Genomic DNA, 72,089 nt, shown 5'->3' on the forward strand with positions numbered 1-72,089 from the left:
TTGGAATAATTTTCCAGGACTATGTGTGATTTTCCAGGACATTTGACTTTTTCTCCCATTTTCCAGGTATTTTCCAGTACTGGAGAACTGGTCAACTGTTTTCCAGGTTTTCCAGGACGCGTGGGAACCCTGGAGTTGGGAAGAGGAATAGAGTAGAATAAGAGAGAGAGAGAGAGAGAGAGAGAGAGAGAGAGAGAGAGAGAGAGAGAGAGAGAGAGAGAGAGAGAGAGAGATGATAGTGATGATAGTGATGATAGTGATGATAGTGATGATAGTGATGAGATGAATAGTCGTAGTAGCTGTTGCCGCTGGAGTCCTGCATGTCTGTGGAAGCTGGAGTCTGTAACGTCCACAGCAGCAGGCCGTCTACGGTGGCGACCCAGAGGAACCTACGAGACAAGGGAGCTCAGGGACTCCAGAAAGGTCTATGGTTAGTAACTTTAATGGGACAGGGAGAGTTAAAGTAAGTGATGGGGGGATGGGGGTGAGATAGAATCCCAGTGTGTCAGTGCGCCAGTTCCTCCCGCAGTCTAAGCCTATAGCAGCATAACTAAGAGCCGGTCAAAGCCTGAGCCAGCTCTAACTATAAGCTTTATAAAAAAGGAAAGTTTGAAGCCTAACCTTCAAAGAAGAGAGGATGTCTTCCTCCTGGACCCTGACTGGTGGAAGATTTTTGTCCTCCCCAAACGTAAATCTTGTAACATTGGGGCCAAACTTTGAATCAATTTTGGAACACAAATTGCACCCACGTGAGAAATAATAAATCATAAACGTTTGTCTTTTGGTGGATTTGGGATAAATTGCCAAAAAAAAGAAGAACACAGATTTCCTCACACTGTTGGTTTTTATTAAAATATAACTTCATAGCCACAAAATCACATAAACACTCACCAAATGTGTCACTTGTTTTGATTCCCTAGATGTTTGCACAGACAGCAGACATAACATCCTGTAGGAGTGAAAGCGTGGTGACAGTGAGCACAGTGAGAAACTAAATGCCTTTAAAGTCTTCATGTGGCAGTGTCGACACGGAACGACCGAACGCTCTGATGACAGAACAAAAAGAAAGACGATGCAACGTGTAAATAAAGCTTCTGTTTTTTCACACTGACATGTAGGGGATGATTTTTGAAATAAGACACATTAATTAGACATTAACTTTGTTTTCAAGGCAACCTCAGACTACTATTTAAATAACTGTGCTGGTTTACCAACAGGTATCACCAGCTCCTAAGTACTTTAAAAGGCTGGACGATGGACCGATTAATCAAAGAGAGAGTTTGACATTCTGAAGAGTATTACTGACAAGACTCACATGAGATGATCAATACTACTCACTGTCTGAAAAAAGTGGAACTACAGCCAGCTGGAGCCAGCATGAGACAGGTCACAAGTTTAAAATCTGCCTGAAGCTGAGTTATCACTACATCAATAGATTTCTTCTTGATGTGCACATACAGGAATTTCAACATCATACTGTAGGCCTACCATTGAGGAAAACAATCAGCATCAACTAAAGTGTTGAGTTTTCCCATGGACATGTGGGCAGAGAGTGAAACTGAGACAACAACAAGAGGAAGTGCAACTGGCGTCAACTTTTTCATGTGTGCAGGGCTTTGACAATAAACATTGTTTGAACTGTGAAATCACTAACTTCACTTCAGTTTGGTAACCACTACTACCTATGAGCAGATGAAAGCATTGTGATGTTAACAAATTAAAACATTTGATTTGTTTGAATATAGAAATGTAAAATCAGGGCTGTCACCATTGATCCCAATGCATTACAATGTTTTTTAATGGGTATCTTTTTGTCCCTTTTTGCACACCGTCTTCCTGCTTCCTGTTGCAGCTGTGATGGAAAATAACACCAACACCACTGTGCTATTAAATGACACATTTCACTTGAAATCTCCCAAAGGGGTCAGACAACAAGTCCAAAGTGAGGTGCACTTTGTGTCTAACACAAGCTGCAACCTCCAGCCGTGAGAATTGAAGCCAATGCAGAAGTGTTAAAAACTGCAGTTCCTCGAGTTTCCGCTTGAGGCTGGCTCTGGAAGTACCGGAAACCACATACACACCAATTAAAAAAAGCCGATCTTTACAGCAGAAATAAACATGTAGTTGTTGGCTAGGAGGCTCAAAGTCCGCCTCTCAGACGTTAGGTTGAGTTCAGCATTTCCACTATGGCTCCCGCTGACGATTGGCTTCAAAACAGCGCTTCAGAAACAGATGGGTGACGTCATGACAAATGGGATTAACAACGGTATGACAGCCCCAGTAAAAACTTAAACCTGGATTAAAATGTACATTTCATTACGCAGGGAGACTTATTTGTATCTATCACTGTCTTCTTCAGTCTTATTCTCTCCCCGTTGTTTTTAAATGTCTGCAGACACTTGACCTGCTCATGCAGTCTCGGCCTCTTATGGCTAGCCTTGACAATAATCCCGTCATGGTTCAGGTACTTGATCTTTTAAGGTACATTATCATCCTTGTAGGGACATACAGTATGTGGTGAGCCATGTGATACTATTGGTGGTCTTATGCTTGCAGGTTGAATTCATGTGTGTTTGTGTCATTATAATGCCAGTGGGATGGTTTCCAGTTCCAGGTCAGTATCAATCTTCTATTGTAAGTCTTGTCAACACAGTAAAGAAAAGAAAAGAAAGTAAGTAAAGGGATTTTACCAACCTAAATGTTGTCATCAAACTTTTAATAAACATCTCCACTTTCACATATCTACTTTGAGAACTTAAGCTAACACATTGAACACACAGATGCAGTAATGGGTTTGAAAAGTAGCTGTTATTACATTCATTGTTATCGATGTAAATGTGGCGGTGACTAACGATGAAGAAACTCTGGTCAATCGTCCAGCCCCACAGATGAAGACACACTGATGCGCTGGTAAAACACAACCTTAGCTGTGGTCTAGTTCTCACAGTATCACAGTTTACACATAGATCGCATACAGTAAGACAGAGTGACATAAACTGTGAGTCAGATATCAATATTTCATCCCCTTCTAGTGTAAAAAGTACTGTGTAACAGTGTCACAATAAAAGCTTTTAGCAAAGCACTATTAAAACACTGAAATACCTCAAATAAGAAATCAAATACTGACGAGACAGGCTGGTTTCACAAAGCCTCAAGTTTCAGTGTGTATGAGGTTTCTTTTTTTTTACCAAAAATAGATCATACTAGTTGTAGCAAACAGCAGACGTATGTGACTTCATGAGTGCATTAACACACATCTGTGTACTGCTCTGCTATTGAGATGTTGATCTTTGAGACATTCAGAACAAGAACAGCAAGGTAAGAGAGATAGCCAGTGTGCTTCAGTTTATGCTGTTAACATTTTTTTTTTATCCAGAAGTTTAGTTATTTAATGTCTCACTTGAAACTGAAATTATGAATTATTGGGATATGACTGTAAGCTTGTAAATGTTGAATTAAATCTAAGTGTTACTCTGTGTTTGGACAAATTCATGTTCTTCTCTTATGGTGCAACTGCATTTAAAGCTAATGAACGGATGGTATAAGGTGCAAATTCACAGACAGCGGCACAAAATAAAGTCAGCCCAAGTTTACAATGGTTTAACTTGAGCTAAAGGCTGAGATGCATCATATTTTTTTCAGAATCTGTGAAGGTACTGAGAAGGATGAGAACTGAATCCAGAGAATCCATCCATACATTTGTGCAAATGTACGTCAGAACACATGACAACGAGGTTTTATGGTTCTGAAACAAAGAGTAAGGCTTTGACAACCCTTCATTAATAAAGGTACTTTAAGTATCACGTAGTGAGAGATCTGCAGCTACAAAGTTAATGTCGAACATACATGTAGGATGAAATGTGACAGACAATAAAACGTGGATCTCCTGCATCAGTTTTCTGTTTGCTTTAAGTGACAGCACAAACAAATACAACAGTGCAACATTTTCTGTCTCAGTTTTGTGACTGCTGTAGAAATAGTGAAGAGGTGTTGACACAGAGCTTTGGCACACAATCTTTTAAGTGTTGGACCTTTGAACAATATTTAGTAAGATGTAGAATCTAAAACAATCACTCTAATTATTCATATTATTCATATATTGATTAAAAGTGCTGTGTCAATCAAAGTGTCCACTTACTGCATCTGCGACATAAAGCACTACATCGTCTGCATATTGGAAATTCTGGAGTTTTGAGTTCTTGTGATGGATCATTGAGATTAAGTCAGATTTATGGTAACTTTGCAGAACTTAAATACATTACATTAATCTGTTTGGCATTTTGGAGACTTGTTTGTATAATAGAGTAGATAAAGTTTGGAGGAAGAAGAACAGCATGACACAAATTTGTGCTCTTCTGTAGCTCAACCAGAGGGTATGTACATAAAGTGAAGCTTTTCCATACTTCAAATAAAAATGTTGATATTATAGAAAGCATGTTTATTCACTTTCTTTTTGAAGAGTTAGATGTCAGGTGTGTTACTGAATATGTTTTTCAGCACATGTGGCTAACTTAGCTTAGCATACAAAAATGGAAACGGAGAAAACAGATTAAAACCGGCATCACTTTTTATTTCTCTTTTTTGTAGGGATAAAATGTAGATTTTTGTTATGTTAAAAACCTTGGTTATCTAAGAGTAAGAGGTTCCCCTATTTTTTTTTTCCCATACTGAGCTAGGTTGGTTGTGCTCACTATGTTTAGCTACATACTTACTATGCAGCTTTTAAACTGGTACTGATGAAACAGTTATTTCCCAATACAGTGAACAGTTTCTTTAAGTTTGAACAGGAGTTTGTGTCATTAATCAGTTAGTCCTAAGGTGGCCCTTCATCTTACTGCTCCTCTTCCTACTTAAAATGAGACACGTTTACTGTGCTGCCTTCAAAACACCAGTTATCAGATTCTGTTTGCTTTTGTTTTTGTACCTCAAAAATGAAACAGCAGAGAATGAGATTAAATAAATCTGAAAGTACATTTCATGAATAAATAGAGATTCAAGTTTTTCATGAGATAACATTCCCCTGTGTGTAGCAGGTATATAACCTGATTTCTCATGAACAGAAAATCTGTCCCATTCATTCTTATTATAAATAAATAATAAAATAAATGATGTTTCAAAACACAAAATACTACAGGTTGCTGAACTTCTTTAACAGCCTCCAGTTGTACTGCATAGAACAGCCCACTCACACATGGTCTGCTATAAGTTTGTTCTATCAATATGTTTAAAGAAATAAAGTCAAAGCAATCTTTCTGTCTTGTTGCAAAGGTATAAAGTTGCTACATTTGCTCTGATGAAACCAAAGAGATGAAGTGAAGGACGAGTCGAGCTCAGAGTCAGCCAACTCATGGTAATAATGCAGGAAGACTGACAGACAGAGTGATGAAGAGGAATGGTAACAAAATAAAGGTTAACACGCTGAAAACTCAAACTTCAACGTCAATATTGTAATGTATTTTGCCCTCAGGTAAAATAGTCAGATTAGCTGGATGTGTTCAAGCAGAAAACCCTTCACCCAGGTGTGTAAATGGTCAGGTGTGCTGTCTCTCCATCCCAGTAAAGAATTTGAAGCTGTGATGGATTCCTCTGTTTGAACTCGCCGAGTGATAACAATCAGAAAATGCTTTACTGTCCGATCAAAGGCATCTCTGGGCAAACGTAACAAAACCGGTGCAATGAGACGGTGACTGGCAGAGAGTTCAGTGATGAAGGAGGAAACTCAGAGACCCAGACTCTGAGCCAGAGAGACGCCGCGGAAGCAGAGGGCGAGGAAGCCCGTGCCCAGCAGGTCCCCCAGGGCGGTCAGGTAGGGGATGGAGAAGTTGTCGGGGTCCAGACTCCGTCTCCACATGGATCGGATGATGATGTCAGCAACATAAAGCAGGATGGACACCTGGAGGGAGAGAAATCTTAATTAATAGCCCAAAGAGAAAAAAAACTCTGTTATTTAAAGAAATGCTGTTTAAACAACATGCTGTTTTGAAGAAACAGACCTTTTAAAACATTTGACACAGCTCCAAACTAAATGACTTTAAACGGTTATTTAAAGAGAAAAAGTTATGTAATGAAATCAGTTTTTTTACAGTAAAGTCTACAGATGACTCTGATTACGTTTAGGACAATTTGCCATGCTGTTCACTGAAAATTTTGGATGTTCCAAGGAAAATTCTGCAACATCTGACATTTCGAGAGCAGAAGACCACAAGAGCTGCATGATGAGAGCTTCAAATGCTGAAAGAATTTGACCCTGGGCTAAGCTGTGTAAGATAATTACGAGCAGATAAACCTGATTGAGACAGCCCCACCTTGGGTTTAATGTTTGCCCTTTTATGTGCTTGAGAAGGTAGCCACGCCCTGATGCATAGCCAGGTTTAGCGTCTAGTTTAATCTGATTGGATCATATACTAACTGAACATGTCTATGCATTGCAAACAACTTTAATCTGTTGAGTGTGACCATAAAATCACACAGAAAATGTTAACTGGGGTAATTTATCTTTAAAGGATAAGAGTTGTTTCTTCTAAACTTGCATTATTGGACTTTTTTTCAGGACTGTAGACTGTATCTAAAGACAGACGACATGACAGCTTCCCAAAAGTGAAGCCAAAACATGTGCTTCCCACTACCAACTAGCATAAAAATCTAAATATACTTTTAATTCATTTTTCTAAAAGAGGGTTTCTGTCTGTGTAGAGCAGGGCGATATTGAATAAATAATGTTATTGTAATCACGGTAACATTTTGAATGTCAGTGGATATCGATATCACGATAAATAGCAAACCATGATTTCATTTAAAATCAATGTCAGATTTTTGAAAGTTTAAGAAACTAGACAGTTTGTTCGCTTGTATCTGGATTTAGTTTTCTGATAAACTTCTTGAATCCCTCATTTTTGACAGTGCTAACAGGAAGCAGGTATTTTGTGTAAGATGAGATTTTGGTGAAGTTTTAGTTTGTAGATTCTTATTTTTCTCAGGTTGAGGTAATTTGCATAATTTGATTTAAATTTACAACAAAGATGTATCAAATTGTGTATCATTTTATAGATTATTGTTTTGAGTTGTGCACTCCCCTTTAAGATTACTACGGGTTACGGGCAGAGTGATGTTGTTTCCCACAGTGTAGTGAATGCATCACGATTTATCGCAATGGTCATGCTGGACATTAAATATGTTCACAGCAGAAGTTATCTCCCTTCTCTTCTTGTACCCACATCCTGAAAGCATTTTTAATAAAGTGTATTAAGTTAAAAGTCAATGCAGAGTCGACACAGTGTCAGACTAACAACTCTGCTTTGAGTTTGTAGTTTTTGAGTTTTCTCCAGTGTCGCTGTCGCTCGTTTCACCTTTTTACATTCCGCTCCAAACATCTTTCACCCGCCTACCTCTCATCCTGCGACATGATTGGCTGTTCAATTCTGTTTTCTTCTTCGGTCTAACATTGGGTGGCAACTAGCATTTAAAGCACATTAGCGCTCCCTCCCTTTCTAGTGGTTGGGGGATGTAATTACAGGTTTAAATATATCACATTTTTATCGAACATTTGTTATATTTATAATGAAAAAAATTATATCATGATAATTATCATTATCACAGCCCTATGTTCGTGCCGTTTTTTTCTTATCAATTTCTGTCAAAATCTTTGTTTTCCTGAGAAGTGTATTAGTTGAGTTTCCCCCTGCTGGCCATTCAAAAAATGCATGTTTAAGGCGTCTACATACCAGCTTTACTCTGAAACCAGGAGCTTCACCCATGGTTTTGAAGAAAATATTGTGGACATGATGGGTGGTGTTGATCATTACTTTAGTGAATTTAATAAAACAGTATGCTCCACTGCACAGCTGCATCACTTCAGCTGCTCCTCCTCGCTCTCAGTCAGTTTGTTTTTCTGTCTCCCACTGTGATCTGATGTCTTATGAGTCAGGCGATCTCAACAGCAGCTTCCCATGAGTCCTAGAGGCCTTTAAGTTATCTTAAGGACAACATCAGCTTTTCTGGACACAGCGGGACATTCAATTTAATTTGACCCCTCAAAGCTTATAAAGATTATCACTGGCTTCATGCACAACATCTAATTTAGTGCAATCATACAAACAATACCGTCAAACTTTGTTTAACAAGTTTCAGGTTTTGACTAAGTCCTAACAGCTGGTTTGTTGATGAGGTCAGCGAGGTGAGGCGTGGCATGACTGTGGTGTGCTCTAGTTCAGCCGTGGAACAAATCTGAATCTCAGTGAGCTGCTGAAACACCAACACCTGGCACCTGATCATTTCACAGTTTGGTAACAGGTGGCAGGTTCGACTGCACACTCATAACCCTCTGATGATTCTGTGTCAACAGACTGAATCAGTGTCATGTGAAACATCGGAGCCATCTGAGGGCCGGTGAGTTCATGAGAAACTAGCCGGAGTTTTCTCTCTCACGGTTTACCTGGAACACAGCAGCAAACAGGTAGCAGACGGTGAACGCTACAGAGATAGGTGCCTCATCTCCCTGCAGCAGAGAGATGGCGTAGAGGAAGACCATGTGACCAGGGACAACCAGCATCAGGAGGACCCGGGCTGACTTGGAGTTCACCCCTTAGAGAAACAGAGAGGAGGGACATTCATTCAATAAATAAATACTGTCGTACCTTAAGTCTCTAAAGTAGTAAGGGAGGTAGAGCCTTCAGTTATCAGGCCCCTCTCCTTTGGAATCATCTCCCAGTCAGGATCCGGGAGGCAGACACCCTCTCTACTTTTAAATAATAGGCTTCAAACTTTCCTTTGTGACTAGCTTATAATTCGAGCTGGCTCAAGCTTGGACCAGCGCTTAGTTATGCTGCTGTAGACTTAGACTGCTGGGGGAACTGACACACAGGGATCCTTTCTCACCCCTTTCCCCAAACCCACCCCCCCAAAACTTACTTTAACTCTCCCTGTCCCATTGAAAGTTACTAACCATAGACCTTTCTGGAGTCCCTGAGCTCCCTTGCCTCGTAGGTTCCTCTGAGTCGCTGCCAAGGACTTCCTGTTGTTGTGGACGTGCCAGATTCCAGTAGCAACAGCTACTACTATCCATATTATCACTATGATTGCTCTCTCTCTCATATTCTCCTCTATCGCTCTTTCCAGCTCCGACTCCATCTCAGCAGATGTGTGTCTAGCATGAGTCTGGTCCTGCTGGAGGTTTCTGCCTGTTAAAGGAAGTTTGTCCTTGCAGCTGTAACTTACTAAATGCTGCAAAGTGCTCTACTCATGGTGGATTAAGATGAGATCAGACTGAGTCCTGTCTGTAAGAAAGGACTGGATCTTATCCTATCTTGGTGTTGGGTCTTTGTTAATAATTTAACATAGAGTACGGTCTAGACCTGCTCTGTTTGTAAAAGCGTCTTGAGATAACGTTTGTTGTGCTTTGGCGCTGTATGAATAAAGATTGATTGATTGATTGATATAGCTGCCATAAGCCAGTGGAGGATAGAATGTGCCTCTTTGTAGAAAACATGACTAAAACAGTTAAGTAAGAGGCTGGGTACTAAACTTTTTATTTGAAATCAAGACTACAGTCTCAGCCTGATTCAGCTCCGTTAGCTATATATTGCAATTTTCTTCACTTCTTCACAAATAAAGATTGATTGATTGATTTTTGCTTCTTTGGGGAGTTGTTGGTAAGTGAAGTGGCTTCACAGAGGGTATCATGATAGGACTTTCCACTGGTCACGTCAGCAGTGATTGTTGTGCCAAGCATGCTGGAGTGCTTATATCAAGAAGGACATGGCTTTTTAAATTACTCATATTATCCAGCCCGCATTCATGACACAAAGCCTTTATACAAACTAAACTATGGGGCAAACTTTGCGAGTGCCTTATTGTTTGTATTTTTAAATCTTGAGACAGAGCAGCTGGAAGTTGCAAGTGATCATGCACTCCCTCACAGATGATGGCGATGTAAACATGCAGGATGTATTACCTGAGGAGAAGAAGGTGACACAGGGATTGGGCCAGAACTGCCTCATCTTGTAGGGAAGCACTCCTGGGATGCTCCAGAAGTGCAGGTATGTGGAGATCCTGCTGGCTTGAATGGCCACCAAGTTCCCTCCGACTCCTACAGAGGAGGGAAAAGAGGACAGACTAAAGTATGTTAGTATTTCAAAGATGGCAGAGCAACAATTTAAATCTACTTCATGGTAGTGATCAACAACAAAACTTGCGCTCAAGGATATATCAGACCTTCCTTAAAAGGGGATTTTCAAAGCTTCTATTGATTTTCTAACTTCATTATCAACTAAAACAGAGCGTTCCTTCTGTCGAGGGAGAGTAAACAAGTTTAAAATCAGTTACACTTCATCTTTTCATCGCCTGCACACAAATTAATGACACAAGCTTGGCTCAGCCGATTGCACAGCCAGGGGTTTACAGAGAGCAGAGCCCATATTAACAAGCCTCAGAGGCCAAAGAACAGCTGAAATCTGGCCGCTGGAGTCAAAACACAAACATGAGCAACACTCGATATATCACAGAGAGACAAAAGAGACACATGCGTATGGAAAGAAAATGAACCGTATGCAGCCATATGGTTCCAGCAGTGAAATGTGACTCTGGTTGTGCAGAAACCATTATGTCCCTGTTCTGATGGGCAACATTTTGGGCCTGACTTTGTGTCAAGATGTTGGATCAGCTTGAGAAGTCATTTACATCTTTTGAGATCAGTCCCAGATGTGTCCCGCTTGAGAGCAAATCAGCTCACCAGGGTTAACCATGAGGGAGAGCAGATAAGACTTGATTCTCTCATTCTTAGTTTGAGACGTTTTTTATTCACTCCTTTAAAGCTGCATTTCGCCTGAGTGCAAAACAACTTTTTCCAGATCTAGCCGGTCCATTTTAATTAAGGCGTTGACAGGGAAATGTGCCTAATTCGGTTACATCAAACACCTTTCCAAGAATGTACCCAAAACAACGGCACATATGTTCTTTTCAAAGATGGGAAACACTTGGGGGAACTTTTGGTAAAATATAATAGTGGTTTATATGCAAACCAGGGAGGGAAATTGGAAATTCAAACCAGATTTGTGAATTTGGAATTGAACAGTGTTGCAAAGAGAGAGAGAAAAGAGAGATTGAGACACAGCAGGAAGATGGCAGAGAGTAAATTAGAAACAGTGACAGTGAGACTTGATGGTTATTAGAGGCTGCTGTCAGCTGTGCCAGGACACTGGGTGTGTACCATTAGTGGTTTATATTGACTCCTCTCCTATACTCAGAGGATCCCTGCATGCATCGCCTCCCAGCCAAACCACTTATTCTGGAGCTGCTTCTCTTTTGCCTCCACTTCCCTGTGTCTCCAGGCATTTTTCATCATCCACAGCAGCTTTATGAGGAGAAAATCAGTTCTTAATGCGAAGAGAGTAACTACAGACCTCTCTTCATTGTTTGGTGCTCTGATGTCTGCAGCTCATTGGGCTTTCCTCTTGGAGAGAAGAGCGGCAAGCTAATCCAAAAAGTCAAATTAAGCTGCAAATGGGTTTGTTGACAAAACTAATGTGCACTGAGTCGTGTTGTTTTCTCTCTTCTCTCTCCATCTCTCCTCATATCCATCTCTCCGTTTCTTTCCGGGTCTGAATTATTAACAGCAATATGATCCCTCTTCTCTTGCATAAGATTATAATCTTCATGACGCCTGGTCTGCATATGAAGAAAACGTGACTTCTTGGTCCGAAAGCAAAGCCGATGAGGATGTCTCTTCTACCTGCATTCTGTTGCATGGCCACCAGGAGGCGCCCTCACTTAGTCTGACAGTACTGGAGATCATGAGGAAATCAGTTTATTTCTTTCTTAATTTATCATCTTGGTGCGTTTTACTGATGATTACTGCTCTTAAATGCTGGTTTCTAATCGTCTGTTCTTCAGTTTGATGTTGCTGTCATGTTCAGACGGCATAAACCAACATCAGAGAGAGACTTCGAAGCAAAGTTCACGCAATGTCTTTGGTGCATCAGAAAGAGCTGCAACTTCAGGAGCATCTGAGGCTTTCTTTTCAGGACAGGAGTTAGATATAAGTCATAACCCATCAGCTGTGTGTTATTTTTATCTTTATACTAAGGTAAAGTTTTTCCTTGCATCACAAACACTTGTATCAAAGTGTTGCAGAGACTGCTCTGATAAGCATTTGAGAAACTTTAACACAAATGTTGAACTAACTGTGGACTTCTACCAGATCCGTGACCGGTCCGGCTCCGTGCCTTCTCATCCATCAACACCCACCGGTTGCGTTTTCAGAATGCAGCACAGAGCAGGACCGCCAGACAGCTGGAGTCATGTGACCGAGGTTTTCCCGCAGTAATTAATGAATCAACGATTCTCCTTCTCCTCTCCTCATCCATGTGGTCTTTATCGTCCTCTGAAAACCTCTGACCTGTTGACTCCAGGCCTGGCTCCGCTCATCATGACGGTTTGTTGTTGTAGTTAAGTGAAATATGATCTGGTGATAACACAGAGTGTTTTATTCTGAAAATTAACAGCATGTTTTCATTTTGTTTTGGTGCCTGACTTCCTGTCCCGCTGCATCTGCTCTGTTGAGATTGATGCGTCGTGCTCCGGCATCCGACAAAAATAGATGTCTTGCGTATCTGATCCGGAGGGCTCCATCGTGCCGGATCAGAGTCGACCTGGAACGCAACGGAGTGGATCCAGTGGAAGTTAACACATTGTCTAGAATAGAAACCTATCAAATCCGGTGCCGTGACAGATCAAGAAAGATGGACTGGACATGGATCCGGTGGAATTTGGCTGTAACAACTTTTTGAAACCTTCAAAAGTCAAGCCCAACCGATGTGGAGATTTTGAGATCGAGACAAGAGGGGACTATTTATGGATTACCAATGCAATAGGTTAAATTTTGGTCTGTGTTGAAATTGCACCAACTTCCTCAAAATGATTCACTTCCAGTCACTTTCTGTAAACTATGAACACCCTCTCTTCCAAGAATCAATCTTTAGGTTTACAGTCTTGTGATGACTCGTCAGCTCTTACTGTAACTCTCATGTCACCCCGGCATCCTTACAGTCAGCTGCTTTTTTCCAGTGAGTCATAAAACTGATCGACCACACAATATAACTTGTGAGTAAGAAAAGACGTTTCAGAGCAAGAATAAAAAACTTTCAGTAGCCTAGAAGGAAGGAGCTGAAATATAAATTAGAGGATTAGAGATGCTCTCAACACCACAACTCATAGTAGTCTGAATGAGGCTCCTCTGAGGTTTCTGTCGATACTGTGGTTGGTATGCTGGAAGAAGTCATGGAAGAAGCAGCAAAGGGAACAACCTGTTCATCCCACGTAACTTTAACTTTGATCAGGAACAGGTTTTGACAGTAAAACCAAGTCTGCCTCTCCTTGTCTGTGTTTATCTGTGCTCTCCTGTATGTTTAACATGAAAGCACACGTAAAAGTAAGCCTTGAACACTTTCTCAAACTACCATCACTCAAACATTTTGCAGGCTTTTTCAGTGATTTCTGCAGTCTAAAGAAGCATGATTTTTGCCACCTTAAAAAAGTGTTCCAATGCAATTTATGATGCTTTGAGGTTTTTTGTGCAACATGTTACAGCATCAACTGTGAGCGAGTAAGTCACGTGCCATCTGTGCTCGCTTACATCTGGGTAGTAGGGCATCAGGAGCTACAGCACTGGCTAGTGGTGGGTTGCTACCACAGACTGTATAAATAATGGATGTAGTATCTGTGACGTCACCCATCTGTTTCTGAAGCGCTGTTTTGAAGCCAATCTTCTGTCGAGCTAGTGTGAGGTAAAGAGGCTGTCTTTGAGCCTCCTCTCTAAAAGCTACAATGTTCCCGCCTGTCAATCAAGTCAGCTGTGTCTCTCATAATGGAAAACTCGTAATCTTAATATCTTCTAAATTGCTACGCTCTGTGTGTGCCGATCGAGAAATTAGCTATCCAGACTACACTCGTTTTTTGTACCAGGCTGTAAACGTGTTTATTTTTTCTGCTGTAAAGATCGGCTTTTTTGAATTGGTGTATATGTGGTTTCCGGTACTTCTGGAGCCAGCCTCAAGGGGACACTTGAGAAACTGCAGTTGTTAAAACTTCCACATTGGCTTCAGTTCTTGCGGCCGGAGGTTGCCGCTTTGTCGCTATGCTACAGCTTAGATACAAAACATGACCAGCATTTCAGGCATAAAAAACAATATTGGTAATTCATTTAACAAACCATCTGGTGCTGACTGGCCGGGTCACGGCGTCTAATCATTTAGTTGACTAAACTCATATCCTGAGTCAAGATGCCAAAATAGTTTCACTGTTCGATGTGGTGCACTTTTACAAAACCACTCAGAAGAGAAGGAGGTATTACTATTTGACTGTACGAACACTATATGAAGGCAGTGCTGACCAACATTTGTAACTGAGCCTCTGGTTTGTGGAGAGTTTGCAACACAGCCTCTGATTGGGCAACAGACTAATGGCTGTTAAAACAGATCACTGATCACAAACACTGAGCATAAACATCTAATACTCAAAGTTTTTCCATACTTTCTGTCAGGATAACAAATAAAAAAATGTGGTTTGATATTCTCCGTAGCATCATTTAGCTTTAAAGATCTACTTACCGTTAATAACGGGTGTGAAGACAGCCATGCCCTTAAAGTTGGGATCACTCACTGTCTTGTCCAGGATAAGGCCTCCAAAACTGGAAAGCATAAACACAGAGGAAATGAGAAGAACGGCGTGCTGTCCCTGCCAGGAGAAAGCTTTCAGCTACGAGCTAATCCTGTTTCCATGGATCGAATTAGCGATTCAGAGCGCTGACTGATTTTTCTCATTAAACACTTTACAACCTGGATGGATTAGCCTGCCAGACTAATCTGCAGTGATAACTTAGTTTAGTCCTTATTTAATTACAAACTGCTTGAGTAATAATTGAAAACATTTGTTCACAATGATTGCTCAAACAAAACATAGTTTTAAAGTGACAAAGTGCACTGAGTTAATCTGTAACAAACTTTCATTATAAATATGATCATAATCATAAACAGGGACTCAAACTGGAGCAGAACTTTACCTGCTAATGGACATGGCCACTATGACAGGCTGCCACCCTGAGCGCAGAACCTCCTTGATCTGAGGACTCTGTCGGGCCACCAGTACCCACAGCGGGATCAGAGCCAGGAAGACCAGACACACCAGGGGGGACAGGTACCAAACATCTGAGGGACAGGAGCAGGTAGAGGAGAAGAGGAAACAAACAGATGTATCTTGAACATCCTTCATACTGATGGTTTCTTTCATTAGCTGACACTCTGCAATGCAACAATATATGACGTAAATCTGTTTCCTTTGATGCTTCAGGGAAAATGACTTCACAGAGAGGCTTTGAGTGAAACAGCTGCAAACATTAGCTCAGCTAGTTTTAAGGTTAAGATTTAGGGTTAAGCTTTATTGGGTTTTTAATGGGACAGTAGTTTTCAGAGGAGGTCTTCTCCTCTCCAGTACAAACAGACCCATTTATTAAAAGTGGTAGAGCCTGACTTTAAAACACAGAGACTCTCTGATGCTCTCCTGCAGAAACAGATAGAGAGGATTTCCACAAAAACATTCTCCTTGGGGAAAAGATTTTGTCCAAGACTTAAGTGGTTTTGTATTTTTCAGTCCTGACTAAATGTCAAACTGGATGATTAAAAATGTATATAAATCACTGTATTTATTCTCTGTATGTATTTGCTTATTGTTTAGAAAGAGTTAAACCACAGCAATACCATTCTATATCAATAATATAGATACAGGGAAAGTAGTAAACAGCTGTAATCTCCTCAATCCTGGAATCAAACCATACCTTGAATATAGCTGAGTATGAAACACAGGTGATATACACTACCAGTCAAAAGTTTGGACACACCTTCTCATTCAATGTTTATTATTTATTTTAATTATTTCCAACATTGTAGATTAATACTGAAGACATCAAAACTATGAAATAATCTGGTTTTATCATAATCTGGATTACAACAGAAGTCAAATAGAGTTATCCATTGTGTACCAACCCTACCTCTGAACAACACAACTGATGGTCTCAAACACATTAAAACTTTCCTTTTTGACAAAGCTTATAGTTAGAGCTGGATCAGGCTTGGACCAGCTTTTGTCATGCTGCCTGCTATAGGCCTAGACTGCCGGGGGAACTGGCACACTGACACACTGGGATCCTAGCTCACCCCCTTCCCCCCAACCCCTTCATCACTTACTTTAACTCTGCCTGTCCCATTAAAGTTACTAACCATAGACCTTTCTGGAGTCCCTGAGCTCCATTGTCTCCTAGATTCCTCTGAGCTGCCGTAGACGTGCTCCTGCTGCGGACGATCTGGACTCCAGCTGATACGGACGTGCTGGACTCCAGTGGCAACAGCTTCTACGACTCGTCTCATCACTATCACTTCTCTCTCTTACTCCCCTCTATCTGTCTTTCCAGACCCAACTCGGTCGAGGCATGATGGCTGTCTAACATGAGTCTGGTTCTGCCTGAGGTTTCTGCCTGTTAAAAGGAAGTTTTTCCTCACCACTGTAACTAGCTAAATACTGCGATGTGCAATGCTCATGATGGATTAAGGTGGGGTCAGACTGAGTCTTACCCTGTCTTGAAGTTGGGTCTCTGTTCATAATTTGACATAGAGTGGTCTAGACCTCCTATGTTTGTAAAAGCGTCTTGAGATAACGTTTGTTGTGATTTTGGCGCTATACAAATAAAGATTGATTGATTGATTGATTGATTGATTGATTGATTGACATTAAGAAGGCAAGTCATTCTACAAATGAACTCTTGACAAGGCTCATGTTAATTAGAAACCATTCCAGGAGACCACTTCATGAAGCAGACTGAGACAATACCAAGAGTGTGCAAAGCTGTCATGAAGGAAAAGGGGGCTACTTTAAAGAATCTAAAATATAAAACATATTCTGCTTTGTTGAACACTTTTCTGTTAATTAAATATTTCCATATATGTCATTTCATAGTTTTGATGTCTTCAGTATTATTCTACAGTGTTTACAATAATTAAAATAAATACAAACCCTTGAATGAGAAGGTGTGTCCAAACTTTTGGTAGTGTAAAGGGTCATTATTATTTTTTTAAGTCATATTTTGGGGGCTTTTACACCTTTATTGACAGAGGAGAGGGCAGTGGATAGCATAGGAAATGGGGAAAGAGTGGGGGAATGACATGCAGGAAAATGGCCGCAGGCTGGAAAGGAACCTGGGCCGCTTGCTACATGGGCGCACAACTTAACTCTTAGGCTAAGTCTGCGCCCTAAAGGGTTAATTGAATAAGAATCTATCTGAACTTCTCTTTAATAAAGTCTCTAACAAAACATTTACAAACTAAGTTTTGATGTGTAGTATTTGAGTGGGCTTTGTGCTTTTATAAGTTTCATGTCCTTTAAGCATGTGTGAATGAACTTTGGGTTTGGGACAAGTTTTAGCTTACGTCTGTCTGCTGGGTCTATATTTAAAATACTCATCACTTAAAACCCATTCACACAGGTGGACACATTTTAACAACAGGGACATTGGAGCAAAGAGGCACAAACTCCTTAACATTCACATTTACAGCACAGGCAGACTAGATCACTCACAAAGAGTATCTTAAAAAATAAAACTGAAAGTACAAAATAAATACCAGCTGATTCACACACAGACACAGACACAGACACAGACACACACACACACACACACACACAAAGCTGATGAGCTGTCTGAGAAAGTATAAATGAATTCTGCTGCCATCTTGTGTTCTGATTACCAAACTTGTGACTTGTTCCCAATCCTCTTGCTCAATTCACTCAACAGTATATTACTTAAAAACACATCAAACCATCGCTCCTGTACTCAGAGACAGTAAATACTCAAACTCATACCAACTCTTGTTGGAAAATGTTGAATCGTGGTTTGTGCATACCTGGTTTAGAAGTCTAAATGTGAGTTCTGATCTCCCTCCCTCCCTCCCTCCCCCCCTCCCCCCCCTCCCTCCCTCCCTCAGCAGTGTCTCTGTGACGCCTCACCCATGTACTCGTAGAGCGTGCTGCTGACCCCGGCCAGCAGGGACAGGGTGATCAGATCCCCCAGACTGGCAGCGATGGGGGTGGCCACATTGTCGGGGTTGATCCCCACCTTCCTGGAGCCGATGATCACTCCGATCATCACCAGGCCTGCAGAGGAGGGGAGAGAAATTAGGTAATTTGAAAATAGGATGGCGAAAAGGGCAACACTTTCAACAAACAGGATGACAGGAGGGAAATAGGTGAAGAAAATGAACTGTGTCCAAGTTTTAGAAAGTAATCCAGCCTGACAGAGGGGAACTTGCTTTATAGGCATTTAAATGATGAAAACAAACTTCATCTATAAACAGACAACAAAAGAAATTCAAGAAATAAATTAGAACTGTCAGAGTAAAGCGAGGACACAGAGGGAAGTGGTTACTCCGACTGTGTTTTCACTCTCAGAAACACAGAAACCGGCAGCGCTTCAGTCGCCTAAAGCTTCATGTCTTCCAAACACTCAAACATTTATGATAAAATGAATTATGGATTATGCAGTTGAGACATGAGAGGACAGGGTTACGTGGGGACCGATGCACCTGCTGCTTTGTCTGTGTGCTTAACTGGATTGTGTGTTTCTCCCTGTTTTCAAGTCAGGGACGTCAGGGAGCAGATCTGATGGTGGTGTCCACCTCCTCATCTTACTCTCTTCATAAAGTGAACAAAGATACTCGAAGGGAAAAGGCATAAAAGTCTATTTCTAGTCGGGCCAAAAATAAAAATGCTGTGGAATTATCTGAGGAAATTCACCTCCTGGGTGACTTCTTCGATCACAAATATTGGTTTCTTCTCAGATTCCAGGCCCTCATCAACAAAGTGGTGAAAATATAAATAAAATAAACACTATTTAAAGATGAAAAAGATGCTAAAAGAACTGATTCAGGCTCTGAGATGTCAGCTCATCCAAAACTCATCTGCTCCTCTCTCAACGGGGACCAAGAGCAGAGAGAACATCGGTCCTGAGCTGCTCCCTGCACAGACTTCCTTTAACTTGCAGCATTTATTGAAACACCCCTCTCCTTCTTTTCAAAGCTCTTAATGGGCTTAGACCAAGTTACATTGTGATGTCAATTCTCAGAGTGTCTTCACATACTGCATACTTTTACACTCCTGTGCAAATTAAAGCTCACGCAAAGAGTTAAGCTTTAGTCAAACTTGAACAATGATCACAGTGTGTTGAGGTCTGCTTTGATGTGGACTAACTTGAAGTAACACGTGCATTGTGCAGAACTGTCAAGCAGAAGTTGCAGAGTGCACACTCAGCTTTGATGAAATGAAAAGATCTCTGAGCATTACTTTTTAAAGTAACATCATCTTTCTTCCAAACATTAGAATAGGTGTGATTTTCTTATGTTAAGAAGTTGTAGCCTGAACTTGTAAACAATCAGAAACTATTGTGAGATGTGAGGTTAAGTTCAATACAGAAGAGAATCGATGTGGGACTCGTTCTTTAAGTATCTACAGGAGCTGGACTTCTCTGAGATCCCTGATTAGGTGATTAGCAATTTGGCAATTTTCGAAAGTGATGTTGAGGACGGCAGACTGACCAATAACATTTATTATTTTTATCATCATCATTATTATTATTATTATTATTATTATTATTATTATTATTATTATTATTATTATTATTATTATTTATTTCAATGTATTTAAATTTATTTTATTTTAGTATTTATTCATTTACTTATGTATTATTTACTACTTATTTAGCTATTTATTCATAGATATTTTAATTTGTATACAATCCTCTATTTAATTCAAATTGTAATATAATTTGTCCCTGATTAGGTGATTACCCATATTGGCAATTTTCGAAAGTGATGTTAGGGGCAGCAGACTGACCAATAACATTTTTTTTCAAAATTATTACTATCATTTTTTTATTTTTTTTATTTTATTTAATTTATTTTAGTATTTATTTATTTATTCACTTATTTATTTATGAACTACTTATTTAGCTATTTATTCATACATATTTTAATTGTATACAATCCTCTATATAAATTAAATTTTAATATAATCTGTACTACTATTATTATTATTGTTGTTGTTATTATTGTGTATCACTCTGTCCGTGTACTGTCTTTTTTTTTGTGTTGTTCACATTTAACAAAATGTCAATAAACAGATGTTTAAATAACAAAATAGAGAAGAGAATCTCTTGTAACGCACCCAAAGAAAGAGCAGCTACAAACGCAGTGGTGATGCTGCTGGCACACAGAACAGATGCCTGGTCCAGTTCGATTCCCCCTCGAGAAATCGCTCCTAAACACACGGCAGCCACTGCAGCGAGGAAACCCACCACTGTCGCCTGAACCTGCAGGGGAGGAGAACACAGGAGAGAAAAGAGTGAGGAAGGGACAGTCTCAAACCTGTAAACACAGTCAGTAGTTAACTGTAGTTTAAAGCTGTCAACAGGAACATCTCTGAGGTTATTTGGGATGTATACTCATATATCTGAAAACATTATCTAGATGTAAATCCTGGCTGTCTTTTTAACACCAGTTTCAGTGAGTTCAGTCAGATCACAGTGAGCTTGTTACCTGTATGAGGGCCAGATTGCTGCACACCATGGTCCACTGTTTATCAGGGTCGTCCATTTGGCCGGTGTTGGCCTGAAAGTGTGAAGATAGCACCGGTTAATCTTACAGCGTAGAGGGGGGATTCATTTCCTTTCATTCATATTGTTTTAAAAAATGTGACAGACAAGAAGACAAAGGTCTGAAATAGAGGTTAAAGCCTCTGATATCCCAAATCAACCAAAACATTTGAACTATGATATTTATAGTCATATGTACACACTATTATACATATAAAAATATTAGGATTGAACTTTATTGAATTCTTGAAATATTCTCAGTCTAGTTTTTGATAACGTTCCGACACTAGCATTAAGTGGCAGGGTTTACTTGGATATTTATGACGAAATAAATATCTAACCAATAATAGAGGAAACACGAGGTCACGCCCACACATGTTCAACACAACTGCTCCGCTCCTGCTCAGTTCATCTCCTAACGTTTGAGCAAACTCCTCTCTTTGTCGCATTTGATGTTAGCTTGTTTGCTAATCACGTACTGCCTGTTATCTGTCTGTATAGCTGTCTCTCTGCTCTTTGCACCGCTGTGATCGTGTATCCCTGGTTACACATCCACCGGTGAAGGTAACCGCTTGCTGTAATTTTCAAACTGCGGTGGATTTGGGGAAACATTGGGCCGTGTAGTGCAGTGACTAAAGCAGTGGCGCATATGCTTGGCTCATTTCCCAGGACCGGTTCACTAACTTTCCCCTTAACAGCTCAGAGGTTAGCTAAACTTCTAGGTCTGACACCCGCAGGCCTGCTCTGCGTTCTTGCACTTCAGCCTCTGCTGCTCAAGGCATCATGTTCCTGATGCCATGCACGTGGAGACTACATAGCATTTAAAGTAATAAATGATGTAAGTATTTTGTAACTCAGCACTCACAGACCATCATTTTCAGATGCTGGAATTTTTATGTCTTAAGATTTGGGGTCAGATGGCTAATACATGCAGGCTGTGAACTCTCTCTTGACCTGTCAATCAAAGAGTTGACGGCCACGCCCACACAGTCCTGAGAACTGTTTTTTCAGAGTTATGGATGTTTATTTTCACTCAGATTTTTGTTGATGCCTAATAACACATTCAATTTTGATATTCTTTATGAATTGTAAATATTCAAAGTCACATTTCAAGAGGCTTTAACCCTCCTGTTTTAAATTTACTAACATCTCTGATCTTTGGGGTCAATTTGACCCCAGCAATTTAAACCGCTAGAAACGGATTGTTACCCAGGTTTATGTGTCAGGTACTTTATGTTTCTTTGTTGACTACCTAATTAGCCCTTTAAATAAAATATATTTTAACCATAAACACAATTTAAAGCATTTAGAATGACTATATTTGTAAAACAGAACATCAAACTGCTGCATGTTTGCCATGCTCTTGTCAGCACTGCCTTGTGTCTATGTTATCAAGACATATGACACAGGACACGTCATTGAATGTCTTTAGAGACATGGTGGCCTGAAATTTTATATCTCAATATAAAGGTTGGCAGGTCGATCCCAGCTCCTGCAGTCACATGCAGAAGTGTCCTTAGTTATGGTGACCTCATATCATCCAAACAACCAAAACAAATGTGTGTAAAATGTTGATATGTCTAACAGCTAAAACAGCCTGGGGTCAAATTGACCCCAATGAACACCGATACATAATTTTTAACTTTAACAGGAAATTAGAACATATCAACATTTAATTTGACGTTTTCCCAGTTGTCCCCATTAAATTAAGAGAATTCATGAAATATGAAGCCCAAAAAATGATGTTGGTCATTAATTTAGAGACGTTAAACATTGAATGGGGTCCAATTGACCCCAAGGTTTATAGGAGGGTTAAAAGTTAAATAGGTCGTGCAGATACCAACTTGAAAGTATTAAGGGAAAAGTTCAGGTCAAAAATTGTAACTTACCAGGATTAGGAAAAACATGCTGATGTATTTGACACTGTTAGCACTTTTAATTGTTCAGCTAACATTCAATAGTTAGCTGACTGAGCTACAGCATGAAAACAACCAATCTAGAAATGGTAGCGGGTTCTGTACATTGTTGAGTGTCAGGTGGTCCATGCATCAGACCCAACAGAAACACATTTTGACTCTTCAGTACTTTCTTTAACAAACAGAGACTTATTTATAGTTGTCTCAATATTAACACTACCTGTTAACTTGAGTCAGCCTATTCATTCCTAAATGAAGTACTCCATTTTCTACAAACTTGTATTTATTCAAAGGTATGAGTAACAAAAATAAAAATATTTACAGTGTAATCCTATTTAAATTTCACATCAAATAAAGTTGTTTTCAGCCTCGTCTAGCATGCTCCCTTTGTTAGGTATGTATACGCATATTTGAGATACCAAAAACTTCATAAAATGCAGACTTCTATCATCGGAAGTAGTCAGTTTATTTTTAAAATCCCCCTGATCATCCTCCCTGTGCTTCCCTGCTGGTTCAATTGTTAAAATGTCACTGCGTCTAAAAGAATGTTAGCACGACCTAGAACTCTGAACCATAAAAACACACACACACAGGATACAGACACAAAAACCTTCAGACTGTAAAGGTGCTGCTCACAACAAAGAACCGTGGTAATGATCTTAATGTCATTCTGAATAATTCAACATGTTGCATTACACATGTCTGTGTCTCATATCACTTCCTGAAACCATTCAGCAGATGAAGCAGGTTCCTACATCCTGTCCTGTATTTGTTATCAGCACCAATCTGACTGATCTGTGTTTGATAGCAGCTTTTAGATGGTGATGTATCAGAGCATGGTTCTAAATGTGGTTTTCTTATGTTTCGGCCTGATAGATTGTGTGTCTGTTTATGTAAATGAAGGCAGCAATGATGTGGGTTTTTTTGGACACTCCCCCTGACCTTTTATGGGGAATGAAATGCAAATACATGTGCTTATGATTAAGAGGTATTTATTCATCTATTCAATTATTATTATTATTATTATTATTATTATTATTATTATTGATATACATATGTATACCTATATATATATATACTGTATATATATCATGTATATCATATATCATTTATTTGTTTATTTAGTTATTATTATTTGACTATTATTATTATTTTTCCATTACATTATAATAAACAATATAATTACTACTGTTATAATATGAATTTATAATTATTATTTATTACTATTTTTATTCATATTATTATTACCATTTTATTATTGGTATTATAGGGATTATATCAATTGTTCTGGTGTTTTTATTTATTCATTTTCATTTTACTGGAGTTTCTTACTTTTTATGTTTTACCGAACCATCAAGACACACACAGACACAGATACACACACACACACACACACACACACACACACACACAGACACACACACACAAACACACGCACACGCACACGCACACGCAAGCACAAGCACAAGCACAAGTCATTGGAATTTTCCGAAATTTGGAATCTGTGTCTGTCACCATTGTTTTTGTCCCCCTATGTTATTGTGTTTGTGTCTTCATTTGTCTTTTTTCTTGCAAATAAAAAATTTAAAAGTAAGAAAAAAATGAAAAAGTCTTACAGCAGTGGAGAGGCGAGCAGCCAGGGTCATCTCCAGGTTCCCTTTGAGTCCGACCAGTGCAGGCACCAGGATGAACACTTCTGTGATCACCTTAAACACCTCCCAGTGCTGAAAGACACACAACAAAAATTATGAATACTTCACAAAATTACACATTCAAACACTGAAAATATTTCCATCTTAACACCAACTTAATTAAACCCAGGGATGCCGTCTCCACCTGCACACATGAACTCTCTGCACCTTGTCTCTGACTGATGTACTTAAATAAGCACATCACATATTCTAGACTAACCCAGTAGCCTACTTTTCCTGCTTCCACATCTCTGAGCATCGTCTGAAGCCACGCTATACCGTGCAAGTTCAGTGAGTTTGCAAGTCGTACAGTTCACAGAGTCTGCATCATATTTTCTGACTACAACTCCAGTTGGCAGGTCCAGGACGGCTTAGATCTTTAAATAGATGCATGCATAAAAAATAAAAAAAAAACAAGGCAGCTGCCAAGAGTGGAGTGATGTGGAGCAGTGGAAGGTAGAGAGGGAATTAAAGATGAGAGGAGGTAGTGACAGAGCAGGCCAGATAAGGAGGAAGAACAGAGGAGGAGAGAAGGGAAAGAGTTTGATAAGGAATAGTTTGATGCTGCAGCAGTGATAGAAATTGACACCAGGGGAACATAGGTGAATACTTTATATTATTTAAATCAAGGCTACAGAACAGAATGTGCTCATTTAAGATAACACAGTGACTAAACATTATGCATTGTGTAAAGAATTGTATTTGTTCAGCCAGCTAGACGAACACTGTGTCAGACAGTGGCTTTGTTCTTTAGTGTTCATGACAAGATTAGTTTCTGCTGCTGCATTAACAGTAAAGCACAACAGGAAAGGAAAGAGGTAGAGCCAGATTAATATGCTCCTCAACCAGTCTGCTCAGCCAAGGGGATGCTATGATCAAGACTGCATAAAAAACAGCTTCACAAAAAGCACCACAGAGGAAGTTCAGTGTCCAGGCTCTGTTATAACAGCTCTAAGGTCACGTGGATGACAATTTTTTTTTATCTTATAGGAGTTCTGTTATTTTGACCACCTTTAAAGCCTCTAAGTGAGTGCAGTGAAGTAAAAAAAAAAACATTTAATGGAATTTCTGGTGGCTGATGGCAAGGAAATAATATAGGTCAAATTTCTACTGCAACTCTTTTAACGACTTTACTCGAAGACAATTTAATGTTTTTAACTTTCTGAAAAGTTCGCTTCTAACAGTAGGTTACATAGCGTACACTTATGTATCATAAATGAAGGCTGTTAAAGCTTCTGCAAGGAGTTTCTTTCTTGTTATAAAACAAAGTATAACTAGGATTGATGCCTCTTTACTGATTACAATAACAAAGAAGATAGCCATCATAAAGACTAGGACTGGGACTTCATTTTCAAATGTTCAAATATTCGTTCACTTATTCAAGTGAGTTGTAATACAGCATTCCCGCCAGACGATGGCTATAGAGCGTCTTAAAGCTGTTTGCTAACCACATTAAGTAACAGAAGGCCACGATGGATGCGGAGAACCCGCTTGGAGACAGAGAAGCGCACAGTACAGGAGAAGGAGAACAGAGCACAGAAAAAATAACTTGTCTCTCTGAACCAGATGAACGGCATGCACCCTCGTTGTCTGATATGTTCAATGAGATGCTTGATTTTAGTGAGGTTTGTACACTGTCAGAGCCATAAATGCAATGGTAGGGAGATCGGGGACAGTTGTAACATTTTGAACATTTCTGTCTATAACTTTGAACTCTTTTAACCCAGTGTGTTCAAACTGCTATACAAACTAGCTTCAAGTGTCTGCTATAAATGGCCTAGAAAATGCCTGTGCAACAAAAACAGAAAATGCATGGCCTACTCCCCACTAATAATTGGCATAGTAATTACTTTCGATTTTCAACCTTGGTTTCCTCATTTTCGGTTTTCGGTTTCAGCCAAGAATTTTCATTTCAATGCATCCCCAATTAAGACCATAACAGTTTTTTGAACCGAGCTGTAAACATTGCATTCTGCTGTAAAATGTGCATCATGGGTGGAAAATGAGCTTCTAGAGGAACTGCACTTTATTGCACTACCATATTCGCTTCATTCATCAACACCAGAGGTTTCTGCTTGCCTTAGACCTGCAGAACACACGGTTAGAATACATTCACTGAGCAAGAAGAAGCAAGGAGCAGCTAGCAGAGATGGAAATAGCATTTGACCTTTTGTAAAGACACTGTCGAGTGAAGCAAATGAAAAAATAACCAAGTATAAAGCTAAGGAAGCATGCTAACCAGCTAACCAGCTAGCCACCGCAATATGCTGTATAAATGTCAAGTACACAGTGAAGGAAGGAAGTGAAAATACTGTAGTTGAGCTGTTTAAGTTTATATCTGCAAAGCCCTTCTAAAAATAACATATGCATCAGATCTGCTAATTTCAGCTCTCTATAAAGTGTAAAAGTTTCTGTGTCAGTGGTAAAGTCAGAGGTGAGTGTGTTTCTCAGCTCAATGTCAGGTGTCTGGCTGTCTTGCTCATATGAAAGAAACTTCAGAGAGGCTGGGGAGGAAGTCCTGCGGGGGCTAAACAAGGTCGTGAGGGGAATAGGAAATGACCATGAAAATAGTGTTGCATGCTTTTTGTGGCTTCGTGAGTATGTGCATCTATTTATACATCGCTCTCGAGTTCTGGACGGGTGGGTCTAGCTGACGGCTGTCATGTTGGGAGGTTATCTTGGGACATGGCCCACTTCTGTTGTAATACTGCTGCTGCTTAAGATCCAGACGATCTCAGGAGAAAAGTTTAAAAGGTTCATTACAATTATTGGAATCAAGACTTAACATTAAACCTTGTCTTTGTATATCAGTACTTTCACACGATCATTTTCAGAGCAGCTTGTATGTAGAAAATACTCAGTCCACTGTGAACAGTGCAGACTCCCTTACACTGCAGTTCTTCTTAATGCAGTATCTCCCTTTCTTCTATGTGATACCAAGATAACAAACTTTCTTACGCCTCTCCCTCCCTGGCCTCCTTCCTTTCATCCTCCAACCACTTATTGAATTAACCATTTGCTTTTATCCCAAAGCTCTCCTCTCCCTCCCTCCCTCCCTCCCACATCTAAATCTAATTCACAATACCCAAGAAGGTGAGGAGGATGTTACACAAGGCTTCATCTTTTGGAAACAGCACAGTCAGCTGGGAAACAAAGCATTTCTTTGAATAGAGCAGTCATTTCAGTGTTTTCATCCGTTCATAGCACGCTGCCCTCCTTCTTTTAGAATGCAGAAACTCAGACATTCTGACTCTATTCATCGATTTAACCATTTCTACAAGAATAGGAAAGAAAGAGCCGGTAGAGTAATGAAGAAAATGAATGAGAGTGGAAAAAAATCCAATATTTGCACACATACACTTGGTCAAAATTAGTCTGACCCTCGTTTTTACATATGAATATAAAAGTGAAGCTGACTGAGACTATTTCACCAAAGAAGAAGCAGGTTGTGTTAGTCTCTGCCTCTCACTCTGCTGTTCCACCATGCAGCCACCTATTCAGACATTAATGCTCCTCTGTATGCCGTTGTGCGCAGACATCCATCTCTCCTCATGACTAATTGATCCGTGCCACCATGGCAGATTTTTTTTTGTGTAAAGTCAGCCCATCACACCTTTCAGCTCATGCACCTGAGGGAAATAAAGGTCAATACCAAGCCTCTATTATTCTGATAACAGAATTGTGCATTGTACTAAAAGCTGTTCAGGAAGCTCACAGATTATTTCATCAAACTGACTTGAAATTTTTGGTCATGTATTTGATGTCCACGTGTGTTTCAGCCCTGTATCCTGAGGATTATGTGCTTATCAGGGAAACAAGGTTTAATTCAACCTTCAGTGCAAATGCACAGAGAAGTGCTGCCTTTATGTAACAGGGCTGAGTAGGTCAAGGACAAGCAGGAAGTCTTGCTGTGATAGTCTGTGTTAGCACTTACCCAACAACCCATACACTGATTGGCTTTTGTGATGCGTGTTATCAGCACTTGGTCAGGCTACTCACAAAATGATCATAAAATGAAAGTGTCTGTGCCGCACAGAAGCAGCAGGGCAGGAGAGGACCATTTATTTTCCTCTATCCCTCTTTCCAACCCCAACTCGGACTCAGCAGATGTCTGTTTAACATGAGTCTGGTCCTGCTGGAGGTTTCTGCCTGTTAATGGAAGTTTGTCCTTGCCACTGTAACTTGCTAAATGCTGCAAAATGCTCTGCTCATGGTGGATTAAGATGAGATCAGATTGAGTCCTGTCTGTAAGATGGGACTGGATCTTATCCTGTCCTGATGTTGGGTCTTTGTTAATAATAGAACATAGACCGGCTCTGTTTGTAAAGAGTCTTGAGATAATGTGTGTTGTGATTTGACGCTATACAAATAAAGATTGATTGATTGATTGATTGATTGATTGATTGATTGATTGATTGATTGATTGATTGATTGATCGATCGATCAGAGTATGCTGCCTCCACATGGATAGTAGTGGCAGTTAGTAGAGAAAAAATAGAGATATCTTTAGTTAAAGAGAGCAGGACAGTCAAATCTGGTGAGACTCGTAGAGAATACTAGCACAGGTGACCACAGCATGACTGTCCAAAGCTAAAGGGATACAGTGTTCTCTTTCTGTGAGGTGGGGTTATATGAGGGGTTTTTTTAATAGTAAATGTATCACCGACAGGCCATCCTGGTTAGCTCTGCTCCTAGCCACAGAACCAGAAAAGAAGGTAGGCCAGGGCTATTCAATTGAATATTTGTCCGGACCGGATTTTCAGACTAAGGACATGAGCTGAGCCGGACATTTTTAGCAGACAGTGAACAAAGTTAACCATTTAAAAGATTTTTAAATTGCCACATCAAAAAGGGCATAAACACAATGAAAGAGCAGTACTTAAACTACACCTATGCTGAAATACTGCTTCTTTTAATTTTACATTACAGTTGCTTTCGCGCCACTCTAGGGTTGCTTTCGGGCCGCATGTAGCCCGCGCGCCGCTAATTGAATAGGGCTGAGCTAGGCTATCGACTGCAGCAGACAGTGTCAACTCTACCACGAAATGGTCAATCTTAAGAAACTCTGACCCAAACACTTGTGTCAGTCTAAATCTAAGTCCACTTGGCTCTGGTATAAAGATCAATCACTCAACTTGTATAATGTGCTCTTGTGGTCGGATGCTGACAAGACCCAAAGTTGGTGCTATCCTTCTTATCAATACAAAAACCTCTGCCTTACTTTTACCAAGCATTTCTATCTGTAACCCCTCATAGTCGTATTCTTTTATAACCTAATCAAGCTGTTTTTATTACGCTCACATAGCACAGGAAGTATGATTTTTGTTTGTTCTATTTGGACAAACAATCGTCCAAATCTATGTTTTGTATCCAGAGTTAGGTTTCTGACAGAATTTAACTTCTGAAAACTTCTGTTCAATGACCACAGATTTAAAGTTTACTGGACTTGTTGAAGTACATGATCACACGCAATGATGATACGCAAACCAATCCATCCATCCATCCATCCATCCATCCATCCATCCATCCATCCATCCATCCATCCATCCATCCATCCATCCATCCATCCATCCATCCATCCATCCATACATCCATACATCTATCAATCAATTATTTATGCATACTTGTATAAGATCCATAACAATGCCAGCAGAGACCATTCCAAGCCCTGACACCAGGTACGGCACGATAACCTGAGCTGCGATGAGCCAAGAGCTCTCTGGGAGGAAACCATGTTCTGATCGAGTTAGCTTCCACGTCACGCCACGTAACTTCTTGCCCTGGTAGCGTAGCTCCACCTCCAGACGAGTCACCACCATGTTGAAAGAGTGCTTTCAAGTGTAGTTATCCCATGCTCAGCTGTCCAATCCAAATGTGAAATGAAATCCACTTCTGATTTGTTGAAGCCAATAAATGTTGTTTCCCTTGGTTGAAAAAGGAGGGGGGGGGGACTTTCTTTGTAAGAATCAAAGCAGTGGATGACTGAAAGAGTGATTACAAATGATGTTTTTGATCAAATATGACAAGAAACAAGTTAGAAGAAGCTACTGCTGGGTCCTCAAATGTTCAGAAGTAAAAATAAGATGAATTAAGGAAGATGTTGTCCAGTTAATCCAAGTTTTATCTTTTCTCCCAGGTAAAATCCAAATGAACAGCTTTGAATCTAACTTGGGGAGAAAACAGTGTGGCATCTTTGGCCCAGTGATGAGTCAGCAGCAATGAGGTATCCATTTGTCAGCATCACCAGGGTACAAAGTCATTAACACCATGTCTTACTCGTAGGGCACAGTGTTCGTCTACTAGCAGTGCTGCTCCACATCTGCAATCAAAGCAGGAGTTTCTCGTCTTTAACCCTCCTACTTTTAGGATAGGTTGGTGAAACAGTTTTGACGTCCGCACAGAACAAAGAAAGTAAATCAGACAGTAGAGGGAGTCTGAAGAAGTTCTGGTCCTTGTCTGAGTTTCTTTAATCTGCTCCAGAGTCCAATGGATGGATCAAAAGTATTTCAACCAGAGTTTGTTCAATCTAGTCCTAAATATGTTTAATCCAGTCTGAAATTAACATGACCTTTAAAGTAAAGGCAAAGCTGTATTCTTCAAATGAAAGTAATGCTTGTCATGACTGACTCCAGCAGCAAGAAGATGAAAAACAGTCCAAAAGGTCTGTGACATTAGAAGCAGCTTCCCTCCATGTCTCTGTCAGTAAAGCTCCCCTCTTCTGTCAGGACCGCGATGATACTGAAGAGGAAAACAAAAAGAGCTCTGTAGTGTCACTAAGTGATGTGAAAAGGTCCTCTAAAGATGCAGCAGCCGGCTTCTGGAGTGCTTCTCTCTTCCTGTCAGCATCAGGGTAGTCCTGCTCCCTCCGCTCTGCTCTGCTCTGCTGTGACGTAGCAGAGAAAGAGGCAGGGCTGTCTGTGCTGCCCGACATGCAAACTCATGAGGGGGAAACAACCGGCTTACTGCCTCACACTCTCTCCCTTTCTCTATTCCTTGCTGCGTGTCTTCCTCTCAGCCTTCCTCCTTCTTTCCATGTGACATCCTTTTTTTGCTACGTCGGCCGGTCCTGCATCCCTCTTTTCTCTCCTCTCTCTCTCTCTCTCTCTCCAAATCATGACTCATGTTTTCTCTCAGTCAGTTGCTTCCCTCTCTATCTCCAGTCCACCTGCTATTTTGCACTATGGTCCTGTAAGAGGCCCTGATACTGTTTCTCTCTTGTAGCATGGACTAAAATATTGATTCCAGAACGACTTCAGGTCGCAAGAATCTACAAATCACTTTACAGTCACTCTGTTCTTGTGCTTTAAAGATGCAGTACCTGACTGAATAGAGGTGACTTTTGGGAGGGTTATTTTCCTTATCAATATCCAACAAATTTGATAGCTGGTGAAGGTATGCTTTTAGTTCATGATTAATTCATGATACAAAACGAAACAATACGATATTAAACGATACGAAACAATACAATACGATATGATACGATATGGAACGATAGGATATGAAACGATAGGATATGAAACATTACGATACGCTATGATAGGATACGATATGAAACAATTCGATACGAAAATAACCACTTTTTTTCTTCTAGGAAAATGTATCTTGGACTGGAGTGTTGCATACGTTTAGCAGCCTCCCCAGTGATAATAATGAATAGAAACTCTAAAAACAATCAACAATCATCAATCTGCAATCCAGCTAATGTCATTAATGCACTCCATTGTCTCATTAAATTATCAGGGATTCCAACAATGCATAAAATAACGTCCTTTTCTTTTAACATATGAAACTAACTAGAATTCATGAAGATAAAATGTGTTGAATCGTCTAATGATTTAAATGAAAACTAGGTTTAAACCAGAGTAAACTAGCTGCTATTACAGTGGGACTAACTAAGTCCAGGAAATCAAGTATATTAGATAAAGAAAATTAATTGTAGCATGCATAAAGATATCTGATAATGCAAAAAGGATTATGTTGTAATTGGTTTTCACCAAAGGATTGACCAAAGTCCACTATGATAGCTTTCTGACAGATCTCATGTTTGCTTTGCTGGGTTTATTCACTACACAGAACTATCTGTCAGCCTGTGGAGGTCAGACTGATGTGTTTTGTTTTTCATTCAAAGCTCTTTTAACAAGGTCACACTGATAAATTGTGACTAAATCTTGACTTCGGCTTATTCAATCAGTCTGAGAAGCTGATCGAGTTGTTTAACTTTGCTGTTGCAAGCCCTGCAGTGGGAGTGATGTAGACTTTAGATTACCAAAAACACTCCAATGACAAAATGTCTTAATTTAGTTTCACATTATGGATAAAGGTGTAATCATCATCATGTCCAAAAAATAGACGAGGAGAGAATTGTGATATATATATGGGACTCTAAATTGCAAAGTAAGAGGGCTACTTTCTTTTTCAAGTTTTTTTGGTTAGGACACATTCACATTTTGATTTAAGAGTCGATTGAGAAACTGCTTTGTTAATGCAAGTTTTTGTAGAAGACAAGACAACAAAACAGAGCCTGGTGACTGATCCATCAATACCACTCGGCAAAGCTTAAAGTAATATTCTAGTGATTTCAAAGTGGGGTTGTATGAGTCTTAAATCACTAGGCATTGTACTAGCCACAACGGATGCTGCTCAGCTGGGCCCCTGTAGTGGAAACTCGGATCAACAGCACGCAAGCTAGGCTACAGATTTCTGAAGACGCGGCCATTCCTGCCACGTCATTTAGTTCATTTTGAAAGATTCTGACCCTAGGCAAAAGAACATATCTGTGTTGCGTCTTCAAGTAGTGCAAAAACAAACAGCTATCTGGTGGCAAATTGAAGTGCCGAAAAAAAAATCCCAGTAGAGCAAACCATAGACTGTTTAAATAATGGACGTAGTATCCGTGACGTCACCCATCTGTTCCTGAGCGCTGTTTTGAAGCCAATCATCGACTGGAGCCATATTAGTAATGCTGAACACAACCAAACTTAGTGTGAGGTAAAGAGGTGGGGTTAGAAAAAAATTCAACCCTGTACAGTGTGTGCCTTTAGAGAAATTAGCCACGTCGACCCTAGCCATTTTTTGAACCAGGAAGTAAACATGTTTATTAATGCTGCAAAGGTCGTCTCTTTTTGAATGGGTGTGTATGTGGTTTTCGGTGTTTCTGCAGCCAGCCTCAAGTGGACGCTTGATGAATTGCAGTTTATAACATTTCAGCATGGGCTTCATATTTTGAGACTTGGAGCGAACACCTAAATCAAGATGAGTGCTCGGTTCAGAATATTTCAAAACTAGCTTCATTACGTGGCAGAAATGGCCCCCTCTGCAGAAATCGGTAGCCTAGCTTGCGTGCTGTTGCTCGCTGGATTTTCTCATTACAGGGGCCGAGCTGAGCAGCATCCGTTAAGGCTGCTACAATTAAGAGTGATTTAAGACTCATACAACCCCACCTCAAAAATACTGAAATATCCCTTTAATCTCAACATATTTAAGTCAAGTAGTTTGGTCGTTAAATGATCTCTCCCTATAACCTAATACAAACGAAATCTAATGTCTTATTGAAACAACATTAAAAGAATAATTAGTGAAGCCAACAAATCCATCCACTCTCACTTCCACACTCTTGGACTGTGTTATAATCGTAATAAAATTAGGGCGTATAGGTGATCAATGTCCATGGAGGCGTCAGGAATGTATTAATCATGTCACAAGCTTGATGAAGCTGAGTCAGCCTTCATTTGGAGAAGCATCGGTACACCGCGTCAGAAAGGGGGCGGTTAAAGCACGTTGGCGGCCTGATTATTTGGACAGGATCTACAACCACCACAAGCTGCGAGAACAATCTTAATTGCTGATGTGTGGTGTTCCCATTCAGTCAGATATACTGCTTTGAATGTTCTTCTACGTCCTCTCCGCTCTGGGACACAGCACTCAGCCGAGCTCATCATGACTAATTGTCCTCCATCAGACTCAGGAGATAAACAGATAGTGTAGAGGAGAGAGCGTAAGAAATACTGATGAGCAACAGATGGAGGGAGGCGAATGAGCCATTTGAGGAAAGATGGGAGTGTTTATCAGAGGATGACAAAACAGGAAGACAGAGGGAGCAGCCCCGTCGTACAGCAGACAGCGATGTGTCTGATTTTCCTCAAACACAGCTGGCTCCAGATTGAATGCCAGAGACGCCTGGCAGAGGATGAAGACAACAGGGCCACACACAAGGGCACGCACAGGTACAGACGCCACATCAATTAGAGGGAGAGACGCTGACTGCAAACCAGGAACACAAACATATTCACACAACAAAGGGCTCTTCGGTATCATCAAACAGAGCACTCTTTGAAAACAGTCAATCCAACATCAGCCCAGAATAATCATGAAGTAAATGCTCAATCATCATATTATGCCAAACATTTCAGTGACTGTAATTTCCTCCCTAATCTATGATTCATCTTTATTAGAGGTGCAGTGATCTTCCTAACCTAGTTTTTATTGAAACATTTTTAGGACTGGTAGTTATTATAGTGAATGCATTCAACTGCACTTTTAATTCCACTATTATAAACTTAATAGGAGTCTTTGTAACTCCTTTAATTCATCAGAGACAGTCCATTTATACATTCAATTTATTCCGAATTTCCCTCCCCGGGGTAAATAGAGTATTTCTGATTCAGATTCTGATATAGATATTTCGAAGTAGGGGGTGTATCGGTACACAAAAGTTTCGGTTTGGTATTTTCAAGCTTTGGTTCGGTACGTTTTCGGTATGCTTTTACAAACATAACAGGTCTAGACCGTACTCTATGTTAAATTATAAACAAAGACCCAACATTAAGACAGGATAAGATCCAGTCCCATCTTACAAACAGGAATCAGTCTGATCTCATCTTAATCCACCATGAGCAGAGCACTTTGCAGCATTTAGCAAGTTACAGTGGCAAGGACCAACTTCCTTTAACAGGCAGAAACCTCCAGCAGGACCAGACTCATGTCAGACACCATGCTGAGACCGAGTTGCGGTTGGAAAGAGGGATAGATACGGTAAGGGATAAAAAAAAAAGCAACAGATAAAATTTGTTTTCCTTTATTAGGAACTTAAATAACTTTTACACACGGTCTAAAGTGCAGCATTTAAAGTTCAGGCTTGTAGGCCTGCTCAGATTTTCCTTTTTACATTTCAAATGAAATATCATTTTAAAAAGTATTATTTAAAAATATAGATTAAAACAGAATCATGCAGAACCTCCTCCAAGCACCGAATGCGAGCAGATTATCCACTTGGTGAGTAAATGTCAGAGGTCTATATGCCAAATAACAGTTAAATATTGGTACCAGAATAGTCACTTTATTTATAAAAACTATGCTTAATCTTTACAGTGTTTTTGGTGTACATGCAGCCCGACTGTCCTGCAATATTATCCACACAACTGATACACAGGAACGTCCAGCTACTCTGCTGAAACATCGTTTTTGGGATTAAGACTTTATGACAGCTCTAGTACCTGGAGGTTCATTTCAATTTTGTTTTCCACTAACCCGCAAGAGGCTTGATATTTAATCTAACAAATGAGTGTAATGTATGAATACATATGCTTTTACACCTCTAGTTTCAAAATATGCAGGAAGGCTATCTTACACATGTTAAATCAAAGTCTGAATGTCTGATTACCTTCCTGTTTCCCAGCAGAAAGAAACAGCAAAGTATTGTCACATGACTCATTCTGTGCACTTCAGGTGCTTTTGGCCTCATTTTTAAGTAAACATCTTGCAAATGACTCAACTAACCTAATTTACTAACCCTTAGGGACAAACATAGTAACAGCATAGAAGGTGTTTGTACTCTTGCAAACATAATTGGCCAGTCTGTTTGCTTGAGTTTGGTTCTGGTTCTGTTTGCTTGAGTTGGTTCTGGTTCTGTTTGCTTGAGTTTGGTTCTGGTTCTGTTTGCTTGAGTTGGTTCTGGTTCTGTTTGCTTGAGTTTTGTTCTGTTTCTGTTTGCTTGAGTTACATTTCGGTTCTGGTTCGGTTCTGGTTCGGTTCTGGTTCGGTTCTGGTTCGGTTCTGATTGGGTTTTGTTTGCTTGAGTTACATTTCGGTTCTGTTTCGGTTATTTTTCGGTTCTGCTTCTGTTTGGTTCTGGTTCTGTTTGCTTGAGTTTGGTTCTGGTTTGGTTTGCTTGAGTTTGGTTCTGGTTCTGGTTCTGTTTGCTTGAGTTCAGTTTTGGTTCTGGTTCGGTTCTGGTTCGGTTCTAGTTCGGTTCTGGTTCGGTTTTGGTTCAGTTTGTTTGAGTTTGGTTCTGTTTCTGTTTGCTTGAGTTACATTTCGGTTCTGGTTCGGTTCTGGTTCGGTTCTGGTTCGGTTCTGGTTCGGTTCTGATTGGGTTTTGTTTGCTTGAGTTACATTTCGGTTCTGTTTCGGTTATTTTTCGGTTCTGTTTCGGTTCTGCTTCGGTTCTGGTTCTCTTTGGTTCTGGTTCTGTTTGCATGAGTTTGGTTCTGGTTCGGTTTGCTTGAGTTTGGTTATTGTTCCGTTTGCTTGAGTTTGGTTCCCTAACCCTAACCCTTACCCTAACCCTAATCCTAGCCCTAACCCTAACCCTTACCCTAACCCTAATCCTAGCCCTAACCCTAACCCTAATCCTAACCCTAATTCTAACCCTAACCCTAACCTCAACCCTAACCCTAATCCTAACCCTAACCCTAACCTCAACCCTAACCCTAATCCTAACCCTAACCCTAATCCTAACCCCAACCCTAACCCTAACCCTAACTCTAACCCTAATCCCAACCCTAACCCTAACCCTAATCCTAACCCTAACCCTAATCCTAACCCTAACCCTAATCACAACCCTAACCCTAACCCTAATCATAACCCTAACCCTTATCCTAATCCTAACCCTAATCCTAACCTTAACCCAAACCATAATCATAACACTAACCCTAACCCATCATAACACTAACCCTAACCCTAACCCAAACCCTAATCTTAACCCTAACCCCCACGCTATGGTTCGTGGACTCCCAGGGGTCCCAGGACCCCACTTTGAGAACAACCGAGCTAGAGTACAGTAATTGTTACAGTAATTCAAACGGATTCAAAGTGGAGACTAACTATTAAGCTGTAAATTATTTTAGAAGCTCCTTTACATACTTGGTAACCAAACCAAACCTTTGCACACGTGTTCGATGGTAGGCCCAATTCATGTCTATAAGAGGTTCATTGATTTAACTTTAAAAGCCAGTTTTTCCCAAACCATTTGAAAAGTGTGGATTACTGTATGAAACAAAAAGAAAAGAAGCCATTGCATATGCTTAGCTTGACTATAGAACACTAGTCCAGTGACAAATGGTAGAACTTGACAGACCGGAAAATGTGTAAACTATAACAGGGCGGCAAACTCTCACACCCACATTATGTGACACACATTTTCACCGTTGGTCTCACGCTCTCACTCTGCCCAGATTAATCTCACGCCAAAACACTACACCATAAAAACTTGGTTCCGTGCAGTGTTTATATCTCTGTGTTGATCGGTCAGCTGCTTAAACATATGATATGATCTGCCCTACTTCAACTCTTATTAACTTCTGTCAGAGACAAGGAAAGTGAAAGTTTTAGTTTTGACATCTAAGATGGCTTGATTGACACACGACGGTAACTCATTCAGAGTAACGTGAAAGAAAATACTCCACCTTAAATTTTCTGGTAGCTGCCAAATAGTGGCCACGTACAATATCGGCACAATGAATTTGCTTTAGTCCAACTACAGTAAACGGAAAGACTGCAAAGCATCTGTTATTTTACCTATTAGCTATCACTGTTATCTTTACCTGAATGACTGGGACCCCTGGCTGCTGAAGGTTTTGAAGTTCAGTTTAACACCCAGGAAAGTGTTTGTTGATTTAAGTGTCTCTCTTTAGTATTATTTTTAACCTCTGATTTGATCTCCTCATTTTTAAAGAGACCTCGTAAAATATAACAGATCAAATTTAACTAAAATGCTAGCTTCTTTCAGGGAATTTAATTATTTTTTCTTGTTTGTTATTTACGTATTAAAATGTTCGTGTTCTCCTTTTACACAATTTAATTTCCATTACTAATGGTCACATAAATATTCACCAGAATGCAGGAAATTAAGTATTAGATTCCCCGGGGGGCCTCTTGTTATCTCTGCCATACTTTTTAGATTAACCCTAAACTTTAAGCATCAGGTTTGAAAGGAAGTGCTCTTGTATTTTCCTCACCCCTGCCCCTCAAACAGCCTGAGTACATCACTGTCCATTCTTATATTAAATCCATGTGTGATTAGATGCAAGTATATGTTATAGGGTCAATGTCATAAAAATCTCACTCCAGCCAACTCAAATTTGGTAACCCTGTATGGCTGTCAAATACAACAATTACAAAAAACTAAGCATCATATCTGATTAAAAGTAATAGGAACCTTTCTATGTCCAGCAGCCTAATGCCTGTGCACTCACCTGTACATTATCCAGCACCATGCCGGCCATCACCATTCCCATCCCAGCCAGCAGGTATGGGAAAACCACCTGAAGACAGATAGCAATGGACGACTCCTCCTCCACTTTGTCCACTTTGTCCTTCGTTCTCTCCTCCAGCGGTGGCTTTTTAGGAGGCTGGAGCACAGGGGGCAGGAGTTCATCCTGGCTGTCTACGCTGCCCCCGAGGTGTCCACTGGGACTCCCACCCTGGTTCTTCCCTTTGGAGCGGGACTTTTTCTTTTTCCTTTGACGGGTCTGTTGTGGTGCTTTGTCCTCACCAGGCATGATGGCAGTGATGGCTCAATCTGAGGACGCAGAATAAATTGGATATTTAGTAGGTCTGGTGTTTAAGTAGCTTGTCATCAAAATCTCTTAACGAGTTTTGGAGCCTCTAAACTTATAGAAAGAAATTGCAATAAGGTTATCATACAAACAATCATAATCATCAAGCTAAAAGCACAATTTAAGAGCGCTTTTTACTAACTGTTGCTTGGTTACGGAAGTTGTCGAGCGACACTTCCACTTCCCTTGATCGTGCCCGTTAAATCTGTTTCAAACTGACCCGGATGTTAAAATAATTTTGATTTCAAGGACATTTTCCAGGAAAACGCAAAAACATATTAGGTAATACTATCCTGGCAATAGCAGCAGCTCTACACCTGGACAGTGTTCCCTAAAAAACAAGCCAGGGTGCATAGTCGCTAACGAACGGTAAATGAACATCCACCATTGTTGTTGACAAATTTGATCCCGAAAGTCCCGCCCTCTCTTGATTTTGATTGGTCAGCGCGAAATTGACATTGACATTGACAAGCGCGGTCTTCCACAAGTTTAACCCTTTGCCGTGGTCACAGCTACTGAAACTAAAATTGAAGAGATTAAAATGATAGAATAAAAACAGGTGATACAGATGGCGTTTTGGTGCTCAGTATGTGCAACACTGAAATGCACTTTCAATCACTAATCTCCATTCTTATCACATTTAAGATGCATGATCAGAGTTTTCACTGTAAATCTACAGCATGTCACTGTATTTGAATAATTATAAACAACTTCATTGTAGTGTTGTGATGTAAATATAATCTTCAGCTAAACCTAGCCAAAGAAAAAAAAGCTGCTGTGGCCCAAACAAAAATATGGAAAGGACTGCAAGTAAAGGTAATACAACAAATTCAAATAAATAAATAAAGGGATAATGACATATGAATGTTAATAGCATTCAAGATGATTTTCTTTATTGAATAGCCAATCAGACATTTTAGTAGAATAATTTTGTAACATATGAGTGTTCTGATAATCTCGGACTGTCGATAGAGCTTCACATGATAGATCAGACAGGTGTAGATATTTAAATAAAATAGCATTTGTAGCAGTTAATCAAATACATCACATTGAAAGAAAAAAAAAGGGCTTGTATTAATCATTTAGTCCACTTAACACCTGTCAACACAGCAGATTTATCATGGAAGAAAAAGAAGTGCTGCTACTCAATTTACCAAGTGAGTAAAGTGAAACTTTACTTCATTTTTTTTTATTATGATCATTAATATTTTTTTAAATTTCAAACACTTTTCACTTTAATTTCACACAAATTAAAAGCGATAAAGTTTTTTTTTTTAAATTAACAGGCAAGCAAAGCCATTTGTTATCACAACATACTCACTGTGAAGAATGACAATAAAAAAAAGCTGAGGTACGATAATGCCAAAGTATACATGCATAATCTCCATAATGGTGAACACAAAATAAAATAATAACCTGAGGTCATTACACAGTACATATAATGCTACAGTTTATCATCTGTTCTTCAATTCTGTACCTGTTAAATGTTCACTTTGATGTATGTAATGATTTACATGTTTTTATTTCATCGGCACCACTGTTACAGATATTTAGTTAGATAGTTGAGACACAATGTAGTTTTAAATGTGTTTTTTGCTGCTGTTTTTTTAAGGATGTATGTTCCTACCACATCACTGCTTTGGTACCCTCTTTTATTTCCCCCTATTTTTCCCAGCTATGGTCTTCCAAAACAAGAACAGTGTGTGAATTGAATACAAAATGCAAATTTATTTTTAAATGAACATCCACTTCCTTGTTGTAATCTTCAAATGAAAAGATGACACGTGTCCTTATGTCTAATAGCATTAGTAGTCAGATTTCCATTACATAGAAAGTTACCAGAAGCATAATGACATCTGTTTTGCTTGGTCGCATTACATTATTTGTCAGAATTAAGTTTAAATGGATATAATATGTCGCCTAAACACAACCTTTTCTCTGCTTTACATAATACTTTGTGTAGGATGAATTGAAATAAGCTGTTGTCAGTAGGAGACATTTAAAGTCTATAAATGAGCCTATAATGTGTCTTAAATAAGACGATTATAGCTGTATCAGTCATACACGAACCAAAAACACTTAAACTAATCTAACTCGAACCAAAAAAACATGAATACACACATAACGACGAGAAAGTCCCATAAATCTCGCGAGTAATCCAAATGTGTCTTCAGGTCTGTCAGAAAAGCATCACAACAGTGAAAACTGCCAAAGTCTCTCCTGCTTAGAAGCATTCCTCCACAGAAGGCTGCCATGTGTACATACCATAATACTACCACAGTAACCACGGTTACACAACTAGACGCTCTCTGATTGGATGAACGCCTCGGCAACGTGTAGCCCCGCCCCCCATGTGGGGAGAGTGAGTGAGTGACTGCTCTAGTAAGGAGAAAGAGGAATTCTTATTGTGCTAACTCTTCTCTTACATCATAAAGTGACAAACTATGGATGAATGTGTTTCTTTCTTCTCTTTTTCTTATCGGTAAAGGTTCTATTTAAAACGATCGACCCCATTAGACATGTTAAAGACCCCGAAACTGGGGATTTTACTAGGAGATAACAGATAGGAGAAGAGCTTTATTGAACAACCACGATTATTTATTGAACTCTGGACCCCCCCCCCTGGTAGTTCCCCGACCCTGTCAGGCAAAACGTTCTTTATGTTCCACATGTGAAAAATCCATTATGACCACCCCATTATATAAAACTAGCTGCTGAAGAGCCTTGGTTGCTGTCTCTACAATTAGGGAAAATCTGTGGCAGACACTGCCTGCAGACACATGCTCAGCCAGAATACACTCATTAGTTTAAGGTTAAAAGCACACTACAGCTGTCTTTCCTTGGCTTTAAGTGACTAAATTTAGCCACAAGTTTGAGCTTTAGAGGTTGATATTTGATTTATTGTCCTTACCTTTTTTCCAGAGCTCGTGAGAGTGAGTGTGGCCACAGCTGCAACCTCCCAGGAATAACCTCCTATGTTTTGCTGTATGTGTGTGGGTGTAAATGTGTGTCTATATTTGGGCTATGTGTATGTTCTGCTTTCTGTTGGCTGGTGCATTTTTGAGCATATGCTTGTGTGTTAGGCTAACTGTATGTGAGTGTGCGTGCTAAGTGTGAGCTAATGCATCATGGGGGACAGTATTAAATTTCATGGCGTTTGCAGAAAATGATACCCCCTCCTGTCCATTTCAATCTGTGGTTCGCCGATGACAGCAGAAGGAAGACACAACGCCTTCACTGCTTCATTCATGCAAGGAAGATATTGGGATTTATTATTATTTATGCAATATGGTCTGTAAAATAAGCTTTACACTAGCCTTAGTTTCAGTTTGCATTTGGCATGTGATCCTTAAAATTTAGCAGCCAACTCTCCATAAATTTAAAAAAATAAAAGCAGAAGTTCAAGAACATCGACTGGATTCATGGCATGTCTCTTAAGTCACTTAGATCTGATTCATTGCTGTTCACTGTAACAGCTTGTAACAGCACGGTGAAGCTCACTCTTGCTTGTAATATGATGCTACTTTGTGCGCATGCTGTGACATTTAGTCATGTCACATTGATGTTGTAAATTCTTCAAGGGTCTGTGTCTAAATACAATCCCCCACTTGTGTTTCTCATTCATGTAGGACTCAACTTCTACGGCTTCTTTAACAGATCGACGATGGGAATGAATGGGGGGCAATCCCTGACTTCTCAAATGCACATTTTAAAATGTCCTTCGGCAACTCACTCAATCATAAGTTGCGCTCAATTCACAGAAATTCACATGGCAGCTATTTTTTTTTTCCTAAGGTTAGGATTGGAACTGAAAAGCTGTCATAAAGCTGTTTTCTGGTTTTTAAGCCATATGTATCTGACATTCGCTATCAATGAGCGACTTTAGAGATAACCCTGGCTCCTTACACCAAATACATTTGCTAAGGATTCCAGGGCAGTAGTAGGCAATTTCTGAGTATTTATTGGTGCCTTTCCTCCACTAAATATTTGGTCTAAAGTGGTCTTAAAATTCAGGCTGAGATGTCCAGAGTCAGTCTTTTCTTCATCTTGGTATTTAAGTGAAATTAAAAAGGGTTCAGTCTACTTTAAAGCTTTTAATCTGGGATAATGCAGAACATGAGTTGGAATAACTTGAGCATTGAGCTCACTGGGAGTTTGCGCCTGCATGTGAACCTGTGAGAGTCTGAAGAAATGGGTTGCTGGTCTGGTGTAACATTTAAAGCGTGCTCATACAGAGGCATCTGTCTTATAGACCATGGGTCCAATTCCAACTTTGGCCCTTTGCTGCCCCCGCCTGTCCTTTCAACAATTTCTATAAATGGCCCAAAAAGGGCAGAGAGCAGCCACCACTAAAGCTCTGTCACCGCTGGTTTGAAGCCTTGATTCAGGAGCATCCAGCAGCATCTAATGTGTTGACCTCAGTGCTCTGACTGGACAACAACTCAGACAAGTGTTGTGGTGCCAGCCCATGTTAAGTGTTAAAAACAAGTAATAAAAACTTGAAATGGATCCTGAAACTCCTAAAGAGAAGCTACTGCTGGTGTGATGTGATCCTGCTGTGGTCAGTAGCTGCTTCTGTTTCTGCTCCATTGCTTGTTTTTCCTTCTTGTGGACTTTTTTCTTGAAGCAGGAAGAGAAATAATCTCAACAGGAATGTAGTTCTGATATTTTAAATACTGACTTTATAAGTTAACCAGTCTCTATGAATGTCAGAGCCCGTCTCAAGGATAATTTCAGAGACGGGCTCTGACAGACTGGAGCGTTGCCAGATTAATGACTCCACATTACATCCAACATTTGCTGTTGCATTGCACTTTATGTAATGAAGGTGCTGACTTGAGATTCATATCGTTGTTTTCGAAACCGCGTGTTGCATACTAGTATGTAGTATGTAGTATGACTGTTCTGTTGGATCTGTTTTGCAGTATGCCGGGCCAGGCGTCACTGGTTTTCCGGTTTTGGAAAGCGGAAGTTAACCAAGCCCGAGCTGATAGTGAATTTAATCATTTCCACAGAACCTAAAAGCTGACAAAAAAGAAGAATAAAGAAGAAGCGGAACATTAGCGCTGTGCATTGTGGGAAAGAGTTCGTGAGGGAGACTGGTCCACTGCATACTGAGAAATGTTCCCGAAGGAGTGCGACATCCAGGTAGTTTTGGCATACTGCAGATTTTGCTATTGTTCTCATACTGCATTCTACATACTGATTTTTGGGCAAATCAATACGTAATGCTAGCTGCGGTTTTGCAAACAGCCATCGTCTTGTAATTTTTCTACTACACAGAAAACCCACCCACTATCACCCAGTTTAAAAATGAAGCATTAATTAAGAATATTTAATTTCTCTTTCCACCCTGCTAAAATGTCTTCAGGTGTAAAAAATTGTAATATTTGGTGTTTCATAACTCTTCTCAAAGGTGCTCTCATAGTGATCTTGTATGCAACAAGAAACAATGATAATAAAGTCTAACATTCATGTGGAGCTTAGATTGAATCACCTGTCTTGTTTTCCATTACTGTTGATCAGATGGAGAGACGTAATCCATCTGAGTGCAGCAGAGCAGCCAAGCTGTCACATTCAGTGTAGCTGAATAGTGTGTGTACACAAACAGTGCTGTGGTATATTTGACAGATGCTACTGCACATGAAGTGACGTGACCTTGGTCAGGTGATCCCGCTATGAAGTCAGAGCTGTAAAGTGCATCAAACTGTTTGACTAAATATCGGTAAATAAAGAAGAGTTGGCTGTGGAGGAATCAACATCCAGATGGCACAATGGGAGACCATATGGTGATGATTTGAACCACATCACTGCATTCTTAAACACTTTCCTGTTATTCTGCAGGACCGCAGGGTCTTTGTTGGCAGGATAATCTACCTAACATCGTAAAAAAAAATCATCTTTTATTTGAAATTCACACAGTTTATGTGTATTTCAGGAACATTGTTCACAGCCACAGTGACTCTTTTAGTCCACAGCTCAGTATGATGACATTTTACAGTTTCTCCACTAGGTGGTAGCATGGAATAAAGAGAAAGAACCAAATCAGTTCAGCTCACGCCTTCATCTTTAGGACTTCTATAAAACAAGCAATCACCTGGCAAATCTCTCACCTACACGCAACATAATACTGAAGCTAAAAGAACCCAAGAGAGAACTTTCAGAAGAACACTCTGACAGTTCAAACTTTCACCTTACTGCTGCAACCTAAACACGGAGGCTTGTAAAAATGTTCAAGATATTTGAGTTGACAGGTGTGAAGAGACATTTTCCGAGCTCTTTAAGTAAGAAAGGAGCAGTCGGTGAGTCTCAGTGGCATTAAAAGCACGGAGGTCTGTTTGAATGATGAGTCTGAAACAGGCTTTTAAATCCTGCTCTCATTTGAGTTTACAGTAACGTGATCTATGTTACAGTTATGGATTCCTGTATCCCTCCATCCAGAGGTGGAAAACCCCCGGAGGTTAAGGAAATCTGGTTTACAGACCCTCAATGTTTATTTCAGCTCATAATCCATACCAGACTGAGATTATCTTTCCGTATGTTTCACTGTAAGTTTCTGTCAGGAGGTTTTTTATGTGTACAGTATGTTTTTGTGCTGTTCTCTGGAGTCCTAGCATTTTCAGCACTTCATTAACGCCTTCATGCACACATGGTCCAAACGCATCATATGCACACACACGCACAATGCTCAACAACAAAAGGCATTCTTTGCACGGCAGGGCTTTCAACTGTGCAGCAACACCCAGGGTAAAGTCAAGACTTTATGCCAAGTTAGATGATTTCAAAAGCAATTTATTTCATCCACAACAACACTGACAGGTAAGACCATGTGGCAGCATTTTACATATAGCTATAAGGTAGTGATCTGTAAAAGCTGGGACAGCTGCAGTTCAATCATTGTATCCATCTTCTCTCAGTGGGATGGTTGGAGGGTTGATCCAAACTCCTGATGTACACATGTTGAAGTGTCCTTTGGAATGACACCGGCTTCTGGTGGAATAGTCAACAAAGTGTTTAAGCATACACTTTGTATGGAATTAGAAACACTGATGGGCACTTTGAGTTGCAGCCTCACTAGGCATTCACCAAACGGCAACCTCTGTTTTCAAAATATGAAGCCCATGCAGAAGTGTTAGCAACTCCAATTCATCGAGTGTCCGCTTGAGGCTGGCTGCAGAAACACCGGAAACCACATACACACCACACAATTCAAAAAGGTGATATTTACAGCATAAATAAACATGTTTACAGCCTGGTTCAAAAACAACTTGGGTCAATGTAGCTAATTTCTCTATCAGCACTCACTGTACAGGGGTGAATTTTTTTCTAACGGGACAGTTCAGAAGATTATTAAGATTATGAGTTTTGCCCATTTAAGGACTTCCCTGACTTGACTGACAGGCATGAACACTGTAGCTGTTAGCAAGGAGGCTCAAAGCCCGCCTCTTTACCTCACACTAAGTTAGGTTGAGTTCAGCATTTCCAATATGGCTAGTGCGGACAGTTGGCTTCAAAACAGCGCTCAGGAACGGATGGGTGACGTCAAAGATATTACATCCATTATTTATACAGTCTATGGTCTTTGGTCCACAAAGTCTATCAAACTGTCATTGTTTAAAATTTCTACAGTCCTCGTCAGACTGATATAGATCCCGTTTTGGAGTCTTTTAGTCTTTTGACACTTATAAATTTGTCTTTTAGTCGTTGCATACACAGTGAAGTGATGTCACCTGAAATGGCACAGGCAAAGAGCAGCTCTCAACTTAACTGCCTGTTAGATTTGGCATCAGATATTGACTTTAAAAGTGTATATGGCTTGTGAAAAACTGAGAGCACAGCCCCTTAAAGATTACCGTCCCAGAAGCGGTATGGTAGTGTTTCCAGAATAATAATATGTTACATTGATTGATTCCATCCAATGGGAAAGCTTCTTTGCCGCACTCCATTAAGACACATTGATCTGTTTACTGGCCATTAGTACTGCTGTGAAAACATTTGTTTATACAATTCTGTTGCTCTGAAGGAAGCAATGCCAAGTTTGATTAAATAACAGTGATGATGTAATTATGATGTCATCAGGGTTATCTCAGTTTGTGCCGCAGGGCTCCAGGTGTTTCACAGACAGCCTGCCTGACAAAGAACAAGAGTGGAGTTTCAAAACATAAAGTTTAACGAGAGGAAAGTGGTTGTTGTTTTCTTTACAGCTGAGACTGTTTACTCATTTATATGTGGGTGGTGGCCTCTAGTGGTTATAAAGAGTACTGCCAGAAGAAAGGTGAAAATCAGATAACCATGCATAAATCAAGTCTATTTGGGAAGGCGGCCGGGAATGATGATGGCTAGCTCAAGAAAACACAAGAATTTCACCAAGGCCAGGGTTCAACTCTCATGCAACCAAAGGTCACTGTACCTATGGATGCTTTTCAACTTCAAACACCTGTGAGAAGTTTATATTTGGTTATGAACTTCTGAAATACCTCCTGGTGCCTCCGTATGGCCTACAAAAGCCCTGAGGCTTCAGCATGGAAAATGAGGGAAGTGTCCTGTCCTGCTACCTCACACTAACTCCTGCTGTAGTGGAAAATGAATGAGGTGCGATTCAGGACAGTGAGAGTCTTGGCTCATGTAATGTTTTAAAAGCTGCTGCCAAGAGAGTAGCTTTGGTACTTGTGGGGTGATAAGCACAGTGGTTGATAGATAGCTATGTGTTTTCAGGTCTCTGGCCTGAGTGGTGGAAACTATCATGGAAACTTGTAATGCTGCTATAAATAAATGACCTTGCCCTCTGTTGCCAGCCAGGCTGTCACACCAGTCCTTCAGTCAGTCAGTCGAGCTGTCCATCCTTCAATCTGACTGCCTCCTTAACATATGATGACCTGCTTTGTCCAGTTTAATAGTTTAGCCATTGATTTCTCTATCTGCATACTTGCCTGTCTTTAAGCTCTCTATGAAAGTGAAACAACTTAAAATAAATTTTAACTCAATAGCCAAACTAATACATCCCTCATACTCATTGCTATGTCTCTGTTGTGGAAGCAGTTTATCATTTATTAATCTACTTTTACCCCATATGGGATTATAACTTTAAAAATTCAACGTCATGCTGTATTGACAAAGGTTTGGACTGGCAGTTGGGACCATAGACTGTATAATTAACGGACGTAGTATCCATGACGTCACCCATCTGTTTCTGAAGCGATGTTTTGAAGCTAACTGTTGGTGGGAGCCATATTGGAAATGCTGTACTCAACCTAACTCCTGTTGAGCTAGTGTGAGGTAAAGAGGCGGGCTTTGAGCCTCCTAGCCAACAGCTATGTGTTCCCGCCTGTCCATCAAGTCAGGCATGTCCTGAAATGGGTAAAACTTGTAATATTAATATCTTCTGAAATGTCTTGTTAGAAAATAAATCTACCCCACACGTGCTGATAGAAAAATTAGCTATTCAGACTAAAGGCGTTTTTTTTAACCAGCCTGTAAACATGTTTATTATTGCTGTAAAGATTGTCTTTTTTGAATTGGTGTGTATGTGGTTTCCGTTGTTTCTGCAGCCAGCCTCAAGCGGACACTGAATGAACTGCAGTTTTTAGCACTTCCGCATGGGCTTCATATTTTGAGACTTACCACTTGCCATAAACTAATTCAACAAATGTTTACAGATGAAATAAGACAAAGAAATGGGGTATGATCTGGTAGATTTACATTTAAAATAAATGGTGCTGCAACCAGTGGAGTTGCCCCTGCGTGCCTTTAGAAAAAATGCAGGTTCAAAGCATTTCTGCATCAGTCGTAGTTTTCAGGCTACATCCTCTTCTAATTCTTCTAATTCGAATTCATGGTGCAGAATGGACAGCTGGGACTGTGAGGAATTGTGAGTTTTGTTTGGCAAAAAGAGTATCTCATAAGAATCAGACATCCCAGCTTTAAATTGTTTCATGCAAATACGGAATAGCTTTCTGGTAGGGTTTCCAGACTATCGCCCAAGACTCATGAATGATTATATCACTGTTTAAGTTTATTTTTCTATGATGTCTGTATTCATTTTGCTGTCATAGCTTTGTTTTTTGGAGGAAACACTCTTTTTTTCTGCAGTCAGAAGTACATGCACACAGAGTCTCTGAGACTGTCTGTGTCTTTCTGCTGTATCTACCTAAGAGCACCTGTTGCGGGTCACACCAGCAGCTGTTGGCCTTGTGATACTCTTGCTTCACACACTATCGCAGTCTTTCTGCCTGACTACACAGAAACATACACACATATACACACACATTGACCACTGTATTACTCCCACTCCTGTAACACCTCCTTGTGTCATCACAGCTACTAGAAGGATCATCTCCCATTATCACGTTACCACTACCATTAGGTGCTTGTGCACTGTAGAAAAGCAGAAATGAAACTTCTCCAAAATTAAGGCAAAGAATGAAAACATTTAGACTCAGGTGACTGAAGTGAAGTTTTAACCAATCACTCAATCAATCTTCATTTGTATCGTGCCAAAGCTCAACAAACATTATGTGAAGACTCTTTCCAAACAGAGCGGGTCTACACCATACTCTATGTTATATTATTAACAAAGATCCAAAATCAAGACAGGATAAGATCCAGTCCCCTCTCACTGACAGGACTTGCTCTTATCTCATCTTAATCCACCATGAGCAGACCACTTTGCAGTATTTAACAAGTTACAGGGGCAAGGACAAACTTCCTTTAACAGGCAGAAACTTCGAGAAGAACCAGAGTCATATTAGACAGACATTTGCAGAGACCGAGTTTGCATTTTAGTGTGTTCATCTTAGGATTGGTACTGAGCAAGTGGCAACCTCTGATGTTGATATAGTCATTCTCCAGGTTGAAAAACAGGTCAGGTAGAGGATTAAAAACCAAGCTTGCTTTTTAAGTCCCAGATCCAGAGGTACGGCAGGGATGCATTGTGCAATCTAAGTAAATCAGAAACTCTAAGTAGCTGGATACTGTAACTAGCTTTTCATACAAGCAGAGACTTTTTTGAGGGTGCAAGTCACCGCAGCCAAGATATTCAACTTAGAGCAATTTAAGGGAATAGTGCAGGGTGCATGGTATTTATTTATTCATAATGATAAGACAAGGAATGAATATATGAATTCAACTGTTAAATGTTTGACTGAAGATAAGAAGTACAGTTCTTCAGCTCTTTTTGCAAACCCCAAATCTTCACTGAGGGCTCAAACTCCCCCTAACTGCTCCATAATTAGAACCATTATGGTTCATTTTAAGAATAGGTCACAGGGTTAAGATGTAAGGCACCATTGTCAAAGTAAGAACCGTTTAATTGTTGGGGTAAGTTTATCTAATCACAGTCTAACGCTCTCTCTAGTAACAGCTGTCACATTGCTCTCAGTGAAACGATCTAACAGACAAACCGGTCTCTGTGTGCATGCCAGCGGCTGAATCCAGCATGTATGTGCATGTGCTGTGATCATGTGTGTCAGCTTTCACTGAATGAGTTCAGATGAGACATCTGTTGATCCTCTGCTGTCGAGTGTCTGAGCTGTTAAATGCACATGTTGCATAATCCTGCTGAGCACTATACGGTATGATGGATGACTGGAGCCCCTGACAGAGGAGATGTGTAAGTGTGTATTTGTGTGTGTGTGTGTGTGTGTGTGTGTGTAGGTGTGCGTGTGCGTGTGCGTGTGTGTGTGTGTGTGTGTGTGTGTGTGTGTGTGTGTGTGTGTGTATGCCTTTGCTGCAGGATATTTGTTTCATCACACACTCCTCATTCTCATTCAACAAGAACGGGGTTTGGTATTTTCGACAGTTCAAAATCAAGAAATGAACCAACAAAGACACGCCTGTGTAACAGAAACAATAAAATAAAAAGTGTTGAAGTTCACATGAAGTCTCCATCTCATTCATATACGGTATGATTTATTTTATTTGATCATCATGTTTTCTATATTGGAGGATTTTTTGTCCTCAAAGCGTTTGAATCTAAATCTCTGCACAATTTTGTTAATTCAGACATGGCTGCATTCTCTCTTCATACTAACTCTGATTCTCTGACTGCAGATAACTGAGTGTTATTCATGCAAAAAACGGGATTAATTAAACATGCTGTCAATCTTTCTACTTTTCAAAAATCTATTGTCCTTAAAAAGTATTTTTGACTTTGTGAAAGGTGCTTCTTTATAAAATAAAATCCCACATTTCACCAATAACTGAAGTTGATTTCTACACAAGATTTTATAAAGCACCCGTCACAAATTTTGTCAAGCACAAACTTAAAGGCACATTATGGAACTTTCAGTTTATGTTGACTCTGCTGTCCCCTTTGGATGAAATCTGTAGTTTTTTTCCAGCATGAAGACTACATTTCCCATGGGCACCGTAACCCTCTGTGGTAAAGATGTGTCTCGTTTGTTGTTGAAGCAAATAGATCTTCTTTTTAATCCTTCTTTTCTTTGTTCATGACGACTTTTATCTGGATGAAGAGTGATGAGGTCATGTTTTGATTTGTAGCTACATCAAATTATGAACTGTGATGTAACCTTACTTTGTAAACTCTGATTTATTACCGTTAGTTAGCTTACAAAAGGTGAGCAGACGTACCGGTTTAACGTTACCCTCTGTCATGACGTGAGCTCTGGTGTCTCAATAAATATCTGAATAATGTAAATATGCACATGATTTAACTCTTTAGTCCTCAAAGAGCAGTGAAACACGCACCAGCATATTAAGCATTAAATCCAGTTCATACACATTTAGCTCTTTTAGCTAGCAGCCCTGGTTGTAGAGTTTCTCCGTCTGAAACTTCAACAGAAAGCATACGTCTGTTTGATAATCCTGCTCAAGTATCAGCCACGAGGACAAAACACTATGTCAAAAGATAAATTATCTAAAGAAAAACAACTCCCCCTGCTTGATAACTTACTGCTCACTCACAAACTTTACCAGCAGAGCTCTGAACAGAGACTCTTCAGGGTGAGAGACGAATATGGACACAGCTTTTTATGCAGGAAAATCCAGCCTGAACGGATCATTCTGTTAAGATTTTCAAAATAAAGATGACAAATCTCTTTATAACCATCAAAGATAGACCTTTATTTTCATTAAAATGTATTCAAATAGTGAACCTTCAAGGTTGACAGTGAAAATAAAAGACTCTATAAGCAAATCCATCTCTAAGTTTGAACGATCTCTGGAACATTCTTTGAATAACTCCTTCTCTAATTTACATCCTGTAAGTTCACAGAGGTCAAAGTGATGTGATTCTGCAGTTTAAGTTGTTGGGTTCAAGTGTCGAGGTCAGCAGGTCTGGTGATCTGCATTTTGGGAACCTGCGTAACGGAACGGGGGTCTCAGGGTTCTCGGTGCAAAGTGTCGGGGTCAGGGGGGTCGTACCAGGAGGGTCAAGTGACGTGTCTGACCTGTGGGACAGAAGCCAGTGCAGAGTGGATTATCAGGATTACTCTGCACATGCAAAAAATAGAGGCACCTGTTACTTTAGTAAAAAGACTGATAGACATCTCGAAGGTACTTTCTTGGAGTTAAGTAGTATTGCAATAACTTTTAAAGATCACACGTTTATTTGTTTTGCAACCAGAGATCTGTTTTGAAATGTACTCTCTCGGGCTTAAATACAGAACATGTTCCGTAAAAACCTCCTGTCTGAAATTACCTTGTATCAGTCTTCCTGTGCAGTGAGTGTGTGTGTTTATTTCTGTACACTGTCACTGTAAATCTCTGCGGTAAACTCAAACAGTTGTTAACTCTGCCAGGAGCACACAGGTGTGGGGACTCCAGCTCATGTTTCTCACATGTCACCCTGAGGTTGTCTGTTTACTCTGTGTTACTATCACAGCTATGAGGACTTCTACTCTCACACCTGAAACTAAGATTACTACAAAGAAGACACCTTCTTGCTGTAACAATAACCGTATAACTTATTTTGATGCCTGGTTCTAATTTTGTTTTAACTTAATGAAAATAATTTTAATTGAAGTCATTAAAACTGCTGTTCTTGTCAAAAAAGAGAAAATGAATTTGAATCAAGTTTAATCTGTGAAATTATGCACTTTAAATTCAATTCTTGAAAAAAGCAGTTTGATGTTAGAGCTGACTCCATCTCTGAAGTGCTCTCTGGCAGTTTGAAAAGCATGAAAAGTAATACACTTTACTTTGTATAACTCATGCCGCATTGAGCCAGTTTGCAGGAGATACCTGAGGCAGAGAGAGTTGACAGCCAATGAAACTCTAGCACAAGTTCAAGTCAGGTTTTTTTCTGCATGATGTTTCAATTGTTCATTTATCATACTATGTTGCATCTGCTCTCCATACATGCTCACTTATATTGTTCTGCAGTCATCAGCTGTTCTCATCACCTGGTTATGTCTATCCAATCGCGCTACAACAGACCCTTACTGTAAGCCAATCTCTGCCTCTAGTTCATTCATACCATCTTTATGTATCCCATCACCGCCCAGTCTTCAGCTTCATAATCTCTACTGCTTCAGATGACATAATCAGCCTCCACCACCCTTCAGTCACTATATCTGCAAGCACCAAAGACTTTCTGACAATAATTCAATATCACATCGTCAGCATAAGATTAATACTAATCTTTCATTCATTCATTTACTTGTCTCTCCTGATTGAATAGTATGAAATGTCTTGGGCGTTGGATTGGTCAAACAACAACTTGTCTTCCAAGCATGAGACTATGGTCTAATCCAAAAGGAGAGCTACTGGAGCTCAAACTGCTAAATAAAGTTAATACAGGTTCTAATAGAAAGTCGTCAGAACACACAGTGTCTCACAGTTTGTTGTGTATGAGGCTGTGCAGCTTTAAATCGGTCACGGCCAAATTCTACCGGATCCATGTTCGGTCGGTCTCTGATCCGTCACTGAATCTGATAGGTTTCCATTCTACGATCTGTTGCGTACCGGCTGCGGCCCTGATCCGACAGGTCAGAGCCCTCCGGATCAGATACTCAAGACTTCTATGTTTGCCGGATGCCGAAGCACGGCGCATCAATCTCAACAGAGCAGATGGGACCGCAGCAGATCGGAGACGGACGGATCTGGTGTGAGTCTAGGGTCAGGGTGCTTGTGCTGACTCCTGTCCACCACAAAACATGCCTACAATGAGGAAGTTGGCATCAGAACTGGACAACTGAGCATCTGAAGACGGTGTTGACTTGGCCTCTAAATTCTCCACATCTCAATCCAATTGAGCATCTGTGTGATGTTCTTATAAACCAAGTCTGTTTCATGGAGGCCCCACCTCACAACTTCCAGGATTTAATGGATCTGCTGCTAATGTCTTGGTGCCAGACACCACAGCACACCTTCAGTGATCTATTTGAGTCCATGTATCATGTGGTCCAAATGATTGGCAAATGATTCAGCTCAATCAAATAATTGTTGCTTCAAAAGTCAGGAACGTGACTTTTTCTTTGCAATGTTTTCATCATTGCTATGGTTTAAGAAAAAAATGTGTTAGCACTAAAAAGATGCAGTTCCTACAGCTACCAGGCCTTATTATACAACCCTTGCAGTAAGGTTAACAATATTTATCCTGCCTATTTTTAATACAACTACAAATTATACCATGTATGCTAATGAGATAAAGGTTAGTTGGTGAGCTGCGAGCCCTGGATGATACTTGACAGCTGGAAGTTAAAAGGCTGAAAGAGAGTTCAGAAAAGCTGATAACGAGCAGCAGTGCTCTTACATAATGAAGTGAGCAGAGGCTTTGATTCTTCCACAGATGGAGTGACCTGCTGAGAGCAAAGAGAAACAGGCCAGAGAGCAGCAGAGGTTGTAAAACAGAGCAGAGGGGAGAAAAAAATCATCGACAACCAGCAAAGCTCTGAGACTCTGCTGTCAGAGAGGCCAAACTAAACAATTAAGTGCAACAGCTGTGAGTCAGTTAGTGCTTTATGTGGTTGGAATATACTGTAAATGTTATCATATTCGAGTACCTGTGATTTCTGACCTCTCACACTGTTGGATGAAAATTTAAAGTTCCTATATAAAAGTAAACTAAAGCGAGGTTTTGAATCCAGTTGCAAAAATGCAGCCTCTGTATCTGATCTGCCACCTCTTGTATATTAACGTCATCCATGCAGTGATGTGTGGGCAGGGGTGCTATGAGAACGAGGCGCTGTGCTGCCTGGAGCAGCCAGATGCAGAGGAGGAAAAACACCAAAACAAACTTGGCGAGTGCTCCAGGAGAACAGGCACCTGTTGAAGTGAGTTGTTTTTAATATTAATTTATTCCTAAGCTTTCTTCTTACTTCCAAATAACTGATCCCAAAAACTAGGAATTTCTGTTTTCAATACCAAATTCACAGCTCAAAAATGATCAAGCTATTTGACAGTATTCTTCCTTCCTCATAGCTAAAGTTGAACAGCAAGTGGAAAAAAGCCAACTGGTAGCTACTTATCTCCTGTCCCGGGGGAGTCACCCCCCTGATTTTGCACAGCGGTGATGTAATTCAGTATCTGAATGACTTCCCAGCCTTCACTGTGGAGCAAACTTGTTCCCACATGTGCACATGCATGACAAAAAGGACCAGGGGCAATGTATGTTTGGGAAGTTTGGCTAATCTCAGGACATGTGACTGACAGGGCCCCTTAAGAAAATGAGGTGATTCACAAGCATACCATCTAAATTACTAAAAGTATGGTAAAACTATTATATCTACTTCACTTTAAAATTGGTTTATTTTGTTCTGACATGAAGTTAACATTCAAAGAGCATCTGTTGTGCCTGTTTTCCATTTCAGAATGAAAATCATTTATTGACATGTTCTCACAGAAATGATGCCAAAGCTCTGCTCAACATACGGTTCCAACGTTGCTGTTATTGAGCAACAAAGAAATAACTGATGAGCCTGTTGAAAGAATGATAAATATTTATCACATGCATGTTGGACGTTACTTTGAGACTTTATTCTTCTAATAAATGTGTTCTTCCTCTGAGTCAGTTGTCCTGCTGTGTAGAGATTAAAGATGTCCTGAGATGACTAGTTAAATTCTCACTACCTGACTATTATTCTGAAGGTAGGAAAACAATCAGAAAACTGTTAAGAACAATCCATATAATACAGGTAAACAGTGAATCTGACAGTCTTCAGTTAAACAATGTCAAATTGGCTTTCACTGTGTGGCTCGCATCAGCAGAGCTAAAGCTCCACTATCCTCAGTCCTCCTTGCAGGTTAATATGCACATTGATCAAGGGTCAGCCAATCAAGTCTGTGCAAACTTATCAATACCTTGGGACAGTCATTGACATGAAATTGAACTTTGAGGCAAACTGTGCAGCAGTGTGTACAAAGGCTCACCAGCATTGGCATTGTTTGAGGAAACTTGCATTCTTTCACACTGATCGAACCATCATGTCCATGTTTTATGTTTTTTTTTATTGAATCTGTTGTGTCCCTTTCTCTAGTGTCATGGTTTGGCCATATCTCTCTAAAGGACAGGAATTCATTAAACCAGATTGTTAAGTGGTCCAGTCGGTTGATTGGTGAGCCACAAGCACACCCAACATCCCTGTACTGTACACTAAAAAGTTACAGCGGATAGCAACCTCTATTTTAAACAATCACACCATTTGCACAACGATCTTCAGCTTCTTTACTCTGGATGAGTTTTTAGTCCTTAGGTGCAGAACTAAGAGGTCCAGAAAAATCTTTGTTCCTGCTGCTATTACTGAGCTGAACAAGCCATGGCATTTCCTTTCACATACTGACTCAAAATCCAGACTTTCTTTAGTCACATGATTTCATGGTTTTTATTGGTTGATTCTTTTCTGATGTGCCTTTTAAATGGAACCTTTCATACTTTTAGGACACTTTAGTGTGTTTAGCACATAAAAGTAGTTTCTTCTGTCTGACATCTGTCTTGTAACTCTGTAATGACCTAATATCTCACTGGCTGCAAAACAAGTTTACCTATATAGATACAAATAAAGAAACCTGAACCAGAACCTGAACTTGCTGTGCTGTTACGCACTGCTCCCATCAGGTGGCAATGTGCCAGTTTAAAAAGACACAACTTAGATACAACTTTATCTCCAGTTACTGACAAACCACATCACGCTACAAGGTGCCATTCACTCTCTCTGTGGTCGCATAGGCATCATCAGTTCTCCCCAATCACCATCTTAATGCAAACACATACAAGAGAGAACAGCACCAACCTCAGATAGGGAGGCACAACAACATCATCACGCACATAAGCATCAAAATAACAAGACTCATCATATGACCCTCAGTCATAAAAAAGTGCAGACATGGCAGATTTGTGTTGGAATGAGACCTCCACAGTTACAAAATCACTGTGATCCAAAAGGAACTCTAATTCTGTGCAGATGGTGCTCCAGATTGTCATGGTCATGGTGAGCACATTTCTTTTTTATATTACATCAAAAATGTAATTATTCTGTGTGCAAAATATTCACAGTGTTGCATTTTTACATCTTACTCTCTTTAAATGGGAAGAGTGTTCTGCAGGTGTGGCTACAGAAATTATGCAGAGTTGGTGGATACTGTTGTAGGCGGGGGCAGTGTTTCATCTTCTCATGGAGGCGTATAATCACAAACAGGACATCAGGTAGACACAGGGGTGCATGGTTCAGGCGTTTCTTGCTGCTCCACATAAAAACAAAACCCACTGAGCTGAGAGAAAAGTGCTCCTTGTGAATTTGTTATTTTCTTTCTGTGGCTTTCCAGTGAGTGTGAAAGTACAACCTTCACTGGGACCTGCTGACCGCATCTTCTGTCTCTGTTTGTAAATCTGCACAAAATAAAGCAGAAGAATGTCACTGAAGCGTTTTTTATTCTTTGCTGTGACTCACTCTTTGGAAAACAATCAAAGTGAAAGCATCCGAAGGGAAGATAGAGAAAGAAAAAAAGAAAGAAAGAAAGAAAGAGAAGAACCTCTTTTACTCCTCGCCAAGTGGCATTCAGAGAGCCAGCAGGACCTTAGGCAGTTAGTCAATATAATCAATCAAAGCAAAGCTGCTTACACCCTCTGTTACTCACAGATGGCGAAACCAGATCAGAACAGCAGATTAAAAACTTCACTCAGACTCCAAAAACACATTTTCTCTTTGTCATACTGCAGAAACCAAAACACAGCAGTACAGAGAGCTACATGAGGAGTTTACAACACATTATAAATGTCACATTGGTTTAAAACAATGATTGTAAGACCAGACAGATTACACTGAACACTTGAACAAAATTTAATGGGTTCCAGTAATTTTAAAGTCAATTAAAACCAAAATAAACCCAGAATTTTCATCCGATTCTACCAAGATTTTTTCCTGGCAACCCCCACGTGAGCTGATGTGAGAAAGCAGCAGGAAATACTGGAAAATTGATCTTGAGCAAGCAGGAAGGCAGAGCTCATGATGTTAATATAATGCAACAAGTGTGAACCCAGAAGAGCGACGAAGGACAATCATTCTCAAGACGCAACCAGCGAAGACGTCTGCACATCTGTCTGTAGCATTTGTATGCATCATAGTGTAGGCCTCTGTTTCTCCATTGTAAACATCACACTGTGGTCTCCACAGCGTGCTTTTGATGTCATGTCCTGCCTCCTGAGAGTCACCCCCCGCCCCACCACTCCCTTGTCCTGCAGAGAAGACTCACGCTGTGCTGGACATGTGTGAACAGGCAACTCTGGGAAGTGGCAAATCTCCTGAAAATCCCTCGAAAGTTTCGGGAGAACATGTGTGGAAGACGCTACTGTGTTTCTCACTGCTAAATGTTATCTTTGGCGGCAGTGACTGTTGTTCTTGTGAAAAATCTTGCCCCACCTTCGTTTAGATGCATCAAAACATCATGCAGGTTTTTCCTCTTTGAGCTAATATGTATTTTGCATGAGGTTTGCAAAGCTCTAAAATAAAAGATCCCTGACAAACAGGATTCAGGTGCTGCTACAGACTTAATCACTCAGCTGAGGTTTTAAAGTGCCATATACGACATTTGAAGATGCTTTTAACACTTTCCTCCGCTCACAGCCGCTTCACATGTTCTGTTTCATACACATACAAGACTCTCCTCTGGATCTGCTGAACAGAATCCACCTTTGAGATGTGCTGGATGTGATTTTCTCATCTCGTTGTGGTTTTGGAGCACGATGTGGGATCGTTTTACTGAATGAATGGTTTCTCTTGGAAATGTCCAGGGTTGGTCTGACATTCATATAAAAGTTGGGAAAATTAACTGAAGAACAAACTCACATGCACACACACACACACGCACACACTGGGCAGAAAATACTCCAACCACAGCAGGAACTGTAACACTAACCATGAAACGTTGGACGATGATGACAGTTTCTGGAAAACACATTTCAGACTGGCCATGCATCTCTTACATAATTCTCCCACAGAACTATTGTGCATTGTAATACGCATCATTCCGTGTGTGTGTGTGTGTGTGTGTGTGTGTGTGTGTGTGTGTGTGTGTATGTGTGTGTGTGAGTGATCAAGTTTAAAAATACTTCAGATCTCTAGATGTGTTTTTTTGTTGACCTAAAGCAGAAAGCAGAGCGTCATGGTGTTTCTGCCAAGCACAGCCTAATCAGTCTCATAATTGGTCTGGGCCGTCAATAGTGGATAATAAAACCACATTCATCTCTGAGTCCACTCTCTCACCCTCGTACACACTCAAATGAGTAAGCCTAAATACACAAACACACATTTTGCACATGCTGAAATGCAGCCATGTGTGCACAGTGTCTTTGTCTTACTGCTGAGTTCTTAGCATGTGGTAATGTTTAAAGCTGTGTCTTCGAGAGAAAACTCCGACACACTTTCTCCTCTCTCGATGGTCTAATCTAAAGTCTTAACAAGGTCTCAGTTTCTGTACATTCCTGTGCATTAGAGAAAGCAGATATCCCAGTCGAGGTAGTGCTCCAGTATTAAAAGCACAGCTCCCGTTGAAGAGTCACATTAACCTCAGATGTCTGCGAGGCAAACGAATACTTAAGCAAACTAACTGAATTAAATACTTAAAAACATAGAAAATGTTGACACTCAAAGTCTTAAAAGCGCCCTCTCCTGCTCTCTTGCATCAGATCTCTGCTTTGGGTGACACAGACGGAGTTTGTGCAGAATGCTTAGAAAAGCAGAGCATAGTAAGTTCACCCAGTTTATTCAAGATGCATATCTGAACCATCGACTCCTGCCTCAGTCTGTTTGTGATCTGAGCCTCTTTTGTGCAGCAGTTTACAATCTGGCAGAGAGAGCGGTAGAGCTAATGAGCTACAATCGCTCCCTCTGTTTTAGACTGCTCGCTTTGGTTTCTTCTTAAAAGGTTAACATTTTAGAAACGGTGGAACCTGAACTGGATGCAAGCAATTTATCAAACCGCTAATGCACGGATTTTGAAGATTTAATAGAAGCTGTTTGACTAAAAGTTTAGGCTCCAATAGAAAAGTCTGACCAGGCGTGATGTGAGGAAGTTTCCGTTTGTCTCCCAGGAGTGATCGGTCTCCAACAAAGAGTTATATGCAAAAGTTCTGCATACAAGCCCAAAACTCTCCAATATGTCCTCATTATCCAGACATGAAATATTGATGCTTTGTCATGGCCAACAATCGGTGTCTCTGACAGAAACACAGAGTACCCTCTGAGTATCCTTTAGAGTCCATTTGAAGGCATCTGTTTTGAGTATCCTCCTGTTCTTTTAAAGTAAATGTAGTCTCTTTGTTAATATCCTTATGCATCTGTTTCAGGGTTTCCTTTAGCAGATAATTTACAGTACCGTTTACAGACAGTTTAAGGGTTCCCTTTAGTGTCTAAAGTGTTCTCATAAGCAACTTTTAAGAGTACCTGTTAGTGTGTTGTCGAAGAACCATCAGCTCTCTATTAAGTTACCTTATTGTATCTGATTCCTAAGGTATCCAAGCTTTTGTTTAGACTAAGCTTTACTTATAAAGTACCCGTTGGTTGAGTGGTTTGTTTGATTAGGATTGACTCACTGAAACCTCAAGTAAGACTTCCAGTTTGGGTCTTTATCACTGTGCAATGTAAAATGGTAAACAGTAAATGGACTTATACTTGTATAGCGCTTTTCTAGTCTTTCTTACCACTCAAAGTGCTTTTACACTACTCTTCACATTCACCCATTCATACCCATTCACTCACTGATGGTAGAGGCAGCTATAGTAAGGGACCACCAGTATTAGCTAATCTCATTTGTACGCATTAACACGCTGCTGAGCAATTTGGGGTTCAGTGTCTTGCTCAGGGAAACTTCGGCATGTGACTGCTGGAGCTGGGATCGAAATGCCAACCTTCCGGTTGACGAAGGACAGACTCTACCCAGTTAACCACAGCTGCCCCCCTGACTTATTGCTACTTTTCTTTGTCAGTCATTAAATCAACCTTTCAGTGCCAATTCACAACAAGTATTATGTCAAGGTGTGTCTTTGGTTTTGGACCCTAGAGCAGAGGCAGGGACACGTAGAGGAGAATTAGAGCCTTTCAAATGCCACACCAGCCTGTTGTTATTAAACAAGGTTGAGCTCAGCTACATTGAATGGTGAAGCTGGTTATGCTAAAGGGGGCAGTGCTAACTTCCTAGTACAACCGATAGCTGGATTCAAGTGACAGACAAAGATTTTCACAGTTTAACAGATAATCCTCCTCACTAACTCTCCTCACGGTGAGCTCCTCTTTGTTTCTGATCCCATAAAAAGTTGGTAGTGATAAAAAAGTTTGGGGAAGCCAAATGAATGCATCTCCGCCAGTCCGTACGTCACATTATACGTCATTGGAGGATGTGCTCGCTGAGTGGCTAATCACTGCATGAAGGATTCACTGGAGTTCAGATTTTTCAACTGAATTTGCGTGTATAATCTGCTTCATTTGCGCGTATTGCACCCTTTGCACTGTCTATTCGTGTCATAAGTTACTGGACAGGTTTCACATATCATGGATGCAAAATATCTCACCAGCACAATGTGTCAGCGCCGATCCAGGCTGTATTTTGGCTCTGACTGTTTTTTTAAATGGGACAGGGTACATACGTTTTATTTAGGAACCTCCTCTTAAAAAAACATGCTGCAATTAGTCATTTAAAATGACGTCAATAAACATTAGTATGACTGAAATGTTTGGGCCTGTAGCTGAGAAAGCAAGCAAAATTTTATCTAATTTCTGGTCTGTGGAACCTTTATTTGGCTGCCCTTCAGCAACCTTTTTTTTTTAAATTGACATCCAGTAAAAGTAAATAAGAGTCTGCCCCCTGGATTAAGCAGCTAATGGACCAAGATTGATGATAGAAACAAAGTTCTCAAAGCTCAACTTGAAGGGAGGAGAGGCAGTAAGGCAGCTCCTTTAATCAGACTGATTTCCTCCAAAAGCCAAACCCTCAAAGGGAACAAGCGGTCACTCAACTCAGAGCTTCAAATCTTAAAGCCCCCATTGACTCTGAGCTCCAGTGTTTTCATCTCCATAAACTCCCATGATTTGTTTATGAATATTAATGAGATGTTGGGGTTTACTGATAATCAAGTTCTGGAGAAAGCAACTGAAACATCAAAGATATGCTTTGTTTTTTCTTGTAGAGTTGAGGTTATTTATCGTGTGCGTGCTGATTGAGTTGCAGATTGCACCGCTCCGAAAAGAGTCAGGAGGAGGATGAAACATGATGAGATGACCTATCAGTTCCGCTGAGAGCCCGTCCAATTCAAACAGATATTTGGCAGTACACAGAGCTGTAGCAATTACACACACACATACAAATATTTAATTCCATGTGGAGAATGCACCAAGTGTGCGTATGTGGGGCTAGTGAGAAGGCTCAGCCAACTTGAAAGATAAATGGAAAATAAATTGTGAGAAAGGAATGATGGGTGTGTCATCCAACTCATTTTTCCTACCTGAAGATGCTCTGTTAGAGCTGATTTTATTCACTGCATTTATCTATGCCAATAAAAAAGTATTGTAGTATAATTGTTATATCATTAATGTGACTGTAAGTAGTCTATTAGAAGTGATGGAGGGGTCAAACAATGAAAGACCTCCACTTTGAAGCCCTGGTTTTACAAAAGAAGAAGGAAAAACATGAACTAGAACCATAGGTGTACCTGTGAAAATGACAATAAAGATATTCTATTCTATGTGTCAGAAACAAAAACAGACATTTTAACCAATGCATGATGGTGCTTTGTACCAGTTGCAAAAGAGTATTTTTAGACAGAGGATAAAAGTTACCTCAAAAGATTGGCTTCAACAGATACTTAAGAGAAACTGACAAAAAACCTTACCACATTTTAGTGAGGATGAACAAACCTTGAAACAGTCATTAAAGGGTAGGTTTAAGAAGAAAGCTCAGGGTACCTCGACATTCATATTCAGGTGATATTAGACTAATTTAAACATACTTTTTAAGGGTAGGTGTGAGGAGAAGGTACAGGGTACATCGAAACAGATATTTATAAGTACCTGAAAACAGACTTAATTGCACATTATAAAGGGAAAACAGATTTGGAGGATACCTTGAAACAGACACTTAATGCTACCTTGTACACCTCTAAAAGATGAAATGTTCTAGAATCGGGTCATAACTTTATGTAAGGTAAAACACCTATGTTTGTATGAGGAAACATTGCTGTGTGTGAGATAGTCAGCGCCCAAAACTGATCTGTGAAGGTGGATTTGTCCCAGGCTTCCAGCGGACACAGTGTACCGCTGTGTGTCTGCCAGGTTTCTGACTGTGTGTAATGTCAAAGATTCAGAATCTGATTTTGACTTCATGCAGGAAATTAAGCCCAATTACATTGGCTCTATCTAAAAATCCAAAGCAATTAATTCAAATCATGTGTTTACAGATCATGCTGTAAGCAAATCAAGTGCATGTGATTATGAATGTTTGTATATGAAGATAAAAACAAAAAAGTAACGCCAGAGCACGTTCACACCGCTCCGACCAAGGCCTTCTCCCTGCAGAAAAATAAATCACCTACTACAGAGTGTATGATTCACGACGGGATAGCAAAGCTTCAGTAAATGTTCCATCAGGGGCTTATAAATGCTGCTGTATACGTAAAACAACTTCAGGTTGAGATATTTGGTTTCCAAGGTCTGTTTGCCAACAGCAGTCATAATAAATCGACCCGAGTGTGTTGGGCAGCTGGGCACCGAGCAGAGAGGGCTGGCAGAGTGAGCTGGAAAAGTGACTGAGAAGGTCACAGGTTCACATCTCAGGTTAATGTTGAACTTGTAAAAAGGAGATCACACTTGCACACACACACACACACACACACACACTCACACACTGTTATACAGCCTGTAAAAGTTTGTCTGCCAGATAGTATTTTTTTATTGTAAAAACAACTATTTTTGTTGGCCTTCGAGTAGCTTGTTTATAAGATAGTTGCCTTGCAGAACTTATTGCTTATCACACTACAGAAAAGTGAATCCATTACCATGCACCACTGAAAAAATAGTCAAAATAAAGGTCCCATAAAATGAAAAACCCTCTTTCTGTTTTCCTATACATACTGCATATACTTTAGTCCTCCTTCAGCCTAGCAAACAAAAAAATGTGGAAGAGATAAGGTTATTTACTCCTGTGCTCCTGTGGGGATGTAATGACATGAGGGATTTGGAAAACCACTCCTCCAGCGATTCCAGTACCTCCTACGCTTTTGTGGTTTTGCTTTGGTGTCACAGGTTGGAGCCAAGCATGCCAACCAGGGATGTAAACAATAAATCGAGTACTGATTAATTGATTGTTAAGAACGTACTCGACACATGCATTTTTTAATTTTTTTTTTCTGTTGCATGAAACAAACATGTGGTCTCATATTACATTCAACTATCAGGGAGCTGCTTTATGTTTTCAGCATGCTTCAATGTGAATCAGCTGGTTACAGGTGTTGCGAGCGCTTTTTAAAGATGATCAATACACAACTGCGACACGACACAGACACGAAGGTTGACAACTTCAAACAGGACATTTCCCCACCTTTGGATACAAAATTTGGTGGGAGTTGCTAGTATGCTATGTTTGCAGACCAGCAACATCAGAGCCATCTGGCCTTTTCTGCCACTGGACTTATTACGACCTGTTTGCGCTCCCAGCTGATACCTGACCACGTACACATGCTTTATTTTTCTTAATAAGAACGAGTTGGTAGAAGACTAGACACTGAGTCTGAAGTACTTTTCTGCTCAGTTCTCTTGTTGCAGCAAAACCACAATAAGTAGTCGGAGCCTTCACTTTATAAGACTATGTCCGCAGAGAATATTTTTATGAGCCTGATCGTTAATATTCAGCGTGTTAAATATGTTGTACCCGTATTCAATACTGTCAATTAGGCCTATATGTATTTTGTTGCTGGGGAAAATATAATGTAGGGGAAAACAACGTATTTGGCCTTGTATTTGACATAAGAAAACTCAATGTTTATTTATTGATTAATCGATAATTGATCGTTAACATTTTCAAAGATTGACCACGGAGAATACTTAAAGTTTACATCCCTAATGCCAACTGCTTTGTTGTTGGTTGCAAAAAACAACACAGATGTCTGTATTCTGTTCCAGCACCAGAGGACCAAAGAAAAGAGTGGTTTGTTTTTGATATTTAAACAATGTTCTAGCAAGAGTTGGTGCTCATTTCTTTTTTTGTTACAACCACTTCACCTCAGACTACTTCAACAAAAAGAGCTGAACACATAAAGTTACACACAAAAGACAAGAGAGTATATATAACACTCAAATTTGAATGTACAACTCATGCTGTGTTATTTGCAGCAACTGGTGCAGGTTCTTCTGGAGCGCTCGCCAAGTTTGTTTTGGTGTTCTTCTGCCTCTCTCATCTGTCTGCACCGGTCTGAACCCTTTGAGACAACATCCAGGCAGCCCATCAGTGCAGCACCTCATTTTCATAGCATCCCCGCTCACTCAAACCATGCATAAATAAGGGGGTTAGAAACTAAGAGGCTGCAGATCCTCCACATGAGGCTGATTTAGGGATGTTTTTGCAAATTAGTTCAAAACCTTGCTTATAAGATATTGTTATATGTTGTAACCAGCTAAAAATACTGTTATATTTAGAGATCCCAACACGAGGCAGAAGTAATAGAAAGTGATGGGAAAGCAGTGCGGTTACAATGCCATGATGCAGCCGCAGTTAATTTGTGAAGCTGAAAATAGAACAAAAGTGCAGAATCCTGGTTTCAACAAGAATCAAAGGACAGACTTGATTATTCTGAGACTGTTTGGTTTATGGTTCCCTAGTTTGGCAAACTGAAACACAATAAAAACCTAGCTGTTGAATGTGTGTGTTCTTTCCTCAAAGGCATGGAGACTCTTGCCTAGAAAACTCTGTTTGCACTAAATCACAACCAAGTGTCAAAGATGTTTTATTTCTCAATCTGATGCTTGCCAGCACTATGATACAGAACTTTTTCAGCACCCCTTCAAACTCCAGTGTTCACAAAGTCTTTTTCACCCAAAGATAATCTTTATCTATTAGTTTTACAGCAGACGGGTTATAATCTGAGCTCCAAGAATCTTTTGGGAAATCATGGGCCCCAAGTCAGTAACTTTCCAAGCCTGGCTCAGTGCTTGTACTGCAGCGCAAGGAATGCAGTGGTTGTTTTAACATTACAATGGCTTGGCAGGACTCTGCTGTGGTCAACCACTTGGTCCCAGACACCCTCAGACATGCCCTGCAGGGTTCCTCCAACAGCAATCAGAAATGTATAATAAGATATGTTTGAAAATATCCTGAGAGCAGGTTCTGTGGAGAGTAAGTACCAAAAAGCACAGCAGGGCATCACAGAACTTGTTACTTTGAGAGAAAATATCTATGAGATACAATAGATCAAATACGTCTTGGGGTTTATATCACATGGAGTACACTGTCAGACACAGCAGGGCATTGTGACTGTGCATGTTCTACTTTTCAGTATAAGAAATAGATGACATTGGAACAGATACATACAGGTCAAAATGATCAAATAGAAGCTGGCAGCAATGCTTCTACAACTATCTCTGGAAAAAGTAGGTGATGAAATGAAGGAAATGCAAAGATAGTTTAGTGGTTAGTGAAGAAAAAAATGACTTCTTCAATGTTTGTCCATTAGGTGAAGTACAGAAACTCAGAGTCTCACGGCCAAATTCCACTGGATCGGTGTCCGTTCTGTCTCAGATCCATCATGGCATTGGATCTGATAGGTTTGTATTCTAGTCAATGTGTTAACTTCCACTGGATCCGCTCCATTGCGTTCCGGCTGCGTAGCTGATCCAACTGGTCAGAGCCCTCAGGATCAGATACGCAAGACTTCTATTATTGGAGCGTGACGCATCAATCTCAACAGAGCAGATGGAGTGGGACAGGAAGTCAGGCACCAAACAAAATTTAATTTTTTCAGAATAAAACACTGTATTATCGCCAGATCGTATTTCACTTAACTACAACAACAAACCGTCATGATGAGCAGAGCCAGGCCTGGAGTCAACAGGTCAGAAGTTTTTAGAGGACCATAAAGACAACATGGATGAGGAGAAGAGGAGGATAATCATTGATTCAGCAATTACCCCGGGAAAGCCTCGGTTGCATCACTTCAGCTGTCCGGAGGTCCTTCTCTGGACAGCTGGCTGATCCACTTGAGGAGGTTGAGAGTCTTACTGTTGGTACCACAGTATTTGCATTCAACATAATAAAATTGCAGTCATTTCTCTCCATCAATACAGTCAGTGTTTGGGCAATTTAAAAGCCTAGTTTAATTTAAAACAACATACCTGAAGCTCCTGCATCTAATGAGACTCAGCTTGGAATGTCTTCCTTCCCTATCATAGCTCAGCTTTTCATAATTTCCAAGCAATACCAAAAGTGGTTGATGCCTGTTTTTAACTTGAGCTATTTGGCCCTCAAGTATAATGTTTGAACTTGAATTATAGCCAGTTATTCTTCTGAAGTTAAACTCTCTATAACCTTTTAAGGTGCTGTCTACCCAGGGGTTAGATCCCTACAGCATCGTGTGTCATAAGAGGAAAATGGCCTCTTTGTGAATGTGTTGAAACTGTAGCTCATTGACAATTTTGGGACCTTGAAAACTCCAACCATGGGCTGTTCAAACACGAAGAAGGCCACAGCTGACAGGTGTGTTTATCCCCTTGAAAACGCTGTTGATGATTTTGCTTCCCTCTTGCTGGACCGGCCCATCAGGTGCTTTCCAGAACTCAAGTTTTCCATCTGGTTTTCATCATGAGCCCACCTGTGGAAATACATCTCCAGATTCCTTACTTGTGTCATTTCTGGGATTGTCTGTGATATTTCTTGACCTTCCTTCGTCTAGTTCCAGGGGATTCCGGATGCTCGCTGCCTGCAGGACATTCTGCAGATGCCATCACGACTCAAAGCATTTCCAACCAAAATGAAAAACAAGATGAGAATTGTGACATAGCATAACTCAAAGTATCAAAGCTCTTTTTTATGAGCTCTCACTCTGGAGACGTTGGGGTTTTCTGTGCTTTATTTATTGTTTGTTTAACCTCCTTCAAACCTCGTCCACCCAGCCAAAGCATAAGTCAGTTGACCCTTCGGAGGAGTCAAAGATATTCAGAAGTCTCATTTATAAATTCCTGCACAATTGATGCGGTGACTGCAAGGTCCAAAGTTTAGTATCTTCTCCTCTCTCTTTTTCTTTTCGCTGTGATGGTGATGAACTGTGGGAAGCAAGACATATGTAAAAGTCTTTATTGCCATCAAAGCTTTAAGAAACAGGGGAAAATACAGAAAAGTAACCAACAGACTGTTTCGAAACAAACCAATGCCAGAGAGCATTCTGGGTAAGCCATGTCTAGACAAACATTGTTGACATGACAGACTGGCATCAGACAGGAGCCATAACACGATTTCATACTACAGTACAATACATTATTGTCCAATTGAAGGACAAAGACAAGTTATTTCGACTTTAAGCAGAAAAGTTAAAGGTTTGGATAGCTTATATTTAGTTTCTCAAAGTAGGACGAATTGGCTTGGCATGCCTTCTATTCGAGTATTGTGTAGTTCGGTGTCGTGGCATCACTAAATTGTGATATGATAAAAACAAAGAAATGTGTGATATGACATCAGCCCTTTCTGAAATCAGTCCTAACCTTGCACAGCACATGGATTGGCTGTATTCCATGTCTGTCTGTCATCAGGAGGATCCATCTTGCAAAGCTTCAGCGTCACTTCAGGAGAAAGAGGCGGTAGCGACAGGTACAGCTGCAAGAAGCAACTGCAAACCTGTAAATAATGGCAGCCTGTGAAGAGGTTTGCACTGATGCAGCTGCACAACATTCGCTATGCTACACTCTGCTACGTCATATGTCCTGTTGCTCTGTTGCTGCCATCAATACAAATTGAGGTATAGAGACTAAACTGTTTCAAGTGCCAGGCTGTAAACATGTTTACTCTGCTGCTAAAATGAGCATCTGATAATAACGGCTGTAATGGGGACTTCCTTCGCTTTTGGAACTGCAGTTTTTGGCACTTTTGCAATCATTTTTTCATTAAATGAGGTTGCTACTTTAAATGTTTTCATAAATGTGTGTGACATTTTTTGTCTAACAAAACCTTTGAAATTATTAAAAGACTGGGTTATACACAGGTTATAAACACAGCTCACTATCAGCTTTGAAGTGGCTCTAAGCTAAATCAAATTTAAGTCTGCAGGTCTCACTCCAAATATGAACAAATTAAATGAATCCAGTCAGTATTTGGTTGCAACTTATCTAACGGCTCTTATTGTTTTGGAAGAGTAGACGTTATGTAACAACTCGTAATAATTCAATACTGTCTGTCTAAAGTAGCTGCAGCTTTGAAGTAGCACACCTTCACATGTGGCTCTGTGCAGCCTGACTTTCTGTTTCAGTGTGTAGGTGGTGGTGATGGTGTGTGTGGACAGTAACCAGACTGCACATCTGTTAAAGTGTAACAGAAACTGGTGAATGTTGAAATCAGACAGACTGTCCTCATAATCCAAAGCATGCCGGAGAGGATCATCTGTTGGACTGTGGTCTTCTGTCCCCACTCCCTGTGGTACACAGTTCAGGGTAAATTAACCTCAGACAGTTATTTGAGTGGCACAGTTACATAACCAGAGTAATACTCGTGTTTAAACCATTTCCCCTCCTCGATTCAAATCCTGCTTTCTTATTTGTTTGCTGTCCATCAAAGTTTTTGTCAGGCTGACTCTGAAAACTGACAACCTAAGTCATCATTTAAAAAGATTTTTCACTTTTGGACAAGCAACACTAAGTTTTTTTCAGTTTCCATTGTTTATTGAGCAGGATGGGAGCAACAGCACACATTCAACTTTACAAACAAAGATCGCAAATGATCCGTCAGTGTGCATCATTCATGAGACTTACACCAACAGCTGGTTTATGTTCATAACAGGTCAAGTCATAGTTCCTGGATGCTCTTTAACAGAAAGCTTTTCTCTTGATTCTAAGCCTGACATTAAGTTATAATTCCTACATTAAGTTATAATTCCTAAAATTCAGGACATTTTTAACAGAATCAGATTTATCCAAAGACATCATCTCCTTCCTGGAATAAAATGACTGATGATTAAAACCAGTAAAAAAATAATGAATACAACAGTTTCAGGACAGTCAGTGGCTGTTTCAAACCTCAGCAGGTTTTAGTTTGCCCTATCCCCACCGTGTCTCCGTCATTTGGTGTCAGAGTCCAGGTCAGACTTTAATCTACTGGATACAATAATCTAAATTTAACTCCCAGACGTCAAATTATGCATCTTCCCATCTGAGCATCAGAGTCTGGTCTCCTCTGTCTCATCAACAATAAAGCTCTGTCACTATAGCACCCATAGAGGCCTGGAGCACCTTATAAGGTTTGTATTTGCAGCGTTTATCTTTTGCAGTCTTTTCTGGTTTTGTCATGTTTTGAAGCACATTTGCTGTAAATGCATTTGTTGAAGCTGTATTTTCATATGCAGCACACGCCGATTTGTTTGTTTCGAACTTCTGCATGCCTTTTTGAATTTGCATGGTTTCTACATTTGCAGCATTTCTCGTCACGGAGATCATTCGAGCCGTTAAATATCGTCCACCGCATCCCCTCCAAAACAAACAGACCCAGTAATGAAAACTTAGCGTTAAAAATGAGTGTGCATAGCTTTGGCTGAATTTAGCTTGTTTTGTTCCCAGTATGAAATCCATTGTTTGTTGGAAAAATTAACAATGTCACGACCTGAATCACCATGAAAGCAGTCAGTGCTTGTAGAAACAATGATTTGGTGTGTCTTGCAGGTGAACCCTTTAGCTGATTTAGGAATTTGGAGCCGTGTCAAAGAAATATCAAACATTTGAATCTTTATATTGACGAGCCAAATCCGATTCGACTAACAAAAGCCTGGATCAGTTACAGCCTTCTGTTTTTATTAAGGTCTTGTCATATGGCAGGTTTCCACATTTCAGTGTGTGTGAAAGTGTGTGTGAAAGTGTGTGTGTGTGTGTGTGTGTGTGTGTGTGTGTGTGTGTGTGTGTGTGTGTGTGTGTGTGTGTGTGTGTGTGTGTGTGTGTGTAGAAACAATAGGGCCTGAGCAGATGGAGGCAGAGAAGCTGAGAAATCCAATAATGAAATGAAAATATCTTTTGTTCTCTGCTGAATTAAGTATCCACAGTTTCCCATAGCTATTTTCTTCTTCTCTGTGGTGGATGCCAGCAGAGGACAGAGGCATTACAGTGTTGTCATTCTTCTCCTGGTCTCCATATCTTGCACACATACACACAAACAAAATAGAAACCATAGAAGTAACAAAGGCAGAAAAAGCTTGGCTGACAAGAGCCACAATTACCCTCTTTCTCACACAACACAAATGGAAACCAGATGCTGGACGTATATGGTATTATAATGGCCGATCTATGTACGAAAAAGCAGAAAGAAAAAATTAGTGTTGCCATTTTCGCAGCCGTTCAGGATGTAA

General features: G+C 40.1%; 1 protein-coding gene across 4 annotated transcripts; it reads right to left on the reverse strand.

Annotated features, from left to right (window-relative positions):
* Positions 1–2,699: 2,699 nt before the first annotated feature.
* LOC117821275 (solute carrier family 41 member 1-like) lies at positions 2,700–41,393 on the reverse strand. 4 transcript variants are annotated; one of them, XM_034695436.1, is made up of 11 exons: positions 41,243–41,393; positions 38,759–39,084; positions 24,213–24,320; positions 20,625–20,696; positions 20,254–20,398; positions 18,043–18,189; positions 15,053–15,197; positions 14,601–14,680; positions 9,950–10,084; positions 8,432–8,580; positions 2,700–5,893 (listed from the first exon to the last, which is right to left on the reverse strand). In XM_034695436.1, the coding sequence occupies exons 2-11, from the start codon at positions 39,062–39,064 to the stop codon at positions 5,720–5,722; spliced, it is 1,461 nt and encodes a 486-aa protein (XP_034551327.1). In that variant the 5' UTR covers positions 39,065–39,084; positions 41,243–41,393; the 3' UTR covers positions 2,700–5,719. The 4 variants fall into 4 exon arrangements, with proteins under 4 accessions (XP_034551327.1, XP_034551325.1, XP_034551328.1 ...); XM_034695434.1 differs by lacking the exon at positions 41,243–41,393 and adding an exon at positions 39,264–39,506; XM_034695437.1 differs by lacking the exon at positions 41,243–41,393 and adding an exon at positions 39,210–39,252.
* Between the last annotated feature and the right edge of the window lie 30,696 nt (positions 41,394–72,089).

This window comes from Notolabrus celidotus, chromosome 11, assembly GCF_009762535.1.
Source record: "Notolabrus celidotus isolate fNotCel1 chromosome 11, fNotCel1.pri, whole genome shotgun sequence".
NCBI classification, from domain to species: domain Eukaryota; kingdom Metazoa; phylum Chordata; class Actinopteri; order Labriformes; family Labridae; genus Notolabrus; species Notolabrus celidotus.

What these genes read in the sequence shown, in the direction of transcription:
- LOC117821275 (XM_034695436.1), bottom strand. Translation starts at nt 39,064, where the DNA reads ATGCCTGGTGAGGACAAAGCACCACAACAGACCCGTCAAAGGAAAAAG. An exon ending in CTGCTCGCCTCTCCACTGCT is followed by an intron (nt 20,697 to 24,212) that starts GTAAGACTTTTT and finishes TCACACTTTCAG; the next exon opens with GCCAACACCGGCCAAATGGA. An exon ending in GTGGCCATGTCCATTAGCAG is followed by an intron (nt 14,681 to 15,052) that starts GTAAAGTTCTGC and finishes TATGCTTTCCAG; the next exon opens with TTTTGGAGGCCTTATCCTGG.